Source organism: Symphalangus syndactylus, chromosome 6, assembly GCF_028878055.3.
Source record: "Symphalangus syndactylus isolate Jambi chromosome 6, NHGRI_mSymSyn1-v2.1_pri, whole genome shotgun sequence".
Classification (NCBI taxonomy): domain Eukaryota; kingdom Metazoa; phylum Chordata; class Mammalia; order Primates; family Hylobatidae; genus Symphalangus; species Symphalangus syndactylus.
Window position 1 is genome coordinate 57,295,609 of NC_072428.2, and position 71,488 is coordinate 57,367,096.

Consider the following 71,488-nt stretch of genomic DNA (forward strand, 5'->3'; position numbering starts at 1 on the left):
CCCACCAGCCCATGTCTGTAATAACAATTCTGAAAATATGCTGAGAGGATATTGTGATGTTCCTCAAGCTGGAAGGATTTTGTACCCGGACACAATAGTGATGGGGAAGGTTATCTCCAGGCCACTGGTTCCAGGCCTTAATGGGTAATTATAACTACTAATAGCAATACTTTTTAGAATAAAAACCCTCTAGGTTGAAATTGGGGGTTTGAGGGATTTGGAAGGACAAGACGGGCCAGGGCATAGGGATAGAAAGGGGCTGGGTAGCCAGGGGAGAGAGCTGGCAGGGCCAGCTGGCAGGAGCTCCTCAGCAAAGGCTCTTGGTCATCAGTAGTGCACACTTGCTAAGTCGAAAAGTGACGTCACAAGGTCTGCTTTGCAGGTAGACTAGGGGTGGGAATAGAGGCAAGAGAGCAGCATGAAGCCTGGTGCCCTTGCTGTGGACCGAAGTCGGAGACCGTCGTGGCAGGCTGCACAGGACTTGATGACTGATTGTGGAGGTGGTGGAGAGTTGTCATGAGAAGGACAGGGAAGAGAGGGCCATCACCCGTTTCTGCGCCAGGAGGCCAGGCAGAGCAGTCAGGGTAATTTGTGGCTCACGGGGAAATGTCCACAGATCAGAGATGCTTCTCCTGTCTGTAGATGGGGCAGTCACAACTGCCTCCCAGGAGAGAGTGTGATACGCCACAGGAGCCAGCATCCAGGCAAGAATGGTATAAGATGATCACCTATGCGTTATGTCACAGAAAATGTTAGTATCTGGAGGCTGGACACATCCTGGACACACGCCAACTTGGGCCAGGTCTTTCCAGTGGGGACGGGACCCTGAGATCTGCTGTTTCACGATGCACAGGGGCCAGGTTCCTTATCCTTGAGCCCACGTTGCACATTGACAGAGCCAAAAACCACATCCAGCTCCCCAGTGCGCCAGTGAGAAATGGAGAGTTGTTGAACTCGCTTTGTGCTTCAGTCATTCAGGGAGGTTGCCCACGTGGGACTCCACCGTGGGGTGCCCCATCACTCCGTGTATCTCCCTCCTCCCTCTCCCTGCTGGGCAGCCGAGCCCGGGAGCCTACGGGCTGGGGAGGGGCCCACGAGTCTCCTGGGTTGCGGGAGGGGCTCCTGGTTCACTCTGGAACGACTTGCCTGCCCCCTAGTGGATTGCTCAAAGAGTCTCTCAGGCCGCGGAAATCTGCGCTGGTCCTGATGGAGAGACTGGGGCCTCCAGCAAGAGGGACTTGTGCAGGTCAAAGCCTACATAGGAGGTGGCATGGCCAGCCCTTGAGAAGAAGCCGGGCTTGGGTGTCCCACAGCCCCGGTGAACGCAGCAGCCCATTTGGCTAGTCAGTCTCCTCTCAGAGCCTCGTGTCCTCACTGCTCAATGAAGATGCAGGGTGCTGAGACAGTGCACACAGCAGGCGCTCAGTACATGTGTGGCCTTTCCCTCCTGCTCTGTGTCACTTCACCTCCCTCTCTGTGAGAGTGTAGACTCCACTCTGTCTTTTGAGCAAATCTGAATTGTCATGCACGTGGATTTCCTTAAAGGGAGGCTCACCTGCCACCACAGTAGCCTCCACCTCCCCTGATCTGTCGTATTTCTTCTCCACTGAACTTTACTGGCCAGACACTGGGGTCACACAAACAGGGTTCGGACCCACCTTTGCCCTCCAGAAGCCCCCTTCTGCAGGGAAAGGCTGACACAAGACCATACCTAGAGTGTCGTAAGTGACGGACAGGGTGGCTCAGGGTTGAGGGGCCAGAGGAGGTGCCCCGCCCACAGCACGTTGGGATGAAAGGGAGTGTGTCAGGGAAGGATTCCTGGAAGAAATGGCAGAGGAACAGAGATTTGGAGAAGAAGGAGTTAGCCAGAAGGAGTGGGAAACGGAGCTGGGAAAGAGCCTCCAGGCCGGTGCAGGGGTTGGAGGTGAGGGCGTCCACTGCAGCATGAAGGCAGTGGTGAGCAGAGGCAGGGTTGCGAGGGGAGCCACGAGCTGACATGCTGCCTGTGCCTGGTGTGCCGGAATCCCAGCTAAGCATCAGATCAACCAAGCTCAGATGCAGAGAACAGCAGAGGAGAAACCAGGAAGGTGACCTCAGGAGCTGGCATTGCGGGAGGGGAGATTATTTATTAGACGCCTTTGGGCTAGTTAGTTCCTTAATTTATTCATTCATCAATTCAGCTTTCTAGTACATGGCTCTTCCTGGGCATTGGACTAAAGGAAGGAACTAGATAAGATCCCTCCTCTCAAGTGAGGGTCATCCATGGCAGCTACTAATTCCATACCAAGGAGGATTGGGAAAGGGTTTCAGGAGGAGGTGGCATTTTAGGTGGACTTTGAAGGATGTAGAGGCATTCACCAGGTATTGAAAAAGGGACAAGGTCATCTAGGTAGAGAAAATAACAAAAGCAAAGATGCGGCGTCATGAGGGGTTTGCAGAAGAGTAAGGAGTGTGTCATAGCTAGAGCTGGTTGTATAGAGGGCAGATGAGGTGGGGCCAGCCTGTGTAGGGCCTTGAATGCCAGGCTAAAGTATTTGGGCTTTTCTAAGGAGTCCATCCCAAAGTGTGCCCACCTGAAGAACCAGGGACCAAGCAATTCCAGATCACCCAGCCCTGCAAGGACCTTCTGGAAGCCCATAGCTCCATCTGCCATAGCGAGAACCCAACCTCTGGAAATGCCAGAATATCCCCTTGCTGGGAATGTACTCCAAGGGACAGGTGAATGGTCACAGGCTGCTGGGGGGAAGGCCTTCATTGGCACCAGCTGGCATTGACTCATCATGAAAGCCATGACTTGGGGCTCCATCTCTGCGTCCCATCTGAGCATGTGCATGGAAGCCCATGCGAATGCCAGGCTGGCTCCTCCTGAGGGCTTCCTCAGCCTCACCTGGAAGGTGCTATCCTCACCCCTGTTCTGCGGAAGAGGAAGTTGTGTGCTCACCGAGGCTGCCTCCCCTGGGAACCCTCCAGGGACAACTGCAGTTTTTCTGGGCTTTTGTAGCCCTGCATCACCACCTCAGATCAGGAGACAGATGGGCTGACACATACAAGGCACTTCACCCTCCAAGCCTCCAGTTCCTCATCTGTAAAGTGCGCAAATAACTCTCATTTTAGAGTGAGCATGGTTGAGACAATGTGCATGAAGCTCCTGGCACACACCTGGCCCATAGCAGGTAGCAGGTAAGTGGGGAAATAAAATGAGACATAAAGCCTCCCAGGAGGAAACGGCCAGCCCAGTCCAGGGGCATGATGCAGGATCCAGGTGGGCATGGGCCTTCTTCCTTTGTCCCTAGCTGATGGAGGAAGGTTGGAGAGAGGTGAGAACCCTGGTGTGTGTGGGGGGCGGGGAGGAATATGGTTTGGCTGTGTCCCCACCCAAATCTCATCTCGAATTGTAATCTGAATTATGTGTCAAGGGAGGGACCTGGTGGGAGGTGATTGGATCATGGGGGTGGTTTCCCCAGGCTGGTCTCATGGTAGTGAGTGAGTTCTCATGAGATCTTCTTGTTTTATAAGTGTTGGGCACTTCCCCCTTCTCTCTCTCTCTCTCTATCTCTCTCAACACCATGTAAGAGTTGCCTTGCTTCGCCTTTGCCTTCTGCCATGATTGTAAGTTTCCTGAGGCCTTCCCAACCATACAGAACTGTGAATCAATTAAACCTCTTTTGTTTATGAATTACCCAGTCTCAGGTAGTATCTTTACAGCAGTGTGAAAACGGACCAATGTAGGGAGTCTAGTTACATGCAGTATGTCAGCTTTGGAGCCAAAGTTTCCTCCTAGAGTCCTTAGGAGCCTCTAAGAACAGAGCTGACTCAGCCCCTCTCAGCAAGGGCAGTTGAGGGAGTGAGCAGAGGGGCAAGAGCTGATCCCACCGTACAACCTTCCAGAGGGCCCAAGAGCACGAAGACCCATGGCTGAATCTAGACACACCCTGACAAACAGCACACATGCACACAACAGGTACTTGGACACACATCACACATATGGGCACACATGGTATGCACACAGATACATGTGTCACTGCCCCCGATTTTGGGACAGGAGGGGATGTACCACTGCCCCAGATTTTGGTGCTCAGACTGCTCAGACACATAACATACACAGTAAAGCTGCATACATGGAGACACACCAAGGCCATAAATGCACATACACAGAAACACATGGACACATAAATGCACATATACACAGACAACATGCACAGATGCCCACAGACGAGCACATACATGCAGACACAGACACAATGACAACCCACACATGTCCACAGGCACAGGCACAGGCTCACTGTCACTTGCCTGCAAAGGGCCCTTTGAGCCCTGGCGTCCACTTAAATATACAAGGTCACACAGATCTGTTCACCCACCCCACTCCCCAAGTCACATCTGCACCACACTTCTCAGCTGAGTGTGCGTTCACACCCACTGCCTCCTTGATCTAACAGCAGCCTCGTAAGGCAGTTAGGGCAGGGGCCTGGGCCCTCCTGTGCAGTGAGGAACAGAAGGCCTAGAGGCGCCAACAGACCAGCCTGGGCCACTCGGCTTCTTGGCGGGTGTCTTAGTCAGCTTGGGCTGCTGTAACTGAATAACACAGATTGGAGGACTTCAACAATAGATATTTGCTTCTCACCGTTTTGGAGCTTGGAAGTCCCAGATCAAGGTGCCGTCAGGGCCTGGCGCTGGTGAGGCCTCTCTTACAGGCTCACAGATGGCCCCTTGTTGCTGTGCTCTGCCTTGGTGGAAAGAGCTAGCTCACTGGCCTCTTCTCGCAAGGGCACTAATCCCATTTGTGAGGGCTCCAGCCTTATAATCTGATCACCTCCCAAAGGTCCCATCTCCTAAGCCATCATGTTGGGACTGGGGTTTTGACATAGGAATGTGGGCGGAGAACACAGGTCTTCAGTCCACAGGAGTAGGAAAGAGGAGCCCTGGTCAAGCTCTGGTCTCCTCCTGCCCAGCTGTGGTGCCAGGGCACGAACCCATGCATATGCTTATGGATGCTCACGGCAGACACACAGCTGTGCATCCAGGGCGGCTTCAGGAGTCACCTAGACCACATGCTTATTTTACAGATGAAGAAACTGGAGCCCCGAGAGAAAATCCATAGCCCTAAAGGGGGCCACCCAGAGAGCCTGTGGAGAAACCAGGGCCACATCTCTGTCCCTGTCCCTCACCCCACCCCACAGCTGTCCCACACACACAGACACAATCACACACAAGCCATGGGCACATTCCACAGACACACGTGTGCAGATCCTCCCTGCTCAACACTCCTGCAGGCTCACAGGGCCAGATGTGGTGTTTCCACGGTCCTCTCAAATGAGGATGATATGGGACTCTCGTGATGATATGGGACGTAAGAGTAACTGGCTCCGTTTTGCATTTCAGGAAACTGAGGCATAGAAAGGTTAGGCCCAAAGTTGCACAGGTAGGGAAAGGCAGTGGCATCTCCCAAAGCCAATTCTACACATATCGTCACATCCTTACACACCTCTTCTCTCTTACATACGCAAACACACACACACACACACACAGGGGCACCCTGGCCTCTGTGGGCACAGCAGCCCTCAGGCAGAACATTTTCCCAACAACCACCACTTCAAAGTTTTCATGCCAGCTCCCCCCTCCTAAGGGGTCTTTTGAGGAAAGGATAAGTTTGTTTGGGGCTTAACCTGCCTGCTTGGCCCCGCCCCTCTCCCCTCAGTTGGGGAAATGAATTCCACGTGTGCCTGATCTTGCCTGCTCTGAAATCACCCGCGGGGATTTGGTGAGCACTCTGATGTTGGAAGACAATTTAATAAGTTGGCTGTTGGTTTTTGTGTTTTTTTTTTTCTGTAAGACAGAACTCTCATCTCATTTTCCTGAGAACTGAGGAATTCTCACCTTCCCTTCTCCATCTTGAGTTTCTGAGTTCCTGTGTCCCAAGGCCTGGACTCCTGACACAGTGCTCACAGACACCCGAAGGTTTAGGCTGCCTTGGGGAGGAGAGGCAGGGAAGGAGGCAGCACACTTTGAGCATTTCCTATGGGCCAGGCCCTGTGTTAGACGCTCTGAATCCTCTCAATGCCCCTTTCAGAGACAACAAAACAGATATGTCGCAAGTGGGAGGCCCAGATGAGCCTGGAGCCCTCATCTGCCTGGCTTCACTTCCTCGTCCCAGCCTTGCTTCTGCCCAAAGCAGCTGTGCCACCTGGGGCAAATGACCTCCTCCCCCTGGGCCTTGGGCCCTGCAGCTAGCAGTGGGCACAGGGCTCCTCAGGGTCGGCTCTCATGGTAATGAGCTCTCTGCATCAAAACCATTTGCTGAGGACGAAGCACCACGTGAAAGGAGGGGAGGGTTTCTATTTTTATTGTTTTTGTGTCTAGAGGCAAGTTCAGCTCTAGGATTCGTATGGGAATGCATCAATTACAATCACTCTGGGCACTTAGTAACGATCACCCGGTTGGCCACCAGGGAGCTCAGAAAGGAAGTCTTTGAAGGAAGTGGAGCAGGGAGGGGGAAGGGCGTATCCACAGGAGGCTCCTCGCTGGTGCAGGCACCTGCCCCACACTGTTCTCCTCAGGGCCTGGCCGAGGTCTTCCCGGAGCTCTGGGTCCCTGCCGTGTCCTGACGGGCTTTGGCAAAGGCTGCCCTGATTTCTTGGTTTATGAAGTCTTACCAAGGGTCTCTGGAGAAAAAGGAGAAACAAGAATCACAAAGCGACCACTGAAAGCCGCAGTCGTGGCATTTACAGCCCCACCCTGCTGACGGGGAGCTCCTTTCACTTCCTTCGCGCTCCTGGGCCCCAAGAAGCCCGGCCATGGGCACACGCCACCTGCCCTGCCTTGAACTTTAGGGATCTGAGGCTGGGAAAGGTGAAGTGTCTTTTCCAAGGCCATGCCATTGCTGACTCATCTGCAGGTGTGGCTTCAAGTACAGTGGCCTCCTAGGAGATGGGGAACTATCCCAGCTTCCACCCCTACTCAGGACATGACCTTGGGAGGCTGGGAGGCCATGGTGAGGGCTTCTGTGACTCCCAGGTAATATACAGATCCAAGGTAGGGACCATGGACTCCTACACACTTTCCTTTTCTCACTTGCTGCCCACAGGTGCCAGGAACAGGGTGGAGCTGGGTCACTGCCATTACCCAGAGAAGAAAGCCAGGCTCCGAGGGACAGCCAGGGTCTCACAGCAACCTGGCTGGCAGGGGAGGTTTTTTGTGCCTGTTTTGCGAGGCAGAGGAGAGAGGGGGCCACTGTGTGGAGTGTCTCTGTGATGTCTGACGAAAAGTGCTTCTTGTGGGCACTGCTGCTTGAGTTTGTGGCTACACCAAGACATGGTTGCGGGGGGTGCGGGGGGTACGGGGGGCCCTTTGTTCCCTCCCCCGATCTCCACCAGCCTCCTCAAAATCCCCAGATAGAAAGATAAATCACTTCTGCAGATATGGGAAATACATAAAGTGGGGATAAAAACATTTTTAGGAAACTTGGCTTCAAAAAAATAAAAATCAAATTATAACATATAGTGCAAGCAAAAATTTGGTAACTGCTTTGTAAATGCGGCTCCAAGACAAGTTCCTATCCAGCCTGTCCTGAGCCCCTCCTGCAGAGATTCTGTGTGTGTGTGTGTGTGTGTGTGTGTGTGTGTGTGTGTGTGTGTGTGTGTTTGTCTGTGACCTCATCTCCAGACAAGTAGAGGGGCACGTGGTGTTCCACACCCATGCCGAATGTGTTCACCCAGTGAGCTCCTGTGCAGGACTGGGGTTCGGAGACCCTCCCCTGCCTGCCTGGAGGTCTGGGAGCCTCCCACATCAGGTGGTGCCCACTGCGACTAATCTCTGCTCTCCTCCCTCCCTCTGAGCCAAGAAGATGAAAACATTTCTGGCACTTTCTAAAGTTTCTGTCCAGGAGTGGAAAAGCCATCAGCTGAGGGGGCGCAGGATGACAAATGGCTGCCAGATCTGCAGGTTCCCGGTTCTGAGACAGGATGGGTGGGGTGAGGGCTAGGAGCTGGGCTTTTCAGTAGTGCCTGAAAGGACAGACCGGGACAGGGGACTTGGTGGAAGGCGGCTGGTGCATAGGAGACTCCAGAGGTCACATTCCCTGGGTGCTGAGCACCGATGGACGGATGTGCCGATGTCTCAGTGGTCCAGGATCTCCTGAGTCTTACATGGGCAGGGCAAGCTCCGTCAACTGGCAAACAAGAAATGTCAGTAGTCACAAGTGCTGTGGAGGCCACCACGCTGGGAAATGAGCTGGAGGGTGACAGCAGGGCCTGTCTAGAGTGTGTGACCTGTGCCAACTCCTGATTGAAGCAGCATTTGACTGAGACCAGGATGACAGGAAGGGCATTCCAGGTACAGGAACAGCAAGAGCAAGCGGCCGGAGGTAGGAAGAACACGGTGTGCTTTAGGGACAGCGAGGAGGCCCGTGAGCAGGTGGTGAGCAGCAGAAGGTGGCAGGAGAGGCCGGGCCAAGGGGCAGGCACTGGCTGGACAGCGCAGGGCCTTGGAGGCTGCACGAAAGGCTGCTTAGTCTCAGGGCGATGGGACAGCCCCAGAAGGGTTAGCAGCAGCAACTTGTCCTGTCCATCATGTCTGTGACTTTTGTTATTGTTGTTTTGAGACAGGGTCTTGCTCTGTCACCCAGGCTGCAGTGCAGTGGCATGATCTCAGCTCACTGCAACCTCTGCCTCCTGGGTTCAAGCGATTCTCCTGCCTTAGCCTCCCAAGTAGCTGAAATTACAGACGCCTGCCACACACCTGGCTAATTTTTGTGTTTTTAGGAAAGATGGGATTTCTCCGTGTTGGCCAGGCTGGTCTCCAACTCCTGACCTCAAGTGACCTGCCAGCCCCGGCCTCCCAAAGTGCTGGGATTACAGGCGTGAGCCACCACGCCCAGCCCATGTTTGTGTTTTTTAAAAGATAATTCTGGCTGCTGGGTAGAGATGGATGGAAGGGAATTGGCTAGGAACCCTGCGGCGGGCCACCTGAGAAGTGTGGTGGCTTGGGCCAGGGTGAAGGCATGGAGGTGAGAGCCAGCCGGAGGAGGGATGTGTGATGGAGTTGGGGCTGCTAGGCACACACACATCCTGTGTGCAGGATCTGAGCCTGAGGCCTGGGTGGGGGCAAGGACTCCCACCTGCCTCCCCGGAGGCTCTGGAGGCTCCAGACTTGCTAATGGATAGGGGTAGGTGTGGAGATTCCAGGAGCCCGGGATGGTGTTGGGCTGTCTGACTGAGGATGTTGGAGGACCAGGTTTCGAGGGTTGCTGGAGCTTTGCAATCTGTGGTGCTGTGAAGCCCCAGAAGGAACCATTGAGTGAGCAGCCAGAGCTACGGGAGCCTGGTGCCCAGTGGGGTGGGAGCCCGAGACAAGTACTGGGTGTCGTTAGTGTCTGGGTAGAGAGGGAGGCCCCAAGAAGGGGAGGATGAGCTGGTGCCAGAGGAGGAGAGCAGGGAAGAAAGAGTTTTTAGGAAAAGGAGGGCAGCGGAGAGAACACTGCTGAGCAGTCAGGTTAAGAACTGAAACTGCCCCCGGATCTGGTGACATGGACGGAGGTCACTGGAGACCTTCCGAAGTGCCCTCTGGCCCGAGGGGGTGGAAGTCAGACTGCGGGGGCGGGGGAGGGAGTGGGAGGTGAGGAAGTGAAGTCAGCGGCAGCCGCCAGCTCCTGAGAAGTTGAGCTCTGAGTGGAGATGAGCAGTGGGGTGGGCGCTGGTAGGGAGGCAAGGCCAGAGGAGGGCTCGCTCCTCAGGACACAGGGAGGAGAACGGGAGGTAAGGGAAGAGAGAAGAGGGCCACGGGGGAGCTGAGGACCGAGTCCAGCCGAAGAGCCCAGCGGTCCCAGACAGGAGCAAGATCTGCCACACAACAGTCAGGGCCAGGCCTGAGCCCTGTGTTCACATCACGCTGCCTGCCCCGCAGGCCATCCATCACTGTGCAAAGGAGAAGGGCCCCAGCCGTGTGAAGGCCTTTCCACCAGCACAAGCTGGTTCTGCCTCTGAGAAGCTGGCGTGTCCCTGTGAAAAGGGTGTCCCTGTGTGTCTGCACCCCGGGAGGCTTGCCATCCTATGCTGGCGTCTGCCCACGCACTCACCCTCTTTCCCTGTCTCCCTTACTGGGAGCCCCTCTGGACCCTGATGTGTGTGGCAAGGGGGAACTCAGATGAACGGGAGCAACTCCTGCCCCGAGGCACTGCTGTGCCCCAGGCTCCTTGGGGTCCCAAGGCCTTGGCCCCCCAACAGCAGGAGGGGAAAGGCTGCTGTGACCTGCCCTGTTCACACCAGTCCCACCTGGTTGGAGGATGCTCAGCCTGGGCTGCTCCAACTCTGGTCCCTTCCCAGGAAGCCCATATTGATTGTCTCTGAGGGATGGGAAGAGGTGGCCTTGGGTGGGGCGCCATCTTGGAAGAACTGAGCAGAGCCCGTTGGAAGTTTCAATGAAGGGTGCATTCTGGGCAGGGAGACAGCAAGCCTGAGCTCTGGCCCAGGCACTGATGTGGTGGCGCTGTAGCACACCAGGTGGGGCCCTGCCCTTCCCAGGCTGAGCCTCCCCACCGGTGCAATCAGCCAGTCAGCCTCTATGGTTCCTGGGACCTTCTTGGCAATTGGCAACACCTGTGCCCCTTGCCCTCCGACCCTCTGCAGACTGCCTGCCCACTGATGGGGTGGAAGGAAGTAAGGAACAGCACTTTGAAGTAAAATGTTATTAACTTTTCTCCCTTCCCCAACCCCATCCATGTTGCCCTCAGTGAGGGACATGGGTTCTAGGGGACAAAGGACAGAGGGAAGAGACAAACCACCACGCAGGCACAAGTTCTCTGAGAATCTGCTTCACATGGACCCCAAAATGTGGGTGCTCTTTTTATCTAAAAATTCCTCATCTGCAGAAATAGTCTGAATAGCAATAAATGCATGATAATGTTTACCAAATCATGACCTGTAGTCAGCTCAAAATGGAAAGATTCTGCATTCTCTGCAATAGAGATAGGCTTTGCAAATCCTGGAGTGTCCTCATGTTGCAATCCAGATGCAGTCACTGCGGGTATGTTTATGGGTTTTTTTTGTTTTTTGTTTTTTGAGTCAGAGTTTTGTTCTTGTCGCCCAGGCTGGAGTGCAATGGCGCAGTCTCCTCTCACTGCAACCTTGGCCTCCTGGGTTCAAGCGATTCTCCTGCCTCAGCCTCCCAAGTAACTGGGACTACAGGCACCCGTCACCACGCCCAGCTACTTTTTGTATTTTTAGTAGAGACAGGGTTTCACCATGTTGGCCACGTTGGTCTCGAACTCCTGACCTCAGGTGATCCACCTGCCTCGACCTCCCAAAGTGCTGGGATTACAGGCGTGAGCCACTGTGCCCGGCCTACTGAGGGTATGTTTATAAAGTACTCCGAACAATACAGGAAGGTGCTCAGGACAGTGAGCTGAGGGCACAGGTCGGGATGAGAAGTGATCTGGGCCGCATGACCTCACGCACACCAAGCACATGAGAAAGAGGTGTGTGCAAGCCCTGCTGAAGTGCTAACAGCAGCTGCCTCCCAGGAGTAGAAAGATGGGGATTATTGAATATTCAAAGAATTCTGTATTTTCCAAGTTTTCCACACTAGGCGGGAAATACTTTTATAATCAGAAAAATAACAAATGTCAAATGCAAAACAAAAGCGTCCAAGCTTTTTGGGAAATCTCTCTTACTCACCCAGATTTGATGTCCACAGGTGCGGGGAGGGGCCTGGGAAGCCTGCCTTCCCCCTGCCCCCGCCAGTAGGTCTCTTCGATGCCCTTCCCCTGGAAGAGAGAGGGAAGGGGATGGGAAGGTTCCTCCCCACGCAAACCTCCTCAAGCTGAACAGCAAGGGCAGAATGTGTGATTCCAACAGCTCCGTGGAGAGCAGCCTAGAGCCTGGAGATTGAAATTCTGGCTCTGCTTCCTCCTAGCTGTGTGACTTTGGCCAAGTTACTTTACGTCTCTGTGCCTCCATTGCCTCAGTATCTCACAAAGTTGTAAAGATTAAATAAGTTTAATATTTTTCTGTTAAAGAAATAACCCAGCCAGGTGCGTGGTGGCTCACACCTATAGTCCTAGCCTTTTGGGAGGCTGAGGCAGGTGGATCACTTGAGGTCAGGAGTTCAAGACCAGACTGGCCAACATGAAGAAACTCCATCTCTACTAAAAAATACAAAAATTAGCTAGGCACGGTGGCACATGCATGTAATCACAGCTATTAGGGAGGCCGAGGCATGAGAATCACTTGAACCTGGGAGGTGGAGGTTGCAGTGAGCCGAGATCGTGCCACTGCTCTCCAGCCTGGGAAAGAAAGAAAGAAGAGCGAAAGAGAGAGAGAGAGAGAGAGAGAAGAATCATGAGCTCTGTGATCAGCAGATCTAGAGTGCTAAGATCCCACCATCTGTGATTCTCTCCAACCTTCACAATGGAAGGACCTGGTATGGTGGCCTCCCCTGGGGTGGGAGTGCAGCTCCTGAAGGTCAGGAGCGAGGGGGCTTGAGAACATGAGGGTCGGGGCTGGCTGGGCTGGAGGTTCCATGCCCCATCCTGGGCAGGGCTCTATGGGATGAATATTGTCCTTGGAGCCCCCGGGCCAGCCTGAAGAGTCTAAGGTTGGCATGCTGCCCTCCCCACACCTCTCTGCCCTCCCCACACCTCTCTGCCCTCTCCACACCTCTCTGCCCTCTCCACACCTCTCTGCCCTCTCCACACCTCTCTGTCCTCTCCACACCTCTCTGCCCTCCCCACACCTCTCTGCCCTCCCCACACCTCTCTGCCCTCCCCACACCTCTCTGCCCTCCCCACACCTCTCTGCCCTCTCCACACCTCTCTGTCCTCTCCACACCTCTCTGTGTCCCTTTCTGGCATAAGTCATCCATTCCTCAGGATGCCCAGTGTTCACCCCCCTAAATAAGACACATCTGCCCTGACTTATTCCAGCTCACTCTCCCCTAACTCCAGCCATCCAGAGCAAAGGATTCCACATTTACTGGTCTTCACAGGCTGTGTGATCATGAACAAGTTGCTGCCCATCTCTGTGTTGCACCCTCCTGCACCAACATTCCACAGTGTAATGAAGTGAGTCCCATATGGCACCAAATTTCCGGGACCCAGTGCATCAGGCCTTTAAGCTAGATTGCTCCGGTCTCCCTGCCAGACCTGGCTTCAGCTTAGGAATTTGAGGAAGAGGAGGTGGGGTAGGAAGAAAAGTCACTGAATGGAATGCTGTACCATTGCCTTTATAGAATGTTAACGTTGAGAGAGACTGCACAGGTTACAGACCTTTCTCTGCCTTTGAGGTGCTCACGAGCATTAACAACCCAACATTACACTGTAACAGCAGGGAACTGGCCTTGGGACTGGTGGGTACACACAGAAGGCATGGCAGTCACTGTGGGGAAGGAGGAGGAGAAGGAGTGTTCCTGGGTCAGGGTAGGCTGCAGTGAGAGGTGATGTCTGATCTGGGGTTCTGAGGGATGGGCAGGAGCCCAACAGTGCTATGGAGAAGGCACAAGCTTTGGAGCCATGAGATCGGAATTATGAGCTATGTGACTTTGACAAGCCACTCTGCCTCTTTAACTGAATTTTTTCAACTGTAAAATGGCGACAACGATGCTCCTTTCATTATTACTATGAGTGATAAATATTTTGATGTGTGTTGTACACTGGCGTGCTATACAGATAGGTCAGCAGGAGAAGTGACTTCTCTGTCCTGGCCTTTCCTCTCACAAGGAGCCAGATGGCTCCCAGGAAGCAATGTTTCTTTAGAATTTGGGGAGCATAGAGGGCATGTAAAGGTGACCAGCTACATCCCCAACTCTGGGCAGCCACATCAGTCAGATAAGAATCTTTCCTGCTTCCCACAAAAACTGGATCCTTGGGGACTTTTCCCACAAAGACCACAAAATTCTCTCACCTTCAGCTCAGTCTGACCTCTGATATCAATTTGGTAGCTTTCATCAAGGCTGAGCAGTATCTGGACAGTGCTTCGGCTGACATGAATTCTGTATGCTGAGAAGAAAGGCAGTCATCAGGTCACCACCTGGTGACAGCATACCTAGTATTTGGTAAAATCATTAAGAGGCTGCAACGACTGCAGTTCCAATCAATCATACACATAGTGATGATTTATACAATACCCTTCTTCTGGCCCTCTTGTCCCTCTAAATTGTTGGTCACTAAAAGAGACCCAGAGGCAAAGCAAGTACACAGATTGAGTGCTAAGGGGAGCTCACAATGGAGTCAGAACTCCTAGGAACATAATTTCTACTTGTAAGGAAGTCTGTGAAGGCTGAGTCTGAGAAGATATACAGTTTGTAGTTTTCTTTTAAGAGCAGGACTTCCCAGTAGAGCCATAGCGTCCAGTTACGCAGGATGTACCCTGAACATTAAGGAGCAACTACCTACACAGCCAGAGGCAGAGGACCTGGGGCTTCAACATTTTAGCTGCTCTAGCCAAGCCATCATGGTAGCTCCTGCTGCCAGTAAGGGCCAAAAACATTGGGGATGTCTTCATGGTGGTGTCAGTGCTGCCCCAGCATAAAAGGAGGTGGCACGTGACCAGTTAAAAAGAAAACACTTTAAAGGGTCTCCTCTTCGTCCAATGGGGAAACTAAGGCCTACAGGAAGAACAAGTTGCCTAAGTACATTAAGCAAGCCAGTTGCAGAGCCAGGGCTAGGACCCAGCTTTCCTGCCTCTTGAGTCATTGTTTTCTCTGCTAATGTGCTCATGAGATCACCACAAATATTGTGTGGAAAGTTAAAAGAGCCAATGACATATATCATCTCCTTCTATTAGGTCGGTGCAAAAGTAATTGCAGCTTTGGCCGTTAGCTGTGGTTTTTTTTTTTTTTTTTTTTGTGACCTGGGTTCACTGCTCCACCTCCCGAGTTTGGTGGTTCATGCCTGTAATCTCAGCACTTTGGGAGGCCGAGGTGGGAGGATCACGAGGTCAGGAGATCAAGACCATCCTGGCTAACACGATGAAACCCTGTCTCTACTGAAAATACAAAATATTAGCCGGGTGTGGTGGTGTGCACCTGTAATCCCAGCTACTCTGGAGGCTGAGGCAGGAGAATGGTGTGGTCATTAGTTTTAACGCCAAAATGGCTATTACTTTTGCACCAACATAGTAGTTGCTTTCCTGAAAACTAGGGTACACTGCCACCAGGTGGTGATTTGGTTACTAAGAACTATATTAAACAGCCAGGCCACACAGGTTATTGAAAGAGGCTCTCCCCTGGGCAGGATAGAAGTGTGAGATACTCATGCAGCCCTGTGGACTCCATCCGGGAAGCCGTGTTGACAGCGTCCCCAAAGAGGCAATACCAAGGCATCGTGAGACCCACGACCCCTGCCGCACAGGGCCCTGAAACTCGAATGTACCCAGTGAACTCTAGCATGTCTTGGACCAGAGAGAGAGCCCAGTGACAGCCTCACCCTTCTCTACCCCCCGTGCCATTCCCCACTGCACGTGCTGGGCTCCAGTTGCGAGGTGAGGATAAAGCTAACTAGAGTCTCCAACGACATCCAGAGAGGAGCTGATGCTTGTGCCAGGCTCTGTGCTGGAGGTGAGGGGCCATAGATAGATCAGAGCCCCTCCCTGCTCTTGGGCAGCTCCCAACCCGGTGGGGAGAGATGTGTAACCTGCAATCAAGGCTGTGATGAAAGAAGCACCAGGACTGTGCCAGCACCAAAAAGGGCCTCTAACCCAGCCCAGGGGACTTGCTGGAGAAGAGGATACATGTGCTCTGTCTTGAAGGATGAGAGAATGAGTGGGCAGGGAACAGCAGGCGCAGAGGCACAGAGGCAAGGAACCCATGTGTGTGAAACTGCACACAGCTGAGTGTGGATGGAGAGCCATGCAGGGAGTGGTGGGAGATGGGGTTGGAGAGGCTATGGCGGTGGCTGGGTGGTGGTGGCAGTGCCAATGGACTTTATCCTGCAGGCGAGGGGAACCATGGTGGAAGGAGCACGGACATGGGAAGGGTATATTCATGACTCTGAGGGCTCTCCCAGACTCATCCCAGCAAACATTTGGTTGTTTGCATGACCACAGGTTTCTGTCCTGCCCCTTCCATCAGACCATCAGCATCACATATTCTCTCTCTCTTTTTTTTTTTTTGGAGACAGAATCTTACTCTGTTGCCCAGGTTGGAGTGCAGTGGTGCCATCTTGGCTCACTGCAACCTCCGCCTTCCGGGTTCAAGCGATTCTCGTGCCTCAGCCTCCCAAGTAGCTGAGATTACAGGCGTGCGCCACCATGCCCAAGTAATTTTTGTATTTTTAGTAGAGACAGGGTTTCTCCATGTTGGCCAGGCTGGTCTCAAACTCCTGACCTCCTGTGATCCCCATGCCTGGGCTTCCCAAAATGCTCAGACTACAGGCGTGAGCCACCGTGCCTGGCCAGACTCTCTTATTTATAACATAATTAGGACTTCAAAATAATGTAAGGAAAAAGAAACATAAAATGTTTTTACCATAGGGTTTTAGAATCTCAGACATCCAGAAGCATGCCACTGGAAGCGTCCCAGCCAGCGCCCCAGGGAAGATTGGGAGATGGATGTGGCCCCTCACCCTGGAGGCCCGTAGCCTATACCTGAATGCAGGCCAGCCCTGATGCAAACGGGCACGTTGGGTGCATGCCTCATCCGGATGTCACCCACAGAGCCCAGGATATCCAGGGCCATGTTATTGATCTCAGCCGCATGCTGACTCCCATTGCACTGAGACAGCCCCGACACCACCATGTAGGCGTCCCCAGTGGTCTCCACCTAGAAACCACAGCCTTCACACTCCGGCATGAGAACATATCCTCGCTGGCCCACCACACATTCTGCTACACATGGCTGCTTCTCGGGAGTCCCAACCCACCCCGTGGGTCTCTGGCCTGCAGTGCCATCTTTGCCAGGCCTCCAGTTCCAGGCACTTTAGCAACGGTTGGATCTGTACATTTCAGATCACCTTTGTCTGTATTCCAGGTGACAGTGGCTTTTTTTTTTTTTGTATGTGGCCTCAGTCCACGAGCTCCTTGGTAGCAGGCCTGGGTACCCCATCTGCTCAAGGCCATAGTGGCAGATCAGGCATTAATTTGGAGAGGACTGTATATATTTAGAGGACGCCTCCAATTTTCCAAACCTGCTGGCCTTCCAAAGGTATACTGGAAAGAATGTAGGTTTTGGAATGAGACAGATGTAGGTTCAAGCCCTGGCCCTGCCATTTACCTGGACGACTTCACCTGGGTGAGCTTCAGTTTCCTCTTATGTGGAATGAATGTTAGAGGTGAAGTATTTACAGAAGCAGGCATACCAGTGCTGAATACACAGAGGCTGCTGTCGTCCTCCTCATCATCATCACGGTTTTGGAATCTCCTAACTGGAAGGTGCTTTTCTGGTCACCCACCCAATTTCCCCCACCCCAGTGGCTGTTCTAGCCTGCTCACATCCCTTGATAGGAAAGTCTCTCCTTCTTCAGTAGCCACTTCTCTCTTTAGGCAACTCCGATTTTTCTCTTTCTTTCTTTCTTTCTTTCTTTCTTTCTTTCTTTCTTTCTCTCTCTCTCTTTCTTTCTTCCTTTCTCTCTCTCTCTTTCTTTTTCTTTTTTTTTTTTTTTTACCAAGGTTTCCCAGGCTGGAGTGCAGTGGCATGATCTCAGCTCACTGCAACCTCTGCCTCCTGGGTTCAAGTGATTCTCATGCCTCTGCCTCCCAAGTAGCTTGGACTACAGGCGTGAGCCACCATGCCTGGCTAATTTTTGTATTTTTTGTATAGATGGGGTTTCACCATGTTGGCCAGGCTGGTCTTGAACTCCTGACCTCAGGTGATCTGCCCGGCTCGGCCTCCCAAAGTCCTGGGATTACAGGTGTGAGCCACTGCCCCCGGCTACAACTCTGATTTTCAAAACTTGAGTTGGGTTAAAACCTGCCTTTCACCGGCTGATTCCAGCTCCACCCCGTGAACTGGACCCATATACCTTTCCTAAGCACCTTCCTGTGTTCCTAAGTCCCTGTTTCAGGTGCTTGGAACACAGATGTGAATGAAGCATAGCCTTCTCCCCTACCACAGGCCAAGCCTGCCAGGGTAAAGACAGCGACTCTACCCTCTGAGTCTTTCCTGGCTCCTGCACTGTTCCTCCTACAGCAGGCACGTGTTGGTTTCACCGGGCCTGAGCCGCAGAGCCTCCCCTGCCAGGCACTTCTGCACTTAGCACCTGGTGCACAAGAATAGTGATGCTCCACAGCCCTTAGGGGGCGCTGTAAATAAAAAAATTTCTCACGCAAAATGCAAGTGTGGACTGTGCCCCACTACCAACGCCCCCACGACCCTGCGATCTCTCCCTCACCCCGGCTGTCCTCCACCTCACCACCAAAAAGTGATCTGCCCTAATCACATCACATTCTGCTCTGATATGCACTTCAATTTGCTCCCTATGGCCAGTGGCTTAAAATTCAGGCCCCCTGGCCTAGCTATCAAGGGCCTCCTTCATCTGCAGGATTTCCTGATGTTTTCTAACAGTTGCTTCTGGTTCCCCACGCTTCAGCCAGACAGAAACACTTTCTACCATTTCAAGAGACACCCAGGGCTTGCTCACCTCTGCCAGGTCCCTCTGCCTGAAAAGCTCTCCTCAGTCTCTATCTGCTGAAATCCCACCCCTCCATCGGTCCCGCTCACATGTGATCTAGGGCACAGAATCTTCCCATTCCCCAGCTGCGAGAAAGATGTTTCCCTCCTCTGGGCTGTGGCCTGCTCTCCCGCCCTGTGGCCTGCCTGCTGCCGTCCACCCAGCATTCATTGGCTGGTGGTAAGAGCAGTGGGGGTGGTGGCAGGGCTGCCCCAAGCTGTGCACCTTTCCACAAAAGAGATTTTCCACTCCACTCCCCAGGAGGGAAAATTAGGAGAGACTCCTGGCTTTCCCTGCCCTCTCTTCTTCCTCACCGCAGGAGGAGGAATGCCTTACTTGATTGGCGAGACTGGAAAAAGGACTAAGTGCCTCTTTTTTTTTTTTTTTTTTTTTTGAGGCGGAGTCTCGCTCTGCCGCCCAGGCTGGAGTGCAGTGGCGCGATCTCGGCTCCTAAGTGCCTCTTAAATACTCGTATAGTGCTTACTATGTGCCAGACACAGTCCCAAACCCTTTATAGTTACGAACGCATTAGATCGTCACAAGAATTCTGGGATGTAGGTACTATTACTAAGGCCATTTTATAGGTGAAAACTGGGTCAGAGGCATTAAGTCACTTGCCAAGGTCACTTGCAGCCAGTGCGTGGGTTTGAACTTGGTCAGTCCAGCTCCAGAGTCTGTGCACTATGCTGCCTCTTGATGGACATGGCTTGGGACCTTTCTCTCTCTCTTCTGAGGAGGTTCTGCTCCCACCCTGCCTGCTAGGTGTGCAGCTGTGATTCAGGGAGGGTGCACCAGCTCTGGGGACCCAGCCCTGCCTCAGATGTGTGCCCCCACCGTCCAGACTAGGGGAGAGGAGTAGAAAGCCTCATGGTGGCCACACAACCAGACCACAGTCTCTGATCTGCTAAAGCTGATCTCTAAGCTGCTGACCTGCCTGCTGCCTGAGCTGGAAGGGAACATGCAGGGTGATTAACATTCACTCCTTAACCCTAGAGACAGAAAGATGACCAGGAGCAGGCATGCTCTCCAGGGACTCGTAAAGGTGATGTACTCAAAGCTGCCTATCATAGGGGGCTCTCAGCTGTAAGTGAGGCAGTGGTTCCCTTCACAGATGGGAGAAACAGCCAGGGGAGAGGTGCAAGCAAAGGGTCCATACTATCAAATGCAGATGTGAATTCTGACCCTACCAGTGACTTGCTGTGTGACCCTGGGAGAGTCATTTACCCTCCCTGTGCCTGCGTCCTCATGTGTACAGTAGGGATAGTAACCCATACCCCTGACAGGCACTGAAAGGGTTACATGAGATCACTTGTGAAATTTCCCCAGCCAAGTTAGCCCTCTGTAGGTGACTAACTAATGCTGCCCCTTCCCTCTGTGCTTTCAGGGATGCCTCAGCATCTGGCCTGTGGCAGGTGCTCAAAGTTAAGGTGGTAACTAAATGAACAATGGCGCTTTCTCTCACATTCCTTAATCTGCAGAGCAATCCTAAACCAGAGACACTTTCATCCCTGTTTTATAAGCGGAGTACTGAGGCTCAGAGAGGTGACATGCCCAGGGTGGCTTGGCAGTAGGGCTAGGGCAAGACTTACGCCTGGTGGAGCCACAGGTGGGGCTGAGGCCTTGCCTCCGAGACAGCCCCCAGCGGCTCCGCTCTGGAGTCATGGCCATGAAAGTGCACACTCAGCGAGCGTGGGAGGGAATCACAGACCCCTGCGAAACCAGGAAATGATTGCCTGGCTGCCTCCCAACCCAGACCGGATTAAACAGCAGTAACCAGATCCTGTTGGGGACGAAGGGGAAACCGAGGCGGATGGCGTGAGTGATGAGAGACGCTTGCACATCATGAAGAAGGGGCCTCCTCTCTCCCCACATCTGGAATGTTGCGTGGGCCTTGTTTGATTTCATTTCATTCTGCCAGAAAGATGCAGACCTCCTGGCCAGAGTTCAGAGCAGATCAGAAGGGATGATTCAGAGCCAGGGGACACATGTGTGAGGAAAGATTAGCAGTGGAGGAAGAGATGAGGCTGGGGTGACTCAGGGCAGATCAAAGCTGTGGAGCTCAGCGAGATGAGTTGAGGAATGTTTTCCTGGGGCTGTGGGGCCAGGGCGGCTCTGGAGGCAAGAGGGAAACTCAGGAACGCCTTGGAACCGCAGGCCAGGGTGGAGATCTAAGGTCCTGAGTGGGGAACAGGAGGGAAGCTGCACCCTTGGTTGTCAGTGGCACAGGTCCCTGTGGGTGCGTGTCGGTCAGTATGGTGCAGTGGATGGAGCACCGTGGTGGATGCTGTAGGTTTCTGTCCTGGCTCTGCTGCCGGCCAGCTGTGTAACCTTAGGTGGGTCACTTCCCTCTCTGTGCCTCCATGTCCTCCTCATTCCCTCAACACACATTTCCTGAGGATCTATGATGTGCTGGACACTGCCGGCCACTGGGGAGTAATTCAGGGTGGAAACATAAAAGTGCAACGTAGAGGGGGTTATGCGAGCATCAGACAGGTGCCCCTAACCGTGTCTGGGACCGGGAGAAGGCTAACCCCAGACCAGACACACGGCCAGGAGGGAGCTAGGTGAAGAGGAGGGAGAGTGTTGCTCCAGGAGGAGAAACAGAGGTCCTAAGGCCTGGTGGCTAGAGGCAGCGAGGCATGTGTGAGGATCCAGAGGCCTGCAGAGGTGGAGCGGCTGGAGACACAACTGGGGAGGTAGGTAGGGCAGCTCCTGGAGGGCTTGTGGGCCACTATGAACCCACAGCTTTATCCTGAGGATGTCTATGTCATGGGGATGGTGAGCCTCCCTGAAGAAGGGCCTTTGGACCAGCATAACCAGGTTCAAATCTTGGCCTCAGATCCCACTGGGATTATGTTAACAAATAAGCCACTTAGCCTCTGTTGCCTCATTTTCCTCATATATAAATTAGCAGTACCAGTCCCTACCTGGTAAATTGTTTTGCTGAATAAATGGGCTAATACATATAAAGCATTTAATACTAGCATCCAGTATGCACTAAACACTCAATAAGTGTTGGCGATTATTGTCGTTGGGGTACTATAAATAATGCTATCAGCAGATTGTCTGGCATCTCAAAGAGTTCATCGTGTCCTCGGAAAATTCCTCCCAAGGAATCCTTTTCAATCTGGCTTCAGCCCTCAGGGCCTGGCCCTCCCCTGCCCCTGCCTTTGTGGAGGGCCATGGCTGGACAGGGCTGGTGAGTCACAAATTAGGGCTAAAGCCAGTAGAGCCTTGGCGTGTTGTTTCCTGGGACCTCCCTCCATACCTTCCCCACCATGTCTGAAGCTGCCCCCAGACCCCCTGGATCAGAACAAGGAGCAGGGTTGGGGTTGGAAGGTCCCCACAGCACAGGTAGAGTGGAGGAGTGGCAGGCAGGAGGTGACTCCCTCTCACACTCCGTGCTTGACACCCACTTGTGCATGTGGGACAGGATCCTCCCATCCTCCATGAACCCTCCCAGGACTGTGGTTGCCATTCCTGTTCACATTCAAAGAAACAGAGGCCCAGAGAGGGGAAGCTGTTAGCCCAAAGCCACACAAAAGCTGGAGGCCAGGCTGGGACTCAAACCCAGGACTGAGAGGTGCACAGGGAGGGGCTTGAAGGCCCTGCTGAGGCCTCTGCTGTCCTCTCCAGTGCCCCTAACTCCCCACTCCTGGCCCATTCATGTCCAGCCAGCCCAGCTTATTCAGCATCCCCACATTCACCAGGCCCTCTGAAGCCTCAGGCTTTAGCATATTTTTCCCCCATTGCCTGCCTAGGGCTGCCACTCCCAGATGGGACAATGCTGGGAAGACAGCACCTCTTCCAGGAAGACTTCCCTGCTCTTTACACACCTACCCCTGACTGAGAGCTCCTTGAGCATAGGAGTGGGAGCTGAGTCATTTGTCTGCTCATGCCCAGCACAGGGTCAGGCACAGAAGAGCCTGCTGATAAGATTGTAAAGGGATGGAGAGACGGACAATGGACAAGTAAACACTGTGGTCCATTAAATACAAAATGGCCCACATCCTCCACCCCCTCTATGTTCACCCCATTGCAATGGGACTCTGAAGCTTCTCCCATCAAGAGGTGGACTTTGTTTCCTCAGCTCTTGAATCTGAGCTAGCCTTTCGTTTTGACCAATAGAATACATCAGAAATTATAATATGCCTGATCCCAGATTAGATCTCAAGAGCCTCGTGTACTTCTGTCCTCTTTCTCAGAACCCTGCCACGTCATGTAAACAATCCCGGACTAGCCTGCTGGAGGAAGATAGACTGTGGAACAGAGCTGAGTTCTCTCAGCCAAGGCTCGAGAGACATGAGAGAACCCAACGAGATCAGCAGAGCTGCTACCTCACCTATAGCTGCCCACAGATGTATGTGTGTGTCCAGAAGAACTTTCTGGTGGCCCCATAGGCTTGTGAACAATAATAAATGCTTATCATTTTACCCTATTGAGTTTGGGGTGGTATTTATTATACAGCAATAGCTAGCTGATATAAACACATACATAAATGAATGGAAGTAATTGTACCATCAAGACACAGTAGTAAAGGGAGGAATGGAATGCCAGCCTCCTGGTATTCTCACCTTATACAGGTCATGGCTGCCCAGAACAGCATCAAACAGTATGTAGAGATCGTTGAGCAAGCCTACCACCTCAATGGGTTCACTCAGGGCTGAGATGATTGTGAAACCCACAATGTCACTGAAGTATATGGTAACCTGGTCAAAATACTCTGGTTCCACAGTTGCCCCCATTTCCAGAGCTTCAGCCACAGATCTGAAGGGATGGGAGGGGCCAGACACATAAGGTGTGAGGGCCTATTTTTGACAGTTTGGAGGCTAGGAAGGGATATTTGAGAGGAAACTGTTGAGCATCAGCAGATCTGGTTCAAGTCTGCTGCTGTGCTGACTGCCCTGGAGTGAATACTTGCCTTCCCTGGACATGACTTCCTCTGAAGTGATATTTGGGTGGGGGAAGCATTGTGCCCAGCTCCTTGCTCCCAAGGATGTGAGAGAGCAGAAATTCCACTCACATGCCCAACAGAGTACCTAGCACATGGTGAGGGCTCTATAAAAATATGTTGTATAAGCCATGTGCAGTGGCTCACGCCTATAATCCCAGCACTTTGGGAGGCTGAGGAAGGACAATCACTTAAGGCCAGGAGTTTGAGGCCAGCCTGGGCAACATAGTGAGATCCTGTATCTAAAATAATAATAATAAACAAAACTAACTAAACTAACTAAACAAAGTAATGGGCTGCATAAGAAAAATGTTAGATAAATAAACATGGATGAGTGAATTGAATAAATTCATGGAATCCAGATCTGCTGAGCACCTGCTTTATTCCAGGCCCTGTGCTTAGAGCTAAAGCTAGAGGCACACTCAAGTCCAGGGGCCACTCACGGGGGAATCATCTGACAGAGCAGCCTTTCTTTCTTCTCTCTCTTCAGCTCCAGTTCCTCAGTCTGCTCCTGAATCAGGTCCTCCAGGTTCTGGGAATATTTCTCCAGCAACCACAGCATGGAGTCAGCAACACTGGTCTTCTTGCCTTGGTTGATGCTTTTGAACTGAAAATGGAACAAAAATGCCAAGTCATCCATGAAGGTCAGCACACCTGGTCCTCAGCTGGGAGTCTGGGGCCACAGAAATGCACCAAACAGAATCCCCGCTTGTAGGAGCTGCATTGTTGTGGGGAACAGATATGTAAATGACAGGGGGATGGTGGCTCCGACAAAGGAAAAGTGCAATCAGCTTTGTGCCAGATTAACGGGTTAATTCTGTGTGGAGTGGGCAGGCAGCAAGAGGGCTTTGCAAAGGAGCCTGTACCCAGCACAGCATTATGGTTAACAAACACAACCCTATTGCACTGGGTCTCACAACAACACTGTGAGATTCTTTGTTCTTCTCAAAGGTAGATTGATAGATGATAGATAGATAGATAGATAGATAGATAGATAGATAGATAGATAGATAATAGACAAATAAACAGATGGATGGATGGACAGATGGACAGACAGATGGACAGATGGATGGATGGATGGATGAACAGATGGATGGATGAATGAATGGATGGATGGATGGATGGATGGATGGATGGATGGACAGATGGAAGGGTAGGTGGATGGATGGGTGAATAGATAGAAAGAATATATGTAGATTATTTATATGTATAATCTGTCTCTATTTCTACTTTGTTCCTCTGAAATTTTAATGATGAAGAAGAATAAAAGCAGTACCACACAATAAAATAATAAACGTGTGAGGATATTAGGACCAAAGGAGAGTAAAGACTTTTTTAAAAAATAGGTAAATCTAGGAGTGAAATCTGTATGCAAAATCCATGCTAGAATTTGGTCACCATTTTGGATATGAGCTTCCTAGCAACAAAGCAAAGAGGGAAATATAGATTACACAATCCATGGGGTCCATAAGACAATGAAACATTAAACTAATTGCTCAAAAGAAATACAACTACTCCTAGTGCCAAGCAAAGAGAAGAGCCTCTTAGTTCTTTGTATGAGAACCCTTATGTGTGATCATAAACTACATCTTCAACAACAACCTTACAGGACATCTGGCAGCAGTTTTCCTAGGAAGACTTACTAGAACCTTACCCAGTGTGGTTTGCACCTTCCCAGAGTGCAGTCAGTAGGAGAAGCAAATCAATAATGGTCAAAGTGAAGGGGTCCATGCTTGTCAAAATCCAGCATCTTGAACGTGTGAGTGTGTGTGTGTGTGTTGTGTGTGTGTGTAGGTATGCACATCCAACCTCCATTAATGCCATGTCTCTCAGCCAAATGTCTGCAAGGTAGGGAGTGGCAGCAGCCCCTGAAATGCACCTATTTTGTATTGTCCAACAAAAGCAGAGGCATAAGCTTTACAGGGTGGGCATGACAGCTGCTGACCTTGAGACACCAACAAGGACATGAAGCCAACTCCAAGGTCACCTCTGCATGGAAGGTCACCATTTCATAAATGAAGGGACAAAGGATCTGAGAGGTGAAATAACTTGCCAAGGAGAACACAGTGGTGGATATGAGTTTCAAACTAAAGTCTTTTATATTAATTTTATCACCAGCCACCCCACTGAATTATTTTATCATTTGGAATTATATGTATTTCTTCTTCCTTTACAAAATTAATTTTCTTGTCTAACTGCATTGGCTACTACTCCTAGAACAATGTGAAATGAATATAAACCCAGGCCTTTTTTTTTTTTTTTTTTTTTTTTTGAGACAGAGTTTCGCTCTTGTTATCCGGGCTGGAGTGCAATGGTGCGATCTCGGCTCACCACAACTTCTGCTTCCCGAAACCCAGGCCTTTTGACTTTAATGTCAATGTTCTTTCTCTTGTACCTTACTCACTCTCTCCTTCTCAAAGAGCTACATTTAAAAAAAAATAGTTATCTCACTGGACGGTCACACCTATCTGGAGAGTTAGGCCAGGGTTAGTTATCTTTCCAGGAAACACACAGGGAGGCTGAGGCCCAAGAGGACCATTAACTTGTCCAAGGTCAAACAGTGGGTAAGTGGGGTCATATCCACTGGATTCTCACATAGATGTGAATCCAGGCATCTGACCCCTCACCTCCCCACACTGTGATACCATTCCCCGCTTCTTCAGGCTGAATTCATGTGTGCCCATCTCAGCCTTCTTTGCTGTGGGGCCTTGGGCAGGAATCTTGGCCAAGAATCCCACAGTCACCCCTCACTCAAGGCAAGAGCCCTTCCCCACCTCACTGGCCATGGCAACCTCTGATCCCCTGGAAAGATTCCAGGCTTGTGCTTTAGAAACTGGTTGCTCATCCTAGCTCTGCTACCCACCATTATGGTGACTGCTTAGAGGTCATTTACTCTGAGCTCCAGATTTCTCATCTGTGGAGGGGGGCACCACCCCTGATGCCAGAGCTAAGTGGGGAGGGGGTGTGGGAAGAGAGGGGACGGGCAGGGCTTCTCAAAGGACACCTGTGTGCGTCTCTTTGGACTGCCTTGCTGCCTCTCTCCCTCTCGTCACCTGTCCTAACCCCCTTATTGTTCCCTGAACCGCTCCTTGGCAACTCTCCACCATGGCTGGGGAGTGGAGGACGGGAAGGGGAGGCACTGTTCCCTTGGGTCTGATGGGTTGGCGCCGTGGAAGCCATTGGCCAGCTTGGTCACGTTCACACACTCCACTGCTGCCCCGCCAGCTTGCACAGACTTGCTTTGCCCCTCCCACTGAAATCCCCAAGGCAGTCCTGGGGGTCGCCCAGGGCCCCTCACATTTTTCCCTCACTGACTCAGGAAGTAGTACTGTCTCCACAGCCACAATGGCCTCTCTCCTCTAGTGCCAGAAGGCCTGGTACAAGGTGGGGTTCCTGGCGCAGCTCTGCAGACAGACAGACCTGGGTTGGACTCCAGCCCCACCTTTCACTCGCTCAGTTATCTTGGGCAAGTCCCCTCCAGGCCTCATTTCTCTCCCACGAAGCCAAGAAACTAACACTGTTTCTTCAGAGGGCTGTGGCGAGGATGAAAGGAGGGGAGCATGGCCCTCAGCATGGGGCTTGACACTCAGGAAGACATGGGACAAACGTCCCTGGAACCTGTGGTCCTGAGAAAGTTCTTTAAAGGGCGGACCTCAGGGGTGACAGTACTGGGTGGTTGCCACTTACTGCGTGCCTTTCCAGGTCCCAGAGAAAGCACAGGGCTTGCATGAGCTAAACGAGCTGAACTAATGGGCCATTTTTTGTGAGCACCCGCTCCTCTGGGGAGCACTCACTTGGCTGTAGATCTGGTCCATGCTAGGTCTGTACTCTGGAGCCTCGTCCCAGCACTGCTTCATCAGCCGACACACTCAGGTGGCCCTTGATCAGGGGTCACCAGCGGCCGGCACAGAGGAGGGGGAGATGCCACCCTCCTGATGATTTCGGCAACAAACACCATGGGGCAGGCCTGGGGTCCTGGGAAGGGTCATGAAAGGAGCCTGGCCTCGGATCCTGAGAGCGTGGGCAGGGTAGGCTTATGGCAGTGCCAGGTTCTGGGCCTGAGGATATTCCTCAGCTCCTGTTTCCAGGGTATGGCTGGCAGCGGATGTGGCATTGTTGCTCTCCTGGGTCTACCCTGGGTGTGGCCAAGGAAAGGGTCTCAAACTGGGATCCAGGAGAGCTGCAAGCTGGTTTTGAATTCTGGATCTGCCACCACAATACTATGGGATGGTGGAGAAGACAATGACCTCTCTGAGCCTCAGTCTCCCTATCTGTGAAATGAGCATATAAACTGCCTTCTTTTTTCTTTTTTTCTTTTCTGTTCTCTTTTTTTTTTTTTTTTTTTTTAATGTCGTGATCTCAGCTTACCACAACCTCTGCCTCCCAGGTTCAAGCGATTCTCCTGCCTCAGCCTCCAGGCATGCATCACCACGCCCAACTAATTTTGTATTTTCAGTAGAGACGGGGTTTCTCCATGTTAGTCAGACTGGTCTCAAATAAACTGTCTTCTTGAGAGGAGTGCTGAGGTGGAAGACGACGGATGTTAGCACCTGGCAGACTCTCCCCCACCCTCAGGCCCCGCAAAAACTGCCACTGCTGTGTTGCCAACGACGCCTACCAATGATCTTGAAACCTTGACAGCGCAGCTCTTTCCTCCAGCCTTGCCACGCAGACACTGGTGTGCTGGTTCCCCACGGGTGTGAACGACACTGCCTGCTTATCATTATCATAATCATTATGATTCTGTCCTCAAGAAAACCTGGCCACGCGTCATCCTGTCTCCACACCAGGCTAAGTCAGTGCTCTAGTTCTGCTATGACTCTGAGCCTCAGTTTCCCCACCTAACAACTGATGGAAATAACCCCTGCCTCGGGGGCTGCTGGAGAGCCAGGGAGAGCCGAGCGATTCTAAAGTAGGCTGGGAGGAAGAGGGGCTGACACCAAGCTCAGCCTCTGGAGTCCACAGATCAAAGTGGGACTTTAGATGACCCATTTACGGTCCGCACAAGGCGCATCACCTCTCTGAGCCTCAGCTTCCTCACCTGGAAGACGGGTATAACCATACTACATATTTGGAAGGGTTGTCACGAGGCAGAGTAGGAGGGCCGGGATCCTCCTCTCATGAGTGAGGGAGGTGGGAGCCCTTGGAGCCAGGGAGGAGAAATTTCTTTCTGGGTTTCAGTCCCCTTCCCACCCCTTTTTGGCTTCCTGTTGGGGATAGTGCAGGAGTCACCATTCCATTTTACAGACGGGGAAACTGAGGCTCCTGGGAGTGAAATCAGGTACCCACACAGGGCCAGTCAAAAGCAGACACTAGAACTGGGCCTGATTTGCCCCCAGCCTGCACAATCTCCTCTGCCCAGAGGTTCCCAGCCTACAGGCGTTAGACCCTGAGGGCCCCCAAGTGTGGGATCTGGGAAGTCGTATGTGCTTACAAAAGACTGTGTGTGCTGATGGAACCAATCATACACCACATGCACACATGTACTACTGATTCTCAAAGGTATGCAGATGGCACTGTAATGAATACAATACAAATCCATTTCAAAGTGTTGCTGATTTCACAGCCGATTTCATCACTGGGTATGTTCTCAGTTAGTGGATATTAGAAGTCAAATAGTAGCATGTGAGGCTGTAAGCATTTGTGACATTAAAATGGAGTCTTCATATGTGAACATGCTGGGAACCCCTGCCCCAGGCCAGGCTAGGTCTCATGCTTCCCTCACTGCACCAGGTATGCTGTCCACACCCCAGGCATAGCCTTGCTTGATGGACAGTGCTGAGGGCTGAGGGAGGAGGCTGAGCATCCAGCTCTGGTGGGAACTTGCTGGGCTCTAAGAGGATGCCCCACGGATGACTCCAAGAGATTTTAGAACACTGAGTTTGGACCAGGGATGTCCACCCAATCCCAGGTCCACAGCTTCCCCTCTGAGAAGTCCCTTCCCCTCTCTGAGCCTCACTTAACTCTAAAAGGGGGGCGATTAGCCACCTCCCAGGGTTATCAAATGGATTCATGCACATGAAAGTGCCTTGGGAACTGCAAAGTGCCCCCCCCCCCCACCCACAGGATCCTAAAGAGATGTTAGAGTCAGGAGAGAACCTGGTACCCCCCTTAGCACACTCCTCACATCACCCCGCAGATATTTATTGAGCACCCAGTGCATGCCAGGCACTCTGTCTACAGCATTTCACTGAATCCTCACAGCTGCTCTGGAAGGCAGACATCATGGTTCCCATTTTACAGATGAGAACACTGAGGCTTGGAGCCTAAAAGGGATTTACTCGAAGTCACGAGGCATGTTGGTGTGGAGCTGGGCTTAGGTTGGTGTTCCCTGGAGCCTGTGGCCTGAGCCCTGTACTCCCTGAGGCCTAGGAAAGCACACAGCAGGAAGCAGTGGGCCCTAGGCTGACAGCCTCCTCAAGGGTGGCCAGAGCATTCCAGGCCTGGGTGCCTGCACCCAAAGCTGGATGGAGCCAGGCCTGGAGCGCCTTGCACTGGTGGCATGGCTTGCAGATCCCATCTGGCCAGTCCTTCCCTCCTCAGAGGCAGATGACGGGGAGGCCGCCAAGGAGTGTTGAACAAATGGTCTGATAAGGCCCCCCTTCTTCCCACTCCTCCACCTCATAAATTTGGGCCTGGAATGCTCATTATTCACAGGGCAGTGCTGTGGTGGAGAAAGGTAGTGGGGCTAGGCGTCCTGTGAATTAAAGATTATCCATTGGGGTGGGAGCTGATGGTGAGCTCGGCACTGTCACTGCTCTGCACTGTGGGCCGAGGTGCCAGGTGTCTGTGGAGGGCCAGGTCCCTGGGACTGGGAAGAGGCAGCAGGAGGATGACAGAAAGAGTAGTCTGGGGTCCAGGGAGCCCAGACAGAGAGCACAGAGGGGAGGAAACATTTCTGGAGTTGGGCCTTGGCACTGGGGCTGGAAGAGAGAAAGTGTGTACAGGCCAGGTGATGATAGGGAAGCTGCAAGTGATTATCCTGGGGAGCCAGAAATGTGAGGACAGAGATGCTCTGAAGAAGCCTGCCTGGGCAGGTAACGAAGCCCCCTGGTATTGAGCAGCCTGGCCACATTGGCTGGGGATCTGGCACATTTGTTACTGGATTCCCATTTATAGATGAGAACACTGAGGCTCAGAGAGGGTAAGCGTTTTGTGTAAGGTCACAGAGTAAGACAGTGACACAGCTGGAGTAGGGCTGAGCTCTGTGTAGCCTGTGCTGGGCATGGAGGGCAGGTGCAGTCGGGGCATGAGCACCTACACGCATGGCAGTGACACTGGGGAGGACGGCAGGGGCGGGGATTTTCACCCAGAGCACAACCTCCTTAGCCCCTGGAGTGGGTCAGCTGCTATTCTGGCAGAGTTGCTGAAGGCTGTAGGGAAAAGAAAGATCAGACTGTTACTGTATCTATGTAGAAAGGGAAGACATGAGAGACTCCATTTTGAAAAAGACCTGTACTTTAAATAATTGCTTTGCTGAGATGTTGTTAATTTGTAGCTTTGCCCCAGCCACTTTGACCCAACCACTTTGACCCAACCTGGAGCTCACAAAAACATGTGTTGTATGAAATCAAGGTTTAAGTGATCTAGGGCTGTGCAGGACGTGCCTTGTTAACAAAATGTTTGCAAGCAGTATACTTGGTAAAAGTCATCGCCATTCTCTAGTCTCAATAAACCAGGGGCACAATGCACTGCGGAAAGCCGCAGGGACCTCTGCCCTTGAGAGCAGGGTATTGTCCAAGGTTTCTCCCCATGTGATAGTCTGAAATATGGCCTCGTGGGATGAGAAAGAACTGACCGTCCCCCAGCCCGACACCCGTAAAGGGTCTGTGCTGAGGTGGATTAGTAAAGGAGGAAAGCCTCTTGCAGTTGAGATAGAGGAAGGCCACTGTCTCCTGCCTGCCCCTGGAAACTGAATGTCTCGGTATGAAACCCGATTGTACATTTGTTCAATTCTGAGATGAGAGAAAAACCACCCTATGGTGGGAGGCGAGACATGTTTGCAGCAATGCTGCCTTGTTATTCTTTACTCCACTGAGATGTTTGGGTGGAGAGAAACATAAATCTGGCTTACGTGCACATCCAGGCATAGTACCTTCCCTTGAACTTAATTATGACATAGATTCTATTGCTCACATGTTTTTTGCTGACCTTCTCCTTATTATCACCCTGCCCTCCTACTACATTCCTTTTTGCTGAAATAACGAACATAATAATCAATAAAAACTGAGGGAACTCAGAGACCGGTGCCGGTGCAGGTCCTCGGTATGCTGAACGCCGGTCCCCTGGGCCCACTGTTGTTTCTCTATACTTTGTCTCTGTGTTTTATCTTTCTCAGTCTCTCATCCCACCCAACTAGAAATACCCACAGGTGTGGAGCGGCAGGCCACCCCTTCAAAGGCTGCTCGGTTTAAGTCAAGTTCTCATGGTCAGACTTTAGGTGTGCGTGTCTATGTGGTCTTAAGGCCCAGGTTTCCTGATTGCCATAGAGTTTCCCACTAGGCAGAGACTCTAGCCAGGGACAGCCAAGGAAGGGGAGGAGGATACCTACCTTCCACTGAGAGTCCCGAGGAGCAGTAGGGTGGGCCCCGAGTCAGCACCTCCTGCAGGATGATGCCGGTGCTGAAGATGTCACCTGTGAGGGTGCCCCGCCCAGGGCACCCAGGCCTCGGCAGCAGCTCTGCAATCACAGGGCAGGGCCACGCCACCATCACCTACTGACCGCCCAAGCCAGGCCGGGTGCATCTACTCTCCCCAGTTCACAGGTAAAGAGCCTACAGCTTGTTCAGAGATGAGAAGCATCAACTCAAGGTCACCAATGCCAGAGGACTGGAGATCGCCCTCTCCCAGCACCTTACAAGCACCTGGTTAAACAGAGGCCCCCAAACCTACTGGCAGCCCCCTGCCTATCCCTGAGCTGACCTTCCATGGCTGGCCAGGGTTGGGGAGCCTGCTAAGTGTCCAGGGGCTCTGCATAACCATGGTCAGTGACCTTGAGCACAAAGCGTCTGTCCACCAGTTTTGGAACTTGAGGCAGCCAGGAGGGAAATGGTGGCGGTGCAGATACCTCATGTCCTGAGGTGGACATGATGGGGGTCCGTTGGATCTGTAATGAATGAGAGGAAACCTGGTTCTCTCGGAATTCCCACAGGCCCCAGAAAGCCTTCCTGCCTCCCCGTACCCGTGGCCATGCTGTTTGGATATCCCTAGGTTAGACAAAGCTGAAAGAGCCCAGCTGTGGGAAATCTGAACATCTCCTGTCTCCCTGCCCTCCCCACTTCCCTGCAGTGCCAGGCCCAGGGAAGGATCTCACGCAGATCAAATCCAGCAGCAGGGGGGCCTTGAAGGTCCAGTCTAGGTGCAGGACCTCTTTCCGCAGCAGGTTCCCCAGAGGTCATGAAAAAGCCCAGGCAGGTAGCGACGTTCTCACACTGCAGCTCCCGCATCTGTCAGGGAAATGGGCACCTTAGCAGCCGTCAGGGGCCGTTTGAGGGCTGGACCAGGTGCAATCCACATCTAGGCCACCTGCACTTAGCACCAAGCACAAGGCTAAGCATGGAGAGGCATCAGAAATGTTAAATGAATGGATGGATGTACAGACAGATGGATGAATGGGTGGGTGGTGAGGGATGGATGGAGGATGGATGGATGAATGTATGCATGGATAGATGGTGGTGGGTGGTAGATGGATAGATAGATGGATGGGTGGGTGGATGGGTGGGTGGGGAGCTGGTGGGTAGGCAGGTAGTTGGGTGGGTGGGTGGTTGATGGGTGGGTGGGTGGATGGATGATGGGTGAATGGGTGGGTGAGTGGGTACTTGGTGGGCTGGCGGGTAGATGGGTGGGTGGGTGGATGGATGAGTGAATGGGTGGGTGGCTGGGTGGATGGATGGGTTGGTGGGTGATTGGTCAGTGGGTAGATGGGTGGTTGGTGGGTGGGTGAGTTTTTGGGTAGGTGGATGGGTGGTTGGTGGATGGGTGGTTGCATGGTTGGTGAGTGGGTGGGTAGATGGATGGGTGGATGGGTGGGTGGATGAATGGGTGGATGGATGGATGGGTGAGTGGATGGGTGGTTGGTGGGAGGGTGGTGAATGGGCGAATGAGTCAATAGGTGGATAAATGGCAGATCACTTGAAGCCAGGAGTTTGAGATCAGCCTGGCCAACATGGTGAAAACCTTTCTCTACTAAAAATATAAAAATTAGCTGGGTGTGATGGTGCACACCTGTAATCTCAGCTACTTGGGTGGCTGAGGTGGGAGGATCGCTTGAGCCCGGGAGCCAGAGGTTGTAGTGAGCTGAGATCCAGCCACTGCACTCCAGCCTGGGTGAAAGAGCGAGACCCTGTCTCAAAAAAAAAAAAAAAAAAAAATCTACATATATAGTTGCAAGATGCCCACTGGGAAATGCCTAACTTAACTTCCAGTCACTTAATCCTTCTGAACTTTATTTCAGACTGTGGTGATATTGGAGATATCAATACAATTCACCATGTATCAAAAGCACACCACTTGCCAGGAAGAGTTCTAAGTTATTTCATGCGTTCTCTGCAATCATAATCCTCCAGAAGGTGGCTATCACTAGCTCCATTTTACAGGAAAGCTAAGAGTTCCATGGAGGCAAGATTTCACCCAGATCTTCCCGACTCAAGTCTCAAGCTCTGTCTCCGTCCCTCAGTGCCTCTCAAGATGGTGACAATCTTGGGGGTGAAAATACTTATGTGGTTAGTGATAACAGGTGCTTAAGATCTCCCTGAGGGAGGGGACTTTGTCTCTCTTCTCCATTCTGTATCCCCAAAGCCCAGAACACTGCACATAAGTGCCTGGCACATAAGTGAGCTCAGTAAACAGCGAATAAAAGAAAGGATGGGTGGAGGGAGGGGCTGCAGGATGAGGTCCCTTCATGATGAGTTGCCATGTGAGGGCATTGATGGAGGGCACTACGCCCTGGTGGTGATGGGGATTGTGGGTTATGGGGTGGTGACATGGCTTTAAGGATGCTGGCATGGGACAGTGACAGCAATAGTGAACCACTGTGATTGAGGCATTGGCAATGGGCAGGATCACGATGGCAAGAATAACTTCCTCTTTGAGACCAATCTGGATCAGTAAGGGTCTCCTGAGCAGCGTCGCTCCCCACCCTCCCTCTGTGCCCTCTACAGGCCTGCCTTCCTCAGGAGGCTGAGGCAGTTTGGGCGCAGCTCAGGGTCTGAGACCACTTCACACTTCTTCATCCATACCCAGTCTCCCTGTTCAAGGAAGAGCAAGAGTTTAGCTGCTGCTGCTCCTCAGCTGTAGGACCTCAGGAAAACCCCTCTACCTCTCTCAGCTCAGTTTCTTCCCCATCAACGCATTCCTTCTGTGTGTTCTGAGCCAGGCACAGCCTGGTGAGTGGAAACATTTGCTATAAGCCGGGCAGAGCCAGGGGCCAGGCTTTGGCTGATGGACTCCAATTCCAGTCCTGACACCACCATTTTCCAGCTCTGTGACCTGGGGTGGGGGACTTCAGTTCTCTGAGCTGTAGGTTCCAAATCTGTAAAGTGAGGACGATAGCACCCACCCACATCTCAGGGGCTTAATGAGATGGTGGGTATCAAGTATGCTCGCCCCTGGTCTACAGCTTTGCCCTGCAGGCCTCAGGCCCTCATGACACCCCTAACCCTGTGAACTGCTTGGGTGGGGAGCTCTGTGACCTGGGGATTCATGGGGAGGAGAGAGGGGCGGGCGGGAGAGGAGGGGTCTCAGGTGGGGGCTCTGCCCTTGCCTTGGCCTGGCCCAGAGCTAGCTGTAACCTTGGCCTTCTCTCTTCCATCACTGATGGGTTTTGCCTTCTCAGCCTCACCTACAGCCCGTCAGCCAACTCGGAGAAGCAGACAAAACACTCTTTGTACACCACTAAAGCCTCCTTTCAGCAGGAAAGAAAAAAAGATGGAATTCCCTTAGGGGACAGGTAGAAAAGAAGGAGCAATCAGCTCATGTTGCTTCTGTAGAAACAACTAGTCTGGCTCATCTACCGTGAGAGTCTTGGTGTAGGTGAATCATAGCATCCATGAATTGTTGAACTTGAGAATGACAGCACCTCAGAAATGGCAGCGTCCTCAGCGTCCTGAGATCTTGCTGAGCTCACCTCTGACCGCCCAGCCTCCCTGCCAGCTGGTGACCCCGGCTCTGTCCGAGGTTATCCTGGGCTGGGTGCCGCCCCCACATGTCAGGGCCTGGGAGACCCAGGATCTCACCTTACCTAAGTAGGCAGGAGGGTGACCTAGGCTGGCCTTGGTCCCTAAGAGAGGCCCTGGGGTGAACCGCACCAGCAGCACTGAGGGCCAAGTGCCTGGGAACTGTTTGTTCCTTCAGGTCAGATCATGAACCATGCTGGGCCAGGAGTTGGGGTCCTACTTCCCACTCCTAGCCCTGCTACCAACTTGCCAAGTGACCCAGGAAAGGCACTGCTCCTATCTGGGCCTCAGTTTCTCAGTCTGTAACAGGAGTAGGCCATATAGAGGCCCAAGAGGTTATGGGCTCCCTCGGCTTCTCCCAAACTGACGGCAGCTGCCTAGGCCTGGGCATGGGGGTGGCAGAGGCCCTCGTTTGGTACAGGGCCACATTGGTGTGTTCCTGGGGGGCTGGCAGACTCTTTGCTGACCCCTGGGCCACTGACCTCAGGCTCCCACCATCCGCCACACTTCTCCATTCACCATCCACATGCAGTCTCTGGAGGGGGCAGGAGTGGTCAGGAGCGCAGACTGGGCCTCTGTCTGCTGTCCACCCACTCAGCTCAGCCCCTGCCCCACCCACCCGCCTGTTCAGGGGTGGATGGACAAAGGTGAGCTCCAGGGCTGTCAGCAAGATCCGGTGGGGGCCCCACACCAGCTGCAGCTACTGGATGCCCAAACTGGAGGCAAGAGAAGGGGCAGGGCAGTGGGAGTGATGCCAACGCCCCCTCCCAGCCTCAGTCTGGCCTCTGACTCAGAGCCGTTTCCATTTCTGTCTCCCTGTCAGTCCCAGCTGGGCCAGGAGGGCACTGAACACTGTCTCCACGCAGCCCCTCTGCCTCGGGCTCGGGTCTGGAACCCCTGGGCCTGACGCATCTGCTGGTCTCCAGTTGCATCGTTCCCAAGTTGCCAAGAGTCCTCGTGAGGCAGCCCAGAGAGGGCTGGGATTGGAAGGCTGCCCACTTCCAGATGCACCTGAGACTCAGGGATGGTCTGGATTCAGGAACACACAGGAATTTAGACCCCAGGGAGAATTGTTTTCAAAGCTGGAGGGCCCCTGGGAGTCATTCTGGCCAACCCCTCACTATACAGATGGGGAGCCTGAAGCTCAGGGTGTGCAGCACGTCCAGGGTCCTGGGCTTCTTCCTCAAGTCTCCAACAGACCTTCTCAGGAGGCAGCCAGGGCCGTGACAAGTCCTGGCTGGGGCTCTGGGACGGACAGGAGCACCGGGGGGGGGGCCCTAGGGTCCTGGGAGACAGAGGCTGGGAAAGCCCCCTGCAGACTGCCGGGGCTGTGCACGCAGAAGGGAGGCCCCGTGGGATAGGAGCCCTCTGCAGGCCTCTCCCCATAAGGCCACCAAAGTGATTTTTAAAGGCTTAAATCAAATCATTTCTTACTCAAACTCCACTGATGGTTTCCCATTTTACTTACAATAAGTTCAGACTCCTCGTGGCCCACCAAGCCTCATGTGCTCAGGCCCCAAGCTCATCTCAAATTCCTGTCTCATCACCCATGACAGCTCAGCCCCTCCACACTCCCGCCTGTGTTTTCCTCCATCAATTGGAGCTCACTCTGCCTCAGGCCCTTTGCACTTGCTTCCCTTGACTGGTAGCTCTTCATCCAGATCCTCATCTAGCTGCTTCCTTATCATTTGAAGCTCAGCTCAAGTGCCACCCCCCAAGTGGGCTTCCCTGCCCATCTAGCTCTTGTTGGCCACTACTCCATCCTGCTCCTCTATCACTGTATCTTGTTCTGTTTTCTCGGTGGCATCACCACTATGGGAATTTAGCTATCTGGTTATTTGGTTATTGCCTGTTTCCCCCTAACAGAATAGAAACTCCTTAAAGGCCAGGTCTGTCTTGTTCACCACTGTCTTCCTGACACCAGACGTAGTGGCACATGAGAGGGACTCAGTCCACATCTGTCAGATAAATGACTGCCTGAATGGCCCACCATCAGCATCCACATCCCTGTCACCACCTGCAGGCACTGCTGTCTTCTTAACACCAAGAAGCGGGCATCCCCAGGAGACCCGAGTTCATTGAGTCCTGTAAGCCAAGCCAGGCCAGCAGCTGCGTCCAATTTCGCCTTCCATGGTTTCAGCTACCCGCAGTCAATCAGGGTCTCAAAACATTAAGATATTTTGAAAGAGGCAGAAAGACAATATCCACTAACTTGTATTACAATATATTGTTATAATTGTTCTATTTTATTTAGTTATTGTTGTTAATCTCTTACCGTGTCTAATTTATAAATTAGACTTTCTTATAGGTATGTAGGTATAGGAAACGCAGCATATATAGAGTTTAGTACCATCCACGGCATCAGGCATCTGCTGGGGGTCTGGGAACATGTCCCCAGTGGATAAGGGGGACTACTGCAGACATATATATATATACATAAACATATACATACACATATACATATACGTACACATATACATTATACATACATATATACATATACATACATAAGCCCACCTCATGGGAAAAGTCATATACATATACATATACATATACATACACACATATGTATACAAGAAGGAGAAAGCGATTGACTACACCCAGGGACTAGGCAGAGAGATACTTTGTCAAAAAGAGGCCATGTGCCCATGGTGGAGATGGGCCTGAGCGCATGCACCCCTGCCCCTGGACCCCTGCTCAAGGCATACGGGGGTCTGCACTAGGAGCATACCTACCTGCTCTGGCTCCAGGTGGGCAGCCGCCTCTCTATCAGGCCAGGCAGCAGCAAAGGCCTTGTCTATGGGGCCAGACTCCAGGCTGATGGTGAGCACTGCATCATAGGCCTCCTGCAGGGGTCCACCAGTGCCGAAAGACAGGCAGGAGCGGTTGCAGTAGGACAGGGAGAAGAGCAGCGTGTCATAGGGCAGGAAGACCAATCTCCCATCCACCAGGCCCTTGGCCCAGGCACGGCTCAGCAGGGTGGTCATCTCCAAGCCCCCCCGCACCGCCGAGCGCATCCACAGCACCACAACTGGGGCCAGAGATGGCAGGGTCACCTTTGCAGGCCCATTTCCACTGTGGCCTGCCCTGAAGCCCACAGTTCTCTAGCCCTGGAGAGCTGCTCGGAACTCCCGGGCACCCGCTCTGCTGCCACCCCACCCCCACCCCACCCCCACTGGTCTAACAAAGGTAGAATTTCCCGTTAATCTGCCCCCTCAATAACAATAACAGCCAAGGCCACCAAATCTGAGTTTGATCTGATGAAAAATATCCCTTTAATGGAGGATAGATTTGTATTAACATGGCCCTCCTGCCCTGTCTGCCCAATCATTTTGACCAACGTCCTGCCCTACCCAACTCCATTCGCCCTGACAATTGCAAATATGTATTGATAGTTTTCTTCTTTCTTTCTTTCTTTTTCTGAGACAGGGTCTTGCTCTGTTACCCAGGCTGGAGTGCAGTGGTGCAGTCGTGGCTCACTGCAGCCTCACATTCCTGGGTTCAAGCAATCCTCCCACTTTGGCCTCCGAGAGAGCTGGGATTACAGTGTGAGACACCACACTTGGCTGTCAACAGCTTTCTCTGTGTTGTCCTAAAGAACTTTCTCAAACATTTTGTCATTCAACGTTACAACAGCACTAAGAAGCATGTTGACCATTATCTCTATTTTTTAGAGGAGCAGTTGGGGAGTTGCCCAGGACTCATAACCACCACAGTGGTACAGCTAGAATTTGAACCCAGGCAGGTTGGCTCTCAGCTTATAATCCTTTTTTTTCTTTTTTAAATAATTTTTTTAAATTGAGATACATATAAAATTCATTCTTTTAAAAAATGTACAATAAAGTGGTTTTAGTATATTCACCAAGTTATGTAACCATCACCACCACTGAATTATAGAACACTTTTATCATCCCTAAAATAAACACATTAGCAGTTGCTCCCCATTCCTCCCTCCCTCAACCCCAGTCAACCATGACTCTGCTTTTTGTCTCTATGGATTTGCCTATTCTGGACATGTCATACAAATGCACATAATATGTGGTACTTTGTGTGTGGCTTCTTTTTTTTTTGACAAGGTCTCACTCTGTCACCCAGGCTGGAGTGCAGTGGCACGATCTCAGCTCACTGCAACCTCCACCTCCTGGGTTCAAGAGATTCTCCTGCCTCAGCCTCCTGAGTAGCTGGGATTACAGGCGCCTGCCCACCACACTTGGCTAATTTTTGTATTCCGGCTAATTTTTGTATTTTTAGTAGAGACAGGGTTTTACCATGTTGGTCAGGTTGGTCTCGAACGCCTGACCTCGTGATCCACCCCCCACTCTGGGCCTCCCAAAGTGCTGGGATTACAGGCGTGAGCCATTATGACTGGCCTGTGTCTGGCTTCTTTGACTTAGAGTAATGCTTTCCAGGTTCGTCCTTATTGCGGCATACGTCAGTACTTCATTCGTTTTCGTGGCTGCATAATACTCACTGTATGATAGACCGCATTTTGCTTATCATCATCGGCTTGTAATCTTAACCTTGGCCCTGGGTGGCATCCTTAAGATCTAAGTAGACACAGATACATTCATCTCTACCTTAGTAAGAGAAGTAGCCCTGAATAATAAAACTGCCAATTTCACCCCCAGGACCCAGAACAGAAGGGAGCCCTTGCCAAGGTCGGGGTCCACACTGGATTTCCTTTGCATTGTTTCTGTCTTCCCCGCTTGGGTCCTGACCAGCACGGCAATCACAGCCACAAAAGGGCCACCACTTGTTTGGGATGTGGCCTGGGTTCTCACTGCACTCCCTTTTTGCAGAAAACCCAGGAAGGCTGAGGGTCTCCTTGCTGGAGACTGAAGACCCCTCATCACATGGATTTCAGAGCCTGGAGCCCTGGCTTCCACTGAGCTCTGGGGGCCCATACTGTGAGGGCCACAAGCCCACCCCCTCCATGTCTTGGATAGTGCGGGAGGTCCTCAGAGAGGCCCACCAGGACTGAGTGGAAGCAGAAGCCGGGCCTGTGTCCCATCTGCTCTGCTGGGTCGACTTCCCAAACGCCCTCTTAAGGGTTGGAAGCGCTGTTCTGTATTTGGCCACGCGGGGGAGCTGCTCCACACAACTCAGGAATAAGCCACCTCCCGGGAAACACCAGCGCGGGCTGCAAGCTGTGCCGCTGTGTGAAGGCACGGTCCTGAGCCCGCTGTCTGCAGTAGATCAGCCTCATGCCATTAATGAAGAAACCATAGCACAGAGAGGATTGGTGACTTGCCTGAGGTCACATGGGTGCGGGATGGGGTGGAGGGGGCGGCAGTGGGACTCCTTGCAGTCTGACTCCAGAGAGTGTGCCTCTCACCCCTCTGCCTCCTGGCTCCTGAGAGCCAGCACTGTGGCTGGAGCTCAGTCCCCCGCAGCACAGGTGGAGAAGGAGTCTGAGGGTCTCCCCACCCACTGCTGCCAGGCTCTGGCCATGCAGAGCCAAACTGTTGACGTTCTCCCGGTCGTGCTGGCATGCTACCTCCACGCCTTTGCACTAGCTGGAGTGCCCTCTGCCTGGAATGCCTTTCCCCGTCAGCTCCACTCCAAAATCAGTTTCTCACTGTCTGGCCCTGTCCGGTGTCACCTCTTCTGTGAAGCCCTCCACATGTCCAAGCAGATCAGCAGCTCCAGCCTCTGGGCTCACCTGTGCCCTGCATACACACCTGTCTCCCACCAGACTCAGGCTCCTCACGGCTAGGGCCCAGCCAGATCCTGCCTGTGTCCCCAGAGTACAGCCAAGGTCAGGTAGACTGTGCCCTGCAGTAAGAAATACATTTTACCTTGGTAGACTCATGAGACTGATTTGAGTACCCTGAAAGGACATCTCTCAGAACCACTTACCCTTGCTACCTGCAATGCGGTCTCATAGTTACTACTGTTAATTCCTGTCTATTTTAGTTTATTCTGCTCAATTCTGTTCTTCTCTTTTTCTATTCCACTCTCTTTTTTTCTTTTTTTTTTCCTTGAGATGGAGTTTCGCTCTTGCTGCCCAGGCTGGAGTGCAATGGAGCGATCTCAGCTTACCGCAATCTCCACCTCCTGGGTAAGCAATTCTCTTGCCTAAGCCTCCTGAGTAGCTGGGACTACAAGCACAAACCGCCACGCCCAGAGGCCCTGACAAGGACTTTTTACCCCCTTTTACAGAGGAGGAAACTGTGGCTCTGGGTGGGACAGTGACTTGTCCAAGGTCTCACCAAATATTAGGACTGAACTCGGACCAGAGCTTGGCTTCCTGCCTCCTAGCCAAAGACAAAAATCACCTGTTTTTATTGACACCTGGAACATCAGAGCTGAAGGATCCTTGGAGATATAAACATCTAAATCAATTCCTCTGTGTACAGATAGGGAGACAGGCACAGAAAAGAGCATGGGTAGCCCTCAGTCCCACAAAGCTGCAGCAGGCTCCCCTGGCCTGAGGTCTTGCTGGCTATGCTCAGTATCCCGAGAACTCTGCAGTGGGTGGCCAGCGGGGGCTCACAGAAGGCTGAAGATCTTAGCAGGCCAGCACTGGGCCAAGGCAGGAGCTGGCTTTTAATCCCAGTTCTGCCACTGGTTTATGGGACAGAGTCTACAACCCTTTCTGTGCCTCAGTTTTCCCAGCTCTACAGGGAGAGCTTGGTTTAAACACTTAGGTTTCCAAAGATCATTCAGCTCTGATGTTCTACATGTTTACAAAAATCCAGAGACAGGTGGTTTTTGTCCCTTAAACTGGCCACATCTCTCCCAACCCTTCTCCCAAGAGTGTGTGAGCCTCTTGTGCCTCCACCTTTGGGCACAATAGACTAATGTGCCACCCTCCTGGGGAGAGACCATTTGTATTTTTAGACTCAGGGAAATGGGCCCCAAGGATTAGCCACAGACTGCTTGGCTCATAGAGCCAAGCTCCTCGAGTTAGTCATCTCCACAGCCCCATAATCTCCAAAAGTCGAAGATGCCTTTAGCTGCGCTAACACATGAATGACCAAAATAGGGAACGTGACAGGGACCTGGGGAAGGGGGATGGGGGATTCCTGTCATAGTCAGGGGCCCTGCAGCCCCTGCAGCCAAGGATCATCCTCCTGTCCCCCAACCTGGTGCCTCTTACCTTCTTCCCGAGCAAGCTCCCCACAGACCGACCTGCCACTCTGCGTTATTGGAGACGACTCGTTGCCTCTTGGTACGCCCTAAGTTTCCTGCAATAGGGTCCTTAGATGTCAAGCTCTCAGAGTAGACTCTGGCCTGAGGGGGCCCTTTCCCCCAACAGCCTGTACAATTACCACTTCTCTGCCTGTGCCTTTCAGACCCTGCTCCCTGGGAAGAGCCTCCTACATGGCTCATTCCCTACCTGTCCCTCTAAGGAGCCTGAAGAAGCTACTTGGAAAATTAGATCTGTTCAGACCCCAGTGCTCTGGGGAGCCACAAGCAGGAAGGAAGAAGGGAATGACGTAAAGAGAGACACGTAGAGGGGGATGGAGAAAGAGAGGAGAGGTCTTCAGCACTCCGGACAGCTCCAGATCTGGTTGGGGACAGCTCCCAGGAGGAAGGATGGGCAAGCACTAAAGAAACCCTTAGTTTATTTGAACTTCTGCCGTGTGCCAGTCCCTGTGCTAGGCATCATTCACACAACCCATGGAGATAGGCATTACTATTATCCTCACCTTATAAAGTATGGCCCAGAGAAGTTAGGTGATTTGACCAAGGGTACAGAACTGGTAAGTTGCAGGGCTGACTGTAGGTCTGGGCTTTGCTCATGGGTACAATGTGTAATGATCAAGTCAGGGTAACTGGAATATCCATCACCTCAAACATTTATCTTTTCTTTGTGTTGGGAACATTACGATTCTTCTTTCTAGCTATTTTGAAATATATAATAAATTACTGTGAACTATAATTTCTCTGCTGCACTATCGAACACTAGAACTTATTCCTTCTACATAGCTGTGTTTGTGTACCCTTTAACCAATTTTTCTCCATTCTCTTTCTCCCCACTTCCATTCCCAGTCTCTGGTAACCATCATTCTACCTTCTACCTCCATGAGACCCACTTTTTAAGCTCCCACATATGAGTGAGAACACGCAATATTTGTCTTTCTGTGCTGGACATATTTCACTTCACATAATGACCTAGAATAGAGGCCACTCCTTTCTGGGGTGAACACTTAGGTGGAGATAGAGACCTCAGTCCATGGGCTCAAGCCCTCATTCTTCTACTTGCTTTCTCCTACCTAGGTAAAGTTAGCTTTTACTAGGTGCACTCAGCATCCGCTCTGTGCTAGGGGTTATGCATACCCATCTCATTTAACCTTTATAGCAACCTTGTGAAGGGATTACTGTCTTTTGCTTTCTTCATGTCACTTCATTCATTCAACAAATGTTCACTGAGTGTCTTCATCATGGTTCTGCCAAGGGGCCAGCCTTCCGTCCACCCTGACCTCCCACCCCTAATTCCTGTTGTTTTCCCTCTTGCTCCCTTCCATGTTTCAGACACTGTTCTAAACATTTGAGCTAAATCAACCAACAAACAAATTTAAAAGAACAAAAAATAAATATTTTTGCCCCTCACAGAGCTTACTTTCTAGCAGGGGTAGGGAAAGGTGTGTTAGTAAACAAAAAATAAACATAGTAAGTAAGTAGACATATTTTTAGTGTTGGAAAGTGATAGGTGCTATTAAAAAAAGAAGAGTAATAATGCCATGTTATAACTCTGTGGAAGTGTCTTTCATATTGCTACACAATTGTCATAATTTCAGTGGTCAAAGAGCACATTGAATGGATGTGTCATTAGTTAGTATGGATGGAAGGATCTGAAGCCTCCGTATCTGGTCTTTATTGGGTTTCCCCATTTACCATTGACCAGGACTGGGCAAGGGAGTATTAAAGGGCTCCCCAGTTAGTATATGGGGCTCTGGTCATGGTCCTCCCTGTCCCCATTGTAAGGCAACAACCATATTTCCTTGTGATAATTGGGATTGATTACTTGGGCTTACACAGTGATTCTCTTCTCTGTCCGTTAATTCAGAGTCCTGAGGAGCCCAAAATGGCCAATCAATAGTCTTAGTTTTCAATTCATTGGAAAAATTACTGCATTCTCTGGAGGGAGTGTTTCTCCCCTGGGAACTAGGTGCTCTAAACCACTGAATCCAAGACCACGGGCACAGGCAGGAAATATTCTTCTAGTGAGTTTGTGGGTGACAGTGAAAGAGGCCACTCCTATCTTTCTTCCCTGGTTCCCAGCCCATCCCTTCTGACTGTAGGAAGATGGCCCACTTGGCCCCTAGTATAAGGCATATACTGCATCCTGGAAGCACAGGATGCCATCTCCTAGCTCATTTGGCAACCGAGCTATTCTCCAGTGGACCATTCCACATTTCTGTCAAGCCAGATGCTTCTGGGTGATGGGAGATGAGCTCACTGCTTCAGTTCCTTTGCAGTAAAATGCTTTCCCTGGTTAGAGGCAATGTCGTGTAGGACAACATAGTAACATATAGGGCACTGTTAGACTATGAATGATGGTACTGGCAAAAGCACTGTAGGCAAGAAAAGCAACTCTACACACAGTTACATTTCTATCTCTACAAGTAGAAAGAAAGGCACTGCTGCTTCTATGAAGGGAGAGCTCTCATATAATCAAACTGTCACCAAGTAACTGGCTGACCTTCCAGGGAAGTGGTGCTGGTTTTTGGGCTTAGCAGTGGCCTCTGCTATCTGCAGGTTGGACACTCAGCTGTGGAAGCAGCTAGATGGGCCTTGGTGAGTGCAAGCCCATGTTGTCAAACCAATGTAAGTCTCCATTCTGAATGCCACGGCCACATGGCCATTGAGTAAGCACTGGAGGGGCTATGGAAAGAAGCTGACTGATAGCCACAAGTCATCTTGTCCACCTAATCTTGAGGATTTCTGTCATAGATGCCCACTAGTGGGGCATTCATGTGGAGCACGTGTGACTGCTCTGAGAGTCCTGTCCACACACCTCATTGACACCAATTTCCAATTTTGTTTATAGTAAGACTCTGGCCATCCAGACAGTCCATTGTCAACTGCCCATGAGTCAAAGTAAATAAGTAGCACAGGCCCTCTCTCCTTCAGCACAAAATGGACAACTAGCTGTGCCCCTTGGAAATCCTGCCTAAGAGGAATATTTCCTTTCACCACTTGTATGTCAGGACCAGCCTTGATTGGAGAGGTAATGCAGCTACCATCCCTTTCTGGCTGGTACCAGCATACCGTGATATCCACCCATGAACCAGACCCATGCTTCTTACTCCTCTACTGACTGCCAATGAGAAACTCCCCATGTATGGTTTTGGTATCAGGTATCAGTTGAAGGAGAAGTGGCAAAAAATAAGAGAAGGTACCACGGCAGCCTAGGCCATCTGCTTGGCCACATAGAATGCTTCTATGCATGGCCAATCTTCTGATCCAGTGAATCAGATAGCCCCTGGTTCAGTGGTCAATTCTGGTAGAACAGTCATTCAGTATTCATAGTCATATTTGGTCTCCACCAGGAGTAGGAGCAAGTCAGAACTGCTCTTCAAGTGGATGAAAGTTGTCCACAAAAAATAATATGTATGGTTTTATGCCCAAAGCCTAGCACTCTGTGCTGTGATTCTCCTGTTGGAAGTTGAAGAGGCTCCACGTTGCATCTCTGTCTGCCACAGATACCATGGGGTCTGTTGGGTCATAAGTTTCAGTGGCAGGGCAACTTGCACAAATCTGCTGTTCAGCCCCTTTATTGCCCTGGGATCTACTGAAAACTGGCAGCTTTCTGAGCTACCTGATAAATAGATCAAGACAACACTCCCAAATATGATATTATTAGGTGGGTGCAAAAGCAATTGCGGTTTTTGCCATATGACAAAAACCGCAATTGCTTTTGCACCGACCTAAGACATTGCTTCTAGCATCCATCCAAACAGGCTCACCAAGCACTATGTCCCCTTCTATGTGATGTTTGGTACAACATGCCACAACTTGCTTCTCGCATTAGAAAAGGTATTCCACGGGCCCCTAGGAACTTCACCAATATGACAGCCCCCTGAATTTTTGCAAGGTGTACCTCCTTCTCTCTGGCATGTATCACTAGGATATTTAAAATACTGGCTACCTCCTAAACACCAGATCCAATTAGCAAAATGACATCAATATAATGAACCAGCATGATGTTCTGTGGAATGCTGAGCTGATCCAAGGTCCCTTTGAGCTCTATTATGATAGCAAACTAGAGAGGTAACATAGCTCTGGGGACAAAACAATAAATAAAGGCATCCTGTTGTTCTGCAAACCTCTTTTTCCTTACTGATAGGAATGGAAAAGAAAATATTTGCCAGTCTAATGGCTGCAAACCAGGTGTCAGGGGCTGTACTGGCTTGATCCAAAAGATAGCTGGAATGGCAGCTTCGCTTGGCATCACTTACTAATTATTAATAAGTTTGTGATAATATATTATTATTCTCTAGGACCCAGCTGGTCTTTGCACCAGTCAGAGTGCAATTTAAATGGGGCTGTGATAGGAATTACCACCCCTGCTTCTCTCAAATCTTTGATGCAGATACTAATTTCTGCAATTCCCCGAGGGGGATTGCTTTTGCTGTACTCACTGGGCGGGGGGAAGCTGGGTAGGGAGCTCAACACTTTCACCCATGGAACCCCCAATCCACAGGCCAGGGAACAAATATAGGGATTCTATTAGTGGTTATATATGTCTACTCCTATCATTCATTCTGAAACTGGGGAGACAACCACAGAATGCATGCATGATCCCACCGGACCCTCCATTAGGAGGTCTCAGGCCAAGATTACATCTGTTCCCTGACCTTGCTACTCTTTCCCAGTGGCCCTTGGGGCATTTTGGTTCTTTAGGAAAGAGTGACCCACTGGCCTAGTCTCTAGTAACCTTCTGGATGGTCTGAGTCCCTCCCCAGAGAACAGTCACCTTGGTTCATACCACAGGTCCCCCTTGGAGGAAGAGTCATGATCTATAATTTCCTCAAAGGGACACAGAGTCCCCTCAGTCAAGGACTCTGAGTCTGTGGACGGCTCAGTCTGGGAACCTGGTAAAATGCAATACCTTCTACTATAATGACTCAAGATGGGTTTCCATCTAGCACACTTTGAAGTTTTCTTTCCATATGTGTCAAGCACATATACGTGCCCCTCCTGTAGCGTAAGAGGCTGTGAGGAGGGAGGTGTTACAACTCTGCAGCCTGTAGCTGGATCCTGGACCTGGTGCCCTGTTACACCTTCCCTGCACCTACAGGACATGAGGTACTCCCTCAAGCTGTCATGGAAGGCTTCTGATGGTCACATGTTCTCAGTTGTATGGTCATAATTTTAAATTTCATATTTCGTATATACATGGCTGTAAGAAACAGCCAGGTTGCTTATCTTATCTGATTCTAAGAGACAAAACAAAATAAAACAAAAGAAGCAGCCAGGAGCCTCCACCATGTTCGTAAGCAGTCTCGTTGCCATCAGGCGAAGTGCCAAAGCTGCCTCATAGCCCAAGGTCTGGCTTCTGACCTGCACTTCAGCCCTTGCTCCCACCAATGATAACTTGCTTGCATCCTATTTCTCCCATTAAGGAGATAATCCCTGTGTTACACAAATACAGAACCAACCCAACTCCAGAATCCTGTCTGAAGGGTCTGTTTCCTAGGGCCACTTCTGGTATTGGTCAGGTCCAGCAGAAACTGAGGGCACACTCAAATTAGGACAATTCTAGGGAAACTGTTCACACAGGGCGATGATAAGGGTGGGGGTAGTGGCACCATAGAGAATGTCGCAGTGACTCAAGGCTAATGTTGGCAGAACTGTTGCCTCCCCAGGCCCAAAGGTCTGAGGAGAGGGAGTTTTCAGGAGCTGGGAAGAAAGCTGGCTCCCTTGACAGGAGCAGTGACTTTGGTGAAAGGGCACAACTAGATTGCAGCGTCCCTACGGGGAGGGACTCAGGGGACTAGAAGCCTGATCCTGTGTCCTCCCTCCCTCTCATCTGCTGTTAGGGCTTCTCACTGGCCAAACTCAATTGAATCCAGGGGCAAGAGACCCATTGCTGTTGTTCATACACATCAGCTCTTGGCGCCCAGAAAGGGCAGGTGAAGGTGGAGAGTGGATCTGGACGGGCAAAGGGAAGACCACAGCACAAACCACTTTCCCTGGGAGAGTCAAGGGGCAGGGCCTTGGGAAGGGGAGGTTTTTCCCAGGAGCAGGTTCCTCCAAGTGCATCCGAGGAGAGAGGAGTGACACAGGCAAGTGTGCAGAGGCTAGAAGCTGCAAGGTACACGCATGTGTGGGCTGTTTTCCTGCAAGGAAGATGGATATCAAGACACAAAGGTGACAGGCAGGCCTGGCCCCAGGTCTTTGTTAATCTGGAAGAGACCTTATTTCTGGAGTCTGTTCATCTTCCTGGCTTGGCTCCTCCCCCACTGGAAACCCAGAGAACTCAGGAGAAACCCCCAACACAGTGGCCCACGCACGGCTGATACCGCTGGCTAGGGCCACGGCACCAACATTCTACCCTGCTGTCCACCCAGTTCCCAAGGCCTTTAGGGCTCTGATCTCACCAGGGCTCATTTGCCCAAACTTACCCTTTAACCAATTTTTCCTGAGTGCCTAGCCCTGCAAGTGAGACATGGTTTCCATGCCTGAAGGGGCCACTCTCTGGTGTCTGCCTCTATAAAATCCTGTGGCAATAACAGCTCAGCTAGAAGAAAATACAAGGTGTGCACAGAGCTCAGAAGAGGAGACTAAGTGCATGGGGTAAAGACAAGGAAGCTGTCAAGAAGGAGGTGTCCTCTGACTGTGTCTTGAGTGTCCATAGCCACTCGCCAGGTGCATAGGAGAGGAAGGCATATCAGGCAACGCGACCAGAATTAGCAAGTGTCTGGAGGCACAAGGGCATGGAGAATGCCAGGAAAAGCAAATGCTTGGTTTCCTGAGGATGGGACATGGCAGGTGATGAGGCTGGAGGGGTTGGCAGGGGCCAAATGAAAAAGGGCCTTAAATACCAGGCTTGGGAGTTTAGATTTTACCCTAAAGACAAGGAGCAGGTAGCAGGGGGCTCTGGAGAGTTCGTGGCTTCGTCTGCATTTTTGAGATGTTACTATTGTTGTCTCCATTTGACAGATGAGGAAACTGAGACTCAGGGTAGGTGAGTAACTTACACAAGGTGACATTGCTTGTGCAAGTCATGTGACATACACCCTAGAAGCATCTTATCTCTTTGAATTCCTGGGGAGAGCAGCAGAGTATGGTGTTATGTTCTAGTTATCTAATGATGGGAAACTACCTCAAACTTAAAGGCTTAGCACATTGACAATTGTTGATTTCGCTCATTAATCTACAATTTGGGCACGATTGACAAGGAAGCTTTGTCTCTATGCCATACAGCAACAGCTGAGGCCGCTTCCCCAGAGCAACTTGTAGAGTGCGGGGCATGGCTAGGACCAGAAGGCAAGTCCCAGGAATTGGGGGAAGGCCAGCCACCAGCTCCTAGGTCCTGGCAGAGACTGAGTCACAGGCAGCGGGCCATTGCTCTGGTGAGTGTTACCAGGAGACAGGACTGTCCTGGCTGGTGGGGTATTAAAGACCCATCAAGGGTGTTAAAGGCCACTCCATCTGTTCCCCAGGAAAATGGAAGTCCTTCGCCGAGGAAGGAGTTTTAAGTGGCCTCTATGCCACCACTAAGACAGGACAGCAGATCCCTGTGGTATCTCCACTCAAGCTTGCACACATCCACTGCTGAGCCATTCACTGTTCCCTGCTGTGGAGCGCTCGGCCTGCAGGCTTCTATCCTTGGAGTTGGGAAACCGGCCTCACTCCAACCTCCGCACTCTGGTCGCTATTCTGCGCTCTATGCCCACAGGAAAAGCCTGCCCCGCACCCCTTGTCAGCCCCAGGTAGTCAGGCAGCAGCAACAAATATACAGCACAGGTAAATCACACCCACAGAGACTTTGCAAACACCCAGTTCATGTCTCATTTAGGACTGTCACAGGTGCTTTGCACTCATTCAGTTGCCACACTCCTATGAACAGGACAGGCCTTCCCTGTCTTGCTCATCACTGGGTCCCCAAGACCCTGCCTGGCATATATTGGATATACAATAAGTATGTGTTGAATTATTAACCCCATTTAGTGGATGAGAGAACCAAGGCACAGAGGGGTTATTGCTTGCCGAAGATCACACAGCTCTGAAGTGGCAGGGCTGGGATTTAGAGCCAGGCACTCTAGCTCCAAAATTCATGCCTACAACTCCAATATGTTCCGCTTTTTAGTTAACATAATGTCAGTCAGGTGTGGTGGCTCATGCCTGTAATCCCAGCACTTTGGGAGGCCGAGGTGGGCAAATCACCTGAGGTCAGGAGTTCGAGACCAGCTTGGCCAATGTGGTGAAACCCTGTCTCTACTAAAAATACAAAAATTAGCCAGGTGTGGTGGTGGGCACATGTAATCCCAGCTACTCAGGAGGCTGAGGCAGGAGAATTGCTTGAACCCAGGAGGCGGAGGTTGCAGTGAGCCAAGATCATGCCACTGCACTCCAGCCTGGGTGACAGAGCGAGACTCCATATCAAAAAATAGAAATAAAAAATAAAAATAACGTCAAGCATTTCCCCAACTTTTCTTTTTCCAGGAAAGCATTTCCAAACTTTTTTCTTACATAGGTAGTAACAATGACATGACATAAGTAGCACTTGTCTATGGCCCTGGAATATAGTCTCATCTCACTGGAGCCTCATTAGAACCTCTACAGCATAAGGCTCAGATGAACAGTGGCCTTTCCTGCCCTGTTCATTGCTGTACCCCCAAAGCAAAGCCTGGTGCATAGTATATACACAATAAATATATGCTGAATTAGTTAACTTTACAGATGAGGAACTGGGATTCAGAGATCTGATTCTTGCTCAGGGTGACAGAATCAGTAAATGACAGAGCCCTGATTTGAAACTGGTCACTCTGTCCCCAAAGACTATTTCTACTGCATCATGCTGTTTGGCCTTTCTGGGTTTCAGTTTCCTCTCCAGTTAAATGGGAATCCCAAGGCTCCTTAGAGTGTCTGTCATGACAAAGGATATAATGGAAGTGAAGGTGCTCTGCAAAGAGGGAAGGGACACATGGGTTGGGGGGTCTTTCTTGTTTCCTTCACTGAGGCCTCTGCAGGGCCTAGTGCAGGGGAGGAGCTGGGGATGCTGCAGTGAGAGAGAGGATGATGCCTACAGAACATGAGTAAAATTGAGATGGATGGATGGACAGATGGATGGATGAGTGGGTGTAGGGATGGCAGATGGATGGATGGGCAGGTGGGTGGATAGATGAAAGAACAGATGGGTGGATGGATGGATGGATGGATAGATAGATGGGTAGATGGACAGATAGTGCCTTAGTTCATTTTGTGCTGCTATAACAGAATATCACAGACTAGGTAATTTAGAATGACCAGAAATTTATTTGGTTCATGGTTCTGGAGGCTGAAAAGTGCAAGATTGAGGGGCTGGCATCTGGTGAGGGACTTCTTGCTGTATCACAACATGGTGGAAGGCATCTCATGGCAAGAAAGAGCATGCAGGTGAGAGAGAGGCAAAAGGGGGCCAAACTCATTCTTTTATAAGGAACTCACAATAACAACCCATTCCCATGATAATGGCATTAATTCATTCATGAGGGCAGAGCCCCCATGACCTAAGGCCTCACCTTGTTAAGGCCTCACCTCCCAATACCTTCACACTGAGGATCAAATTTCCAACATACAGACTTTGGGGGACACATCCGAACCACAGTAGATGGAAAACTAGATGGGTGGATGGAAGGGAGATGGATCGGTAGGTGGATAAGCGAATGCAAGGATGATGATGGGTGGATGTGAAATAGACATTACTGTCCAGTGTGGTCTCAGGCTGGTATTTTCGTCTTTATCCAGAAGAGGGCGCCAAGGCTCCAATAATTGGCCTACGCTGGAGTTTCTTGGCAGTAGAAAGCTGCCTGCAGGAGAGCACACCTGGAGTCAGAACCGGCCCGGCCTGTAGCTTGTGGGCAGCTCAGGCAGGTGATAGGCTCAGGACACAAAGGACCAAGTCAGAGTCCTGGGGTGCAGGGGCATAAAAAACACAGGCTTAGTGTGTGGTGGCTCACACCTGTAATCCCAGCACTTTGGGAGGCCGAGGCAGGCAGATGACTTGAGGCCAGGAGTTCAAGGCCAGCCTGGCCAACATGGTGAAACCCCATCTTTACTAAAAATACAAAAATCAGCCGGGTGTGGTGGCATGCACCTGCAATCCCAGCTACTAGGGAGGCTGAGGCAGGAGAATCGCTTGAACCCAGGAGGCAGAGTTTGCAGTGAGTGGAGAATGCAACACTGCACTCCAGCCTGGGCAGCAGAGTGAGAATCCATCTAAAAAAAAGAAAAACAAAAAACGCGCGGGCTTAGGGACAGACCTTGGCATCTCCCTCCTGGAATGGGGCCTCAGGGGCCCCATTTTCCCTTTTGGGGAAATAAGTGCAACTTCTGGGCTTGTGGTGAGGATTAAATGAGATGCACGAGAGGGAAAGTTTGGTATGCTGCGGGCCCCTGCCGCAGGTGAGGGATCTGAGGCTGAGAGGCTTGCATGACTTATTCTAGGCCACCCAGTAAGTGCGAGATAAGAAGTAAAGACAGTCTCTGAAGCTCCAAGTGAGATTTCTATAAAAATAGAGAAAATTCTATTAGAGTAAAAGTGGTTCCTGGGGAATCAAGACAATTTGTGGGGTTACAGGGTGCTGCTCTGAGGCTGGAGACGATTGTTGGAGACCCTGGGAGGCTGAGTTACATCCTGAGCCTGTCCTGCCACCTGGGGCGGATACCAAATATGCACTTAGCACCCGACCAGGAGCCCCAGGTGCAAGCCGGTAGTGTGGGAAATTATCATTTTAATGTGAACTTGACTTGCACCTCCCACAGTGACTGGATGTGAATTTGCCATCTTAACAGAGTGTTTCAGGAGGCTGAGTTTTTCCTTTGGGGTTTATTTTATGTGTTGCTGTCACTCCTGGTCCCTGCCAGGGATTTATCGCAGGGACCAAGCCTGGTTTGAATTGCTTCAGAATGAGACTGTCGGCAGGCAGCATCCTGTAAAAGAAGCCAGGCCCAGTTCCAGACAGCTTCAAACAGAGAAAGAATAAGCAGAGAAAGCCAATCTCAGGTTTCCCGGAAGCAAGTGGATGTGCTGAGCGGAGGGAGGGTCCAGCCCAGAGCACAAAACAGCGAACTGGCGTTGAGTGGAGAGCTGGTCCCCTGGCTTGGTGAGGGCCAGCCTGGAGACTGGGAGAGGGACCCAAATTTGGGAGGGAGATAGTACTTTCAGTTTGCCCTTTTTCTTCTCATAAGGCAGCATTCAGAACCTACCGTGGCACTGCAGGCCAGTATAGCCTTGAGCAGGACAGACCCACTCTGGTCTAAACCCACTCCTGGTGGGGCTGCCGCCTGAGACCACCTTCGTGTTTCAGCCACCCCCAATGTGGTTCACCCAGAGTGAGCTAACACTCTCTGCCACCTGAAGGGTTTGCCTCCTCCACCTGAAGCACATGGCCCCAGCTCCCTGTCCTGGGCTCAAACGTGGTCTTTGCATTCATCCCTGATGAAGTTCCCCTGGGAGCATTCTGCTCATTAGTCCAATTTGTTGAGTCTCATGCCTTCTTGCATCTGTGGGCTCAACATTTTCTGATCTCCTGGTCTGTGCCAGCTCTGTTTTTGATACTGGTGAGACAAAAGAGACTGCTATAACCTGATGGGAAAGGCAGAGGTTTGCAACCTGGTGGAGGGTACAAGGCACAACAGGAGATGCGAACAACCAGCTTTGGAAGGGGATCCTGTGGTCTGGTGAATCCTATCCCCACTATCCTCACGCATGGTGCAGGTTGATGAGCTTGCCCTCTGCAACCTTATCGCAATTTCCAGCTAAGTGGTGGAGTGAGACAAAAGCGACAGAGGGCAGGCTGGAGAGGACCTGCAACTGACAGAGAGCCAGTAGCAAAGAGCAAGGAGCAGATGGAAGAATCCAGAGACCTGTGAGCAGCAATGCAATGAGAAAGGGAGCTGCATTTGTCAGCGGGGCTCCTGCCGGTGTCCTGGAGGGAATGGGGCTGAGAGTTTGCAGTCTAATGCGCTGTCAAATTATTCTCCATGGCCCCAGCGCTGTTCCACAGTGGACAGGCATGTGCAAGCCTACTTCCAAAGGCCCAGGAAGCTGAGAGGCCAAAGAAAGAGGCTGACATATCCCCTTCCTCAGAAGAAACATTTCAGAGGGACTCAAAGAGAAGCCACGTCCAAGAGACAAGCTGGTGGATTCCTGAGCCATTCCCTCCCACAGCCAGGGCTTATCTACCATAGGGAAGGAATGTGTACGACAGTTATAGGGAAAGGCAGGAATGCTCTGTGAATCTGCCTAAGGACAGGATTTACGGTCAAGGTTGTTTTGGCCTAAAGGCAGGATTTATGGTAGGTAGTGCTCTTATACAAGGAATAGTAAATAAAGTAGAAATCTTAGAGGCCTTCCTTGACTGGGGTTAATCAGAAGTCATCATGGCAGATTAACATCCAAAACGGAGCGGCTTTAGCCCCCAACAAATGCCCAAACAAGGCAGACTTGGCACAATGTTTGCAGCCTTCACCACAGGCTGGAGGTGGGACCGAATGTGCAGAGCCGACACTAGGCTATGGAGACCTGAGGGCCCCACAGGCTCCCCTGTGCAGAGTTCCAGGGCAGTGGGGTGGGAAAGGAGGCAGCTTCTCCTCTGTACTGATAAACCACCAGTGTGGGGCACCCCACGGGCAGGCCTGTCACACCTCACTCTGACATCTGGGGCCACCCTCTGGGGGCTTCGTGCTTCCTCTATGGCTGTGCCACCTGTGATGTGCCTGCCCCCTAGACCTGGCTCTAAATGCTCAGCCCTGCCACACCTCCCACCCCGAAAATGCCAGGCCCAGAGCCTTTGGTCAGAATCTGACTCTGACGTGACCCCTAGTAAGACGGCAGATCTCACTTAGTTTATTTCTGTTGTGTCTTTTCCAGGACTAGGACCTGCTGTCAAAGGTCGGCTCCTGCAGGCTCCTTCAGCTCCTCCTCCCACTGGCAAATCTTCAACATGGGTTGTCACAGTAGGCAGAGGACATATGGGCAGGCCAGACTTGTGCTGGGCTGAAAATTCTGCCTCTGACTGACTTGTGGTCTCCTCACTTATGAATGGAGGACAATTGCACCTGCCTCCTAGGGCAGCTGTGAGGTTTGCTTGGGGTGACAGGTGCGCCGGGCACTGGTGGATGCCCAGTAAATGTCTATTAGATCCAGATTCTGGAATGCATAGGGGCCAGATCGCAATCTGCGGGCTTGGTGGGAATTACACCAGCTCCTAACTCGGGGCTGGGTCAGAATTCTTTCTCCCTATTGGGTCTTTTGGGTTTCGTTTTGTTTTGTTTTGAGACGGGTTCTCACTCTCATTGCTCAGGCTGAAGTGCAGTGGCACCATGGTGGCTTAGTGCAACCTCGACTTCCTGGGCTCGGGCAATCCTCCCACCTCAGCCTCTTGAGTAGCTGGCACTACAACTCCTGGGCTCAAGCAGTTTTCCCATCTCAGCCTCTCAAAGTGCTAGGATTACAGGTGTGAGCCACCTGCCCAGCCTTCTACTGGGTCTTGATCCATATCTACATAGAGAACGTTCCAAGGGCCAGACTGGGGCTGGAAGTTTGCAATTAAGGCTGGAGTAGACTCCAAAGAGAGGAAGCAACCTTTAGGTGGCCCTGAGTGCCAGCAGAAACTCCCGATGAGAGCTGAGTGCCAGCACTTGTGTCCCAGCTGCATGCACGTGTATGCAGGGGCGCGCATTACGTGTGTGTGTGCACCCCACACATTGGGTGGAGGGTGCTTGTGGAGCCGATGGCCACTCTCTGGGTTTGGGCTGTGGCAGGACTTCCACCCTCTGAGTGGTGCGTCTAACTTTCTGAGCCTTCCTTGAGACAGAGGCGGCCAGCTGGGCCCAATGTGCTTCCTGGAGACAGCCTCACAGCTGCTATTCCCACTCCAGGGAGGAGACTGGCTCTGGTAGGGGCAGCATGGCACCGGGTCCCTGCTCCCAGTCCTAGGTCAGGGCAGGAATGGGAAGGGGGACTCTGAACAGGGATAGGGAAGTGGGTGGGGACCCGGGAACATTGGCATTGGGAACAGACTGAAAAAACAGTGTCAGGAAGGGAGTTGGCAGGCAGTGACCAAGTAGCAATGGGATGAGAAGGAGAAACAGAATCACAACAAAGTTATCACAGATGGGAAAGAAGTAGAAAGCCAGAAAGAGGGGCAGAGAGAGACAGAAACTATAGAGTCAGAGGCAGTGGAGACACAGAAAGGGAGACAGGGAGAAAGATAAAGAGATTCCAAGAAGAAAAATTATGACAGAAGCAGATGTGCAGAGAGAGAAACAAAGTCACAGAGGAAGGAGAGGGAGAGAGACGCCAAAAGAATCAGAGGCAGAGAGGAAATAATACATGATCCACAAACAGGAAGCAGAAAGAGAGGGGCAAATACAAGGATGTGTGCCAGGGATGGGACGTAGGAGAGAGCAGAGCCAGGAGGGGCCTCAGAATCCACCATGTTCAACCCTCTCCCAATTTTGCAGGTGAGAAAGCTGAGGCCCAGCAAATCATGGCAGGATCAGGCTCAGAATACAGGTGACAAAGAGAGCGAAAGAAGAAAGGGCCCTGGAGGAAAGATGAGAGCTGGACAGAAAGTTCCAAGGGGTGAGAAGCAGGAGGAGAGACGAATGGGAGCGGAAAGGGCACAGCAGGCTGTGGTAGGGGAAGGCCTCTCCCTAAACCGGGGAATGGCAGTGGCCAGACTCCAGAGCCTCTGGCTTGGCCCAGGTCCCACTTGCAGGCAGGGAAAGAGAAGGTGGGAAAGAAGAACAGGGCACTTGGCTAGGGTGTGGGGCAAGGCTGAACAAACACTGCCTTGGGATTTAAATTTAAATCCCACATTTAAATCCCCACATTCCTATCGGGGCCAGCGATTTGTTCCTCAGACCTCTTCAGACTAGAAACAGTAAGTCAGAAAGAAGCACCCTGGAGGAACATGCTGGCAGGCCCAAGATGTGTCAGCCATGGAAATCTACAACCGCGAGCTATGGATACCAGGAGTTACCATGGCTCTCTGTCTGGACCAGGCAGTGCAGGGCATGAGCACTGGGGCTGTGAGTGGGCTTAATGAGGATTCACAGACATCAAGAATGCTTAAGCAGCCAGGCGCGGTGGTGCACACCTGTAACCCCAGCAGTCTGGGAGGCCGAGGCAGGCAGATGGCTTGAATCCAGGAGTTCGAGACCGGTCTGGGCAACATGACAAAACCCCATCTCTACAAAAAATACAAAAATTAGCCGGGCATAGTGGCACACACCTGTAGTTACAGCTACTTGGGAGGCTGAGGTGGGAGGATCGCTTGAGCCCAGGAGTTTGAGGTTGCAGTGAGCCATGATCGTGCCACTGCACTCCAGCCTAGGTGACAGAGGGAGACCCTGTCTCAAAAATAAATAAGTAAATAAAAGAAGGCTCAAGCACCCTGAGGCGACTCTGCTCACACAGGTATGAACATATAACATTCATTTTAGGAAAAGGGTCTCCAATCCGGAATCTAATGATGTATTCTTGGGGTTCCAAGATTTCAATGAGGCTTCTAAATTGAGTGTTTTCTTTGAGTTGGCATTATTTTTTAAGAGCTCTTCCCAGCTATGAAGGCAAATGGTTTCCTTTTCCGTGACCATTCAAAATTAAAAGGCATTTTCCTAGACTAAAACTTGAATTTCTGAAGTTAGGATTGTGCAAGACTGAGCATCAAGCAGGTCAGTTCAGCTAACGTCAGCCTTTACTCCCTTGGCCAGGTCCTGGGACCACATGGGGGTGGCTATCTGGCATGGGTGTCGAGCACAGGCAGGGTGAGGAGGATATCCACTCAGAGCAGGGAGGGGTAGTGATGGGAGAATGGTTATATATGATCAAAAAAGTAAATGTATTTTAGGTAATCAAAGCCAGGTTTCTCTCTGCTAGAGAAGGGAGTTACAGATATGGAAAGAGAAAAATAAAATTAACCCAATGGTGTTGGATTGGATTTGGAGGTATCGGTGTGAACTCATGATTTTCCAGATAGATATGCTTTCTAGCTCTCTCCATTGAGAGGGCCTGGAAGCCACATCCGAATAGCAATGAACACTCCAGCCTTGGCTTCTTCAAGCCAGGGCCCCTTGTAGCAATAGCTGATTCCAGGCCTGGGACAAGGAACTAACAAGACGAGCCTGGAACAGCTTCCTGTGCCAGAAAGTAAATCAGTGCTCAAAAAGTTATGGGGACAAGTCAAAAAGACACAGAAGTTATCTCATAGGGGCTCCCATGGGTCATGTCTGGATCACTCTGTGCATCAAAGTAAATAGCAGTAATGACAGATTATAACTCACTGAATAAAATAAGAAACCATGAGTCCAAACCATTAGGGAGGGAACGAGCAAGGAAGGGAGAATTTGATGAGGAACAGTATAGTTATAAGGTCTCAAAATACCTCCGCACAAAATACATGTTCATTACACATGGAAAAGGAATCATTTTCTGCGGTAATTTTCCTATGGGGAAGCCTGGCAAGCACCATCAAAGTGATCAAAGCAAAGATCACCAGTAATGGGACAAACTGAAGTCACATGCCACCTGACAGGATGCAATCAGAAAAACACAGTGTCACCCCGGTAGTACTCTTGCTAAAGATTTCAGTCCTGAATCTAATCATAAGGAGACATCAGACAGACCAAAAGTGAAGGGCATTCTACAGGATAACTGGCCTGTAATCTTCAAAGGTATCAAGCTCATGAAAGTGAAAGGACTGAGGAACTGTTTAGTCTGAAAGAGACGAAAAGACATGACAACGCAAGATTTTGGAGGAGACTAGAGTCATGTATCCATGGGCGTTTCCTGATTTTGTTGGTTGTGTTGTGGTTATGTAAGGGAATGTCCTTGTTTGTAGGAAACACTAAAATATTCACTCAGGAAAAAATAGAGTGTGTGTATTCTACTCGCAAGTGTCTGCAAATTTAAAATTGTTTTTAGAAAGTTTGTCTTTAATCTGCCCACAATAAAACTCCCAAGATAAAAACTTTTTCAAATAAGCAATGCTAAGCCTTCAAGGAATGAATAACCCCTAATTCATACAGCTCCTCCATAGCAAAATCAAAGTCGATGTAGTAAAGGAAAATTGCAAATTTATAGAACCTACGAACATGTGTGTAAATATCTCAAATGAAATATAAGCAAAGTCTAGGGCGCGAAGCTCTGGGAGCCTTTCTTGAGTGCCACCTGGCCAGCCCTGCACCCCTGCCTGGCCCTCTCTGCATGCCCTGTGGCATGAGGCTGTGCTGGCAGCAGCGCCATCTTGGATCAATGGGGTGAGGCCCCTGGAGAGGTGGCAGAGCACAAAACAGGAGGGGCCTGGGGCCTGGGGCCTGGGGTACTTCCTGGAGCAGAGTTGCCAAAATACCCTTGAATTCCCTCCTCCAGACCTGTGTCTGAGAAAGATGTAAACTCTTCTTATGTTTAAGATACTAGTATGTTGAGTTTTCTGTCTTTTACAGCCAACCCTAATCTTAATATTGGACAATAACATGTTAAAGGAGAAAAGCCATATTTTCATATCATAGATGAAAAAAGGTACTTAATAAAACTCAGTGTTAATTCACAATTGAAAAAGAAAACAAAAAACCTCTTAGCAAACTTGCAAGAATAAAAACTTCCTTAATTTCATAAAGAATACCTGCAAAACCCCTAAAGCAAACATCATATTCAACAGTGAGTTGTTTTTTATTAAATCCTCTTTAAAATCAGGAACAAAACAAGGATTCCTTCTGTCAAAAACTGCTATTGAATTCTCTTCTGGAGCCCCTAGCCAGCACAATAAAATATGAAGAAATGAATGAATAGAGATATGAAAGGAAAAAAACAAAACTGTTTGTACATAATATTATTATCCACATAGAATCTACAAATAATCTGTAAATAATTAAAATGATAGAGTTTAGCAAAACACGTGAACATGAGATATATACATAAAAAGTAGTTGCATTTTTATATACTGGCAACATAAAGTTCAAAACTGGGGCCGGGTGCAGTGGCTCATGCCTGTAATCCCAGCACTTTGGGAGGCCAAGGCAGGAGGACCACTTGAGCCCAGGAGCTCAAGACCATCCTGAGCAACATAGTGAGACTCCATCTCCGCACACACAAAAAATTAGCTGGACGTGGTGGTGTACACCTGTAGTCCCAGCTACTCAGGAGGCTGAGGCAGGAGCATTGCTTGAGCCCAGGAGGTCGAGGCTGCAGTGAGCCATAATCATGCCACTGCACTCCAGCCTCGGTGACAGAGTGAGACCCTGTATCTAAAATAAAAAAAAAGATCAAAAATGTATTTTTAAAAAAGATGCATTTATAGTAACAACAAAAATTAAAATATGCCTTGAGACAAATTTAACAAAAGACATGCAAGCCCTTTTATGAAGAAAGATTGTAAGCTTTACTGAAAAAAATTTAAAAGGAGCTTTTAAAGTGGGTAGATATTTTAGATTTGTGGATTAAAATGATCAACGTCAAATAATTGATTTATAGATTCCATTATTATTTCAATCAAAATTCCAGGAGCTCTCTTGGAGAATTTTGCAGGTTGATTCTAACTTTTTTTAAAAAACAGATGAGCAAAGGACAAGATACTCCCAAAGAAGAAAAATAAGGTGAGGAGTCCTGCCCTGCCAGCTATGGAGATTTATCAGAAAACTATAGAAATTAAGAAAGTATGGCTGCCGGCAGAGGTGGCAAATAAATAGATTTATGGAACAGAATGGAGACCCCAGAAATAGGCCCCTGCACATATGGAAACTTGATAAATGACAGCTGCATTGCAGATGAAGAAAGAACTAGTCACTGAATGGTGCTGAGACTTCTGGAAAAAATGAAATGTGATCTGCACCTTACGCCACACACAAAAATCAATTCCAGATGGATTAAGGGCTTAACATGTGAGAACCAACTTTTTCTGTTAATACTAAGAGAAAATATAGGAACATTCCTTTATGAATTTAAGCCATGGAAGAACTTCTTAAAAAAGACATAAGAAGATGCAAACATAAAGGAAGAAGTGCAATAAATTTGACTACTGTAGAGTTTAGAACTTCTGTTCATCAAAATATATCATAAAGAAAGTGAAAATAAAAGCCACAAAGTGGGTGTCAAAAATTGCCTTTTCCAGAGATGGCTGCAACAAGAGCTCCCATCTCACATGTGCTTTTAGAACTCTGCCACTCCCCAACAAGAGGTAGAGTTTATGTCCTCTGCCCTTGAACCTGGGCAGGTGCTTGTGATGGCCCTGAGCAGTAGGGTATGGTCAAAGTATGCTACAAATGCAGTACCCTTCAGCCTCCATCCCCTGCCTCTGGCCTTGTTCTCCTCCGACCCCACCTGAACTATGCAGGTGACACAGAGCTGCATTCCGGCTCAGACCCTGATCTGATACCACACCCGATATACTAATGTTTGCTTGGGTTTGGCCTCCTCTGGCTCTCTCAGCAAAACTTTTCTCCAAGTCCACCTATCCTAGGGAACTGCTTTGGCCCTATCTGGGGGCAGACACTTCCAAAGGACCCAACCTGAGAGGTGGAGTGAGACAACACAGAAATTAGGCTTATCTGAACAGGACACAGTGGCTCACGCCTATAATCCCAGCACTTTGGGAGGCCGAGGCAGGTGGATCACATGAGTTCGGGTGTTTGAGACCAGCTGGCTAACATGGTGAAACCCTGTCTCTGCTAAAAATACAAAAATTAATCAGGCGTGGTGACGGGCACCTGTAATCCCAGCTACTTGGGAGGCTGAGGCAGGAGAATCACCTGAACCCAGGAGGTGGAGATTGCAGTAAGCCAAGATCGTACCACTGCACTCCAGCCTGGGCGACAGAGTGAGACTTCGTCTCAAACAAAAACAACAAACAAACAAGAAATTAAGACATATCCAACATCTATTTCTGCTAATGAGTCAGAGATAGAGGGGTGGGCTCAGCAAACCCACGAGGGTACTTTGTCCTCACCAGCTGCCCAGTGCTGTCCTCCAGGGTCATGCGCAGTTTAAGGGTGGGAAAAGGTTTGGACTTGGAGAGTTCGAGTCCTTGCTCTGCCCCTGATGTACTGTGTGACTCTGGGCACGTCACTTTACCTCTCCGGGCCTCAGCTTCCTCAGAACCAGGATTCTTGCGTTTATCATTTTTATGCACATTATACCTGATGGGGGCCTGACATGTGGAGCAGTCGCTTCATAAATGGAGTTAAAAGAATGCTTTGTTCTCCCCATCTACGCCCCATTATGCCCACCTAGCAAACTTCTACTCGTACTCGTACCCATCTCATACGTCACCTCCTCTAGGAAGTCTCCCTTGACTCATCAAGTCACCTGGGGGCGTCCATCACAGCACAGAACTCTGCTCCCACCTCAGCCAGACTGCACTGTGATCCCTCTGAGAGCAGAAATCATGTCTGAACCATCTCTGGGTCCCATGTCCCAGCCCAGGACCTGGCACCAGGGAATGGCTGTTGGACTAATAATCTAATCAGCACATAAGAAAACTTGCTCCTTCAAGAGGATCCCGAAGGGATTCTGGCTGAAGGCCACACAGCCTGTTCCCAGTCAGCGGAGAACCCCAGCAGCCCGGCTCCTCTGAGAGGCCCATGAGTGAGGTGAGCCACGAGGCTGTTGGGGAAGTCACTGGCATCCAGACGCTGCCTCCTCAGCCGAACCCATGACACACATGAGACTCTCATTTACTCATTTGTTTTCCAACACTGGCAATACTCCAATAGTGGCATTTTTTTTTCTGTGAAGATCTGCAGACATAGATGAGGATAGTAATTCCATCAATGCCGACTTAAATACATCCTCGTGACTTTCATATCTTAGCCGAATGGCACAGGGAAACTCACTGCTCCACCTGTGGACTGCCCATGGCAGTGTGGACTCCCAGGTGTCTTCCCTGGGCCTCCTGGGCCACCTCCCTCTCTCAACCGAAGCTAAGGTTAGCCTTAGCTAACCTTAAAATAAAGGTTTAAAAAAACATAAAAACCATACTTTATTTTAAAATAAAATAAAATCTGATGTCCTGAGATTTGATCCTGGTGTTTGATCAGACCCTTGGCCTGTTTCATCCCAGTCCAGCTCAGCTAGGGGTGAACTCAGACACGAGGCAGCCCATGGACCATGCTCCAGTCCCTCTGTGAGACCGTTGTAGGAGCCAGTCTGTCCCTCTGCCTCTCTGCCTGCTTCCCCATTTTCATACCAGTGCAGCCTGAGACACTGTCTCAGAAACACCCCTCCAGCTGCTGGGCAGAGACAGGCCAGAGAGGGGAGACTGAGGCAGGAGACCAGTGCTACAGATGCTCTGATGCCCTGCCCTACATCCCCCATGGTCACCCCAGCTGCAATAACGTCACGCTGTGACAGCGGCCCACCCCATGTGCCACCCTCTCTCTGCTTCTCTGCCCAAGAAGATAAGGGCTTTCACATGAGCCCGTTCCGCCCTACAGATACCTCAGGGTGCCCAGTGAGACCAAGTTTGTTTCTCACACACACTTCATTGTTTTTTCTTCTCATTTTCCTCACTGCCTGCTTTGCTTCTAGGAGGGTCACCCCCACCCTGCCCCTGAAAAACTACATAACCCGAGTCCTTATATCAGGGTCTGCTTTTGGGGGAACCCTAATGAAGACAGCCATGGAGGAGGCTGAGGCAATGGTGCAGAGGAGAGATAATGAACTGAACCTGGAGACGGACCGTGAGGGCGGAGAGAACTGATTGAACAAGCAGAATGGGTGGGACCTGCCAACTGATTAGATATGGGGGGTGGTGGGGTGAGAAAGAGGGAGGAGGCAAGAGTTATATCCAGGTTTCTCATTAAAGCAGCACCTTTCTTGTGAAACTATAGGGAGGTGTGGTGGCTCACGCCTGTAATCCCAGCCCTTTGGGAGGCCAAGGAGGGTGGATAGCTTGAGCTCAGGAGTTTGAGACCAGCCTGGGCAACATGGTGAAAACTTGTCTCTATAAAAAAATACAAAAATTAACTGGGTGTGGTGGCTTGCACCTGTAGTCCCAGCTACTTGGGAGGCTGAGGTGGGAGGATCACTTGCCCCCGAGAGGCAGTTTGCAGTGAGATTGCGCCACTGTACTTCAGCCTGGGCTATATGCACTTATGAATATGTTGCATATACTTACTAATATCCTTGTGAGATATTCGTAAGTATATTGATCATGTAAAAAAAGGATTTAACGTGGCTTATGAGATTTCATAAAATTACAAGATGGTGTGTGTACAGCACTGTACAGTTAATCAATAGGATGTTAAAGGCAATTATCAAAACAATGATGTAGGAGAAGGTTGGCCAGGTGCGGTGGCTCATGCCTGCAATCCCAGCACTTTGGGAGGCCGAGGCAGGCGGATCACCTGAGATCGGGAGTTTGAGACCAGCTTGAACAACATGGAGAAATCCCGTCTCTACTAAAAATACAAAATTAGCCCGGCATGGTGGCACATGCCTGTAATCCCAGCTACTCTGAAGGCTGAGGCAGGAGAATCACTTGAACCCAGGAGGTGGAGTTTGCAGTGAGACGAGATCTCACCATTGCACTCCAGCCTGGCCAACAAGAGTGAAACTCCGTCTCAAAAAAAAAAAAAAAAAAAAAAAAGAAATTTTATTAAGTTAAAAAAATTAGCCTGGAAAATAATATTCATAGGCTAGGCCCAGTGGCTCACACCTGTAATCCCAGCACTTTGGGAGGCCAGGGAGGGAGGATTGCTTGAGCTCAGGAGTTCGAGACTAGTCTGAGCAAAATGGTGAAACCTTGTCTCTACAAAATACAAAAAAATTAGCTGGCCATGGTGGTGTGTGCCTGGAGTCCCAGATACTCAGGAGGCTGAGGTGGGAGGGTGGCTTAAGCCTGGGGAGGCTGAGGTTGCCGTGAGCCGTGATCACTCCACTGCACTCCAGCAACAGAGTGAGATCTCTCTTTTTTTCCTCAAAAAAAAAAAAAAAAAAAGAAAATAGCATTTATAAAGGAGAGCTCATTTTGGGAGTATGTATGTACATGCGTATGTGTAACAGATTCCAACCACAGAGCACTCAAATGTGCAAAAGAAGTGGCAATTTTATTTTTCTAACTAAATTTAGTTTCTATTATGAGCCACCATTCTGTGAAGTGGAAACTTAATCTCAGTCACTTCTGGGTCCCCCCCTCACCTCATTTTCCCTATTCCTACAGGTTGGTCCTCCAATATATCCGTCTACAGTGGTGTCCCCTGAGACACCCCGTCAGCTTGTCTGAGCCCTGGTTGTCAGTCCTCACTGGTCATTGCCTGGTCAAGCCTGGTTCCCAGCCACATGGCCCTTCCATTCCAGGCAGCTTTCGTGGCTACTACAGGGTCCTTGTGGTAGACAAACAGAATGTCCCCCTTCCCCAAGATATATTCACTTCCTAATCCCCAGAACCTGTTAGTGCCGTTATTACCTTATATGGCAAAAGATGAATATTGCCTCATAGGGCAAAATATGCGATTAAGACGAAGATCTTGACAACAAGAGCTTATCGTGTGTTATCTGGATGGGTCCTAAATACAATTGCATGTGCCCTTACAAGAGGCAGAGGGAGATCAGACAGACTCACAGGGAAGGCCACGTGCAGATGGAACCGAGAAAGATGCAGGAAAGGTTCTCCCCTGGAACCCCCGGAGGTAGTGTGGCTCTGCTGACACCTTTGCTTCAGCTCCCTGAACTGATTTCAGACTCCAGAACCAAGAGAAAACACATTTCTGTGGTTTTAAGCCACTCAGTTTTGTGTCATTTGTTACCGCAGGAAACTGATACAGCTGCATGTCAGCATACCGTGATTGCTTCCAGGTGTGTGTAAACAAAGGGGCACCTGGGATGGGGGCTCCCCAAGGCTCTCCATCACTCCCCACACCCCCCAGGTCCCAGGACTCTCTCTCCTGCCCCAGACCCTTTCCAGGGGGGTATGGGACATTTTGTGAAGCTCTCTCAGGCCCATTTGCCTGACTTCTCTCAGGCATCTGTGCTCTGCTAGCCAGGACTGCAGCGGGCTGTCAGGACCTCGAGTGCCCTGGCGCCTCCCAGGTTCTGCTGAGAGGGAGGGCACAAGTCCCCCCTGCTCTGGGAGTCCCAGCACCCCTTAGTCTCCGCCTCAGTGTGGCTGGTTCTCACACACTCTCTTCCTGGGACAAAACTGGGGAAGGCGGGTGGTGCAGGACCCCTCCTTAGCACCCACAGCTCCTTGAAACTCTCCCTTCCCTCCATCAGAATATTTTCTGGCTGGTCTGGAAGCTGGGTTGCTTGACTCTTCAGCACTTCTTCCAAATGTGTTGCTCACACTCAAACCCCCAAAGCCAAAGGCCTTTATTGTCAGTGTTCCACCGTGGCATGAAGGCGTGGTCCCCAACAGCCAGGGTGAGAGCAAAGGTCACTGGTTAAAGAAACTCTGGAGGAAGGGGAACAACGTTTAATAGTTCAATTTTTTTTGTAGCTATGCACACACACACACACACACACATACATATACACACATATCTATGCATATGATTGGAGAGAAATACTACAAAAAATTGCTTAGCTTTGGTTCACAAATATTTTCTTCATGGTCCCTTTCCTGTACATTTCCCCAAATACCTAACGTTAACATGTATCATTTTTGTAATTGAGGAAAAATTGTTATTTTAAAGGAATTGTTTAAAGGGCATAACATTTAAAACAAAATTTTTAAGTAGGCATGAAAGAAACAAGTGCAAGAATAAAGCTGGAAATGCCTAAAGAGCAATGGATTTGCCATGAGGAGAGCACATGCTTTGCTTCCCACCTCCCAGCAGCCCGTAAGCATGAGAAACGCAGCCACAGTGTTCATGAGATTGAAACAGACCAACTGCTCAGAAGGACTGCTATTCTTAGGCCCAAAAGCAGACAGAAATTTCTGCCAAGGATCTGTTAGACACATAGTATTAATCTACTTTTTAAAGAGGAAAGTGAAGCTGAGTGCTGAGATGATTTGCCCAGAGATGCAGCTACCAAGAAGGGCAGCTGGGATTTGAACCCACAGAATAGCCATGAGGAGTGATCCTTTTAGAACATGTCATATCATGTCTCTTCCCTGCTCAAAACCTCCAATGGGCCAGGTGTGGTGGCTCACACCTGTAATCCCAGCACTTTGGGAGGCCAAGGCACGTGGATTACAAGGTCAGGAGATGGAGACCATCCTGGCCAACATGGTGAAACCCCGTCTCTACTAAAATACAAAAAATTAGCCGAGTGTGGTGGCATGTGCCTGTAATCCCAGCTACTCAGGAGGCTGAGGCAGGGGAATTGCTCGAACCTGGGAGGCGGAGGTTGCAGTGAGCTGAGATGGCACCACTGCACTCCAGCCTGGGCAACAGAGTGAGACTCTGTCTCAGAAACAAAACAAAACAAAAAAACCCTCCAATGGCTCAAGTCACTTAGGGCAAAAGCCAAAGCCCTTACCATGGCCTGTAACGCCCTGGTGAACCCACAGTAACAAATGGCCTGACCTCCTGCTCTAATGCTCTCCTGTTCCCTGCCTCCCACAAGAAGCCGGGTGGCCCCACCTTAGAGCCTTTGCCATGGCTGTTCCTTGGCCAGATACATACTCCCCACAGACAACTGGATGATGAACTCCCATACTCCAAGCCCTGGCCCAACTGTCCTTCTAGGGAGGCCTGCACTGACCACCCAATTTAAAATTGTAACCCACCCGCTTCCCCCCAACACTCCCCCTCGCACTGCTCTATTTTTATCCATAGTGCTGTCATTTTCTAACATTCACTGTGTTTGCTCTTTGTCATCTGTTCCCTTTGCTAGAAAGCAACACCCACAAGGACAGGATTTGTGACTTTTGTTCACTGATGTCACCTAAGTGCCATAGACAGAACCTGACACATAGTAGATGCTCACTAAGTTTTTGTTGAGTGATTGAGTGATGCACAGAGAATGCTCCCCACATTGCTTCACACATGGGGAGGCTCAGAGAATGTGGCCCTATTTAGCTTGTGCAGGTTAAGGTCAGGGCCATGCCCTTCTGCATGTGTTATGATGGGTGGGTCAGGTCCTGTATTAGGCACTAGAGATCAAAATAACCCAGTGCTCAAGTACTTCCCATTCTTATGGGGAATACATGCCAACTAACATAACACAGAAAGCAAGACAAATTTTTTACTGGAGGAAAAAGGTATCACCATAAGGAGATAATTTATATGCTAAAATCGTGCTGGGCACTTTTGTATAAGTTTTCTCACCAAATGCTCATAGGACCCACAGGTAGGTACAAATAGCACCATATGCAAGCAAGTAAACGGAGACTCATTGAGTCAGGTAACCTGCCCAAGGTCAGGTTGGTGTGGGAGTCATTCTGACCCAGGGGGATCTTGGGGAGTTGCAGTAGAGCTGAAGGATAGGTAAGATGTTAACAGAAAGAGAAGGCGGACTGCACATCCCAGGTGGCAGGGACAGCGGAACCAAGGCACAGATGTAGTAGCCTGTGAGATGTACTTAAGGGCAGCCAGAATCAGGAAAGGGCGGTTCTGTCTGCTATGCCACCTGGACCCATGCTGAAGTGGGACAAGAGTCTGGTGCCCAGCCTGGGGATAGGGTGTGCCCAGGCTCACTGCTGAGATAGGGAGTGAAGCCTGTAGTCCTGAAGACAGCCTCATCCCTCGATCTAGGCCCTCATTGGCAGGACTGGCCCTCTGACCCTGGCCTCCCCGGGCCTGCTTCAGGCTGCAGCATCCCCAGGTTTGCATCTCTGGCTCCTCAGCAGTCACCCTGGCCACTTGGTCAAGAACCTGCAATAATAAGTTGGGCACGCTGGCTCACACCTGTAATCTCAGTGATTTGAGAGGCCGAGACAGGAAGATCACTTAAGCCCAGGAGTTCAAGACCAGCCCAGGCAACAAAGCAAGTAATTTGCTGAGTGTGGTGGTGTGTACTTGTAATCCTTGAGCTAAGGAGGCTGAGGCTTCAGTGAGCTATGATTGCACCACTGCACTCCAGCCTGGGTGACGGAGGAGACCCTGTCTCTTAAAACAAACAAACAACAAACAACCTGCAAAAAGTCTCCAGGCACCTTCACTCAATCTGCTGTGGGCTTGAGGGTCACTAAAAAGCAAGCCAGGCCCTTTTTCCACGCTCCTTAGCAGTTTGGGCTTAAGTGGGGCAACTGTCCCAGCATTTTGTGACTCTTAATTTTTTATTTTAAGTCTTGCACTAGGATTATCATAATTTATATAAGGGCAAATGTGTATGAGCACTGACTGTGCACTTTCACATTCCTTATTCAATTTCATTCTCTTGACAAGTTTGCAAGGTAAGTTTTACGTCTCCCTTTTCCTGAGAATCTGTGATATATGCAAAGCCACAGGTGATCAGCGATTGAGATTCAGTCATTCATCATCTCCTTATCCCTTCATTTGTTTACTATTCAATTCTTTTTGAGCATCCCCCCTGGCCAGCCACAGAATGCATAGATGGGATTTGAACACAGATCCCCTGACTCCTGGCTTATTCCTTTGTCAGGCATTCAGATTCCCTCTGGAGTAACATTTATCAAGAGCCTTCAGTGTTGGAGGTTTTATCGGTGTCTTAACATGTAATTCCCATAACAGTGTACCAGCAGGGAATCTGCTGTCCCATTTTACAGGGAAAAAACAGAGGATCAGAAAAAAGAAATCGTTCGCCTGAAGCCTCCCATTGGCAGAGCCCAGGATCCCACAGGGCTGAATCTAACCTATAGATTCCCACCTCAGGGTTCACATTCCGTCCCATTTTTCCTTTCTCTGCCTTGCCCTCTCATGCCTGGGTTCTCTTATATCCCTCGGGCTGGGTTCTGGGGTGAAAACTGAAGCAGCGAGCTATCTAACAGCCCAGCTCCCAGCGGGCTCTGCGGGAGAAAGGCAGCAGAGGAAAGCGTTCCCCTGTGTGTGTACGTTTGGGGGTGGGAGCATAAGTGCAGCCCCTGTCCTGAGGGCCGCTCCCTCGCCAGGCACTGGAGCAGTCAGGGCCTGGAAGGGACCAGGCTGCTTCATGCAGGGTAGGGGTGGGGCATCTCCAGGCCGGCAAAGCTCGTATGACCTTGGCCTTGGGTCACAGCCAGTCCCTTCTCCCCCTCGGGAAGGCAGTGCTGGGATGTTGTGGGTCCAGTGCACTCCCCCGACTGTCCTGGGGCGCACACCCGACGGAGGTGTGTGGAGGAGGTGGGGTGGGAGAGGGGACTCAGGCTGGTCAGGGCAGGTTCGGAGGCGGGTCTGGTTCAGAGAAACAACCACCCATCAGCCAGGCTTGGGGAGGGGAAGGCCAGAGGAGAAGAAGGAGGAGTCTGGAGAGGGGAGAGAAAGACGTAGAAAAACAGACAAGGAGAGAGGGCAGGAGTGGGGGACACAGGTACTGGGAGCGAGTAGAGACACAGAGACGAGAGAGAAAAGGCAACAAAGACAAAGCCTGAGACGCACAGCCCAAGAGACAGAGCCACACGGACAGAATGGAGAGGGGAGCAGGGTCAGAGGGCCCGGACCACGCAGAGAAGGATGAGAGAGGACGTGAGAGGGACTTCCCCCAGGGGCAGGCAGAGGCCTTGGGCAGCTCCTCTGCTGGGCCGGGCTGCCTGCCTGCTGGACTCCGGGAAGGAGGCAGTG

The 71,488-nt window shown here is 50.7% G+C and overlaps 1 protein-coding gene across 1 annotated transcript; it reads right to left on the bottom strand.

The window, feature by feature from the left end:
• Nucleotides 1-6,417: 6,417 nt before the first annotated feature.
• On the bottom strand, nt 6,418-40,730 carry LOC129485293 (guanylate cyclase D-like). The gene is given in 20 exon segments (XM_055284666.1): nt 6,418-6,662; nt 11,670-11,758; nt 13,893-13,987; nt 15,246-15,344; nt 16,575-16,749; nt 23,170-23,362; nt 23,990-24,153; nt 27,341-27,408; nt 27,411-27,513; nt 32,105-32,226; nt 32,469-32,564; nt 32,567-32,621; nt 32,860-32,941; nt 32,943-32,992; nt 34,712-34,792; nt 36,566-36,748; nt 36,920-36,964; nt 37,710-37,804; nt 38,451-38,750; nt 40,646-40,730. Coding segments are annotated over 20 exon segments (2,289 nt in total). The 3' UTR covers nt 6,418-6,553.
• Nucleotides 40,731-71,488: the final 30,758 nt, after the last annotated feature.